This window comes from Mustela lutreola, chromosome 11, assembly GCF_030435805.1.
Source record: "Mustela lutreola isolate mMusLut2 chromosome 11, mMusLut2.pri, whole genome shotgun sequence".
Lineage (NCBI taxonomy): Eukaryota > Metazoa > Chordata > Mammalia > Carnivora > Mustelidae > Mustela > Mustela lutreola.
This window is the reverse complement of record NC_081300.1, coordinates 62,195,294-62,265,169: the sequence shown is the minus strand read 5'-3', so window position 1 is coordinate 62,265,169 and position 69,876 is coordinate 62,195,294. Positions and strand designations below refer to the sequence as shown.

The 69,876-nt window shown below is 58.0% G+C and overlaps 1 protein-coding gene across 1 annotated transcript; it reads right to left on the bottom strand.

The window, feature by feature from the left end:
* Positions 1–32,093: 32,093 nt before the first annotated feature.
* Positions 32,094–57,683, bottom strand: RTN4R (reticulon 4 receptor). Its single transcript, XM_059139481.1, has 2 exons — positions 57,413–57,683; positions 32,094–33,766 (listed from the first exon to the last, which is right to left on the bottom strand). Exons 1-2 carry the CDS (start codon positions 57,432–57,434, stop codon positions 32,367–32,369), a joined length of 1,422 nt encoding a protein of 473 aa, XP_058995464.1. The 5' UTR covers positions 57,435–57,683; the 3' UTR covers positions 32,094–32,366.
* Between the last annotated feature and the right edge of the window lie 12,193 nt (positions 57,684–69,876).

The window sequence follows — 69,876 nt, the reverse complement described above, 5'->3', positions numbered from 1 at the left end:
GAACTGTGCCTGCGGGGTAAAGTGGGGGCTTAGGCCGGCTGAGGGTCTACCAGGCTTTGTGGGCCAGGGGTCATGGTGGGGAGCAGCTAGAGACTCAGCCTAGCCCCCCTGGTTGGGGGGCTGGGTGAGCTCAAGCCTGCCCTGAGTCTGGGCTTGTGTGGGGGACCTTAGTGGGGCCTGGTGGCTGTAAGGGGGGTGGGGGCGGTGGGACAAAGTCCCTCCTTGTGAAGGTCCTTTCCCTGAGCATGACAGGCTCAGATATCCTGGGCACACAGTGTGCCCTCCAACCTCTTCCTGCCCCACCTTGGGCTAGCCCCTGTCTGACATGGGGCTTTCCTTTACTTTATCTGGGACCTTGACTCTGACCCCTCACATGCTTTGCCCAAGACCCCTGCACCTTCCGTGTGGTTTCAAGGCCTAGGAAGGCTGGGAGGAGGCCAAGGAGGGGCCAAGAAGGGGAGGGTTCAGGGGCACTGGGCCTCTGTCATGCCTTGTGCCTGTGGGTCTCTGCATGGTGGCGTCCACAGAGGGCCTGGAGTCTGCTTCCTGGTCAGTCAAACTCAGGAGGGACCACCATTTCCCGGTTCAGTGGCCCTCTGGCTCAGTGCTCTGCAGGCCTCCCTGAGTGGCAGCCTGAAACCTCCAAGCAGAGGAAAGCACATCCATTCCTTTCTCAGGCCCTGGTTCTCGAGGCCCACCTGTGCGATGCCTCCTACCTTCCCAGGGGAGGCTGAGGTTGTCACCTTTGCCTTAGAGAGAGTGGGCAGCTGGGGTGGCCCCTGACAGGTAGGGCCTTGGCATTGGGGTGGTCTTGCCATGGGGAGGAGCTGAGGCCCTGGGACAGCCCCTGCCACCTCAGCCGTCCTGATCCAGGAGCATATCTGCGCCGGGCACTGTAGCCCCGTGCTGACCCTGGGCACTAGGAAATTGATCAGAAATGGAACTGATGGATTAGAGTAGAACCAGGAGAATTGATTTTTCTCCCTGGGCCCTTAAATGCTGCTCTCAATCAGGTGATCAACTACTGGGCAGGGGCGGCCCTTGGGACAGAGGTGGGAGTGAGGGGGTGGTCCTGGGGACAGAGGTGGGAGTGAGGGGGTGGTCCTGGGGACAGAGGTGGGGTCATGCTTCAGCCTAGTCTCTGGGGGGATCTTGTGTCAAGTCCCTTCTCTGACCGGGCAAGGGATGGGAGGCTAACTCCCTCCCCTATCAGTTGTGTGAACTGGCCAGTCCTGTCCCCTCTGCATCCTGATGGCCTTAGTGTGAGCCCGGGGGAGCCCGTGACTCACCTCTTGCTCGATCATTCATGCATTTGACAAGCCCTGTGGTGAAGAGAGCATGGTAAGCCTCGGCAGGACGTACGGTGGCAACGGAGACAGGCCCGGCTGGTGTGCAGAGCCTCACCGATGCACACTACTGTCAGCCTGCTGGAGTTTGGCTGGGGCCCCTGGTCTGCAGTGCCCGCCCTGCCTTCCCGTCTGCCTTCTGCTGTAGAGCCAGGCATGGGCTGAGTTAGAAAAAAGATGGCCACTCGCTTGTTCTGGCAGCAGGAGCCTAAGACTATGGCCAGTGACCCGTGGGCACTTCAGGTGGCTCTGCGCCGTGGACAGGCCCCTGAGAGGCAGGAGTGTGGTCTCCACTGTGCTCTACCTTGGGCCTGGCAGCCGTGGCTGGTGATGTGGCAGGCAGTGGCTGAGGAAGGGCAGCTTAGTCAGTGCCCAGCCTGGTGCTGGTGCTGTAGGCCCACCCCAGCCTGACTCAGGGAGACCGTGAGGGGCCCAGGAGGCCCAAGGCAGTTGCTCAGCCCTTTCCAAGGTGGGCCTAGAAGGGACTGCCTCTCTTGGATCCTGGGAAAGAGGCACTCTACGCCCTGTGATCTGGGGGCTCCTGGATAGTGCCAGCATGATTGACCTTGTTAAATTCCTCACTGGACATCTCCCAGCACACGGTGCCCTTCCCCAAAATGGGGCACAAATAAAACCGTGGTCACGTAAGTGACAGCCAGGTGGGGTAATCACTAGGGTTTCCAGGCCCAGACTGGTCTCCCCCCCATCAGAAGTTCTGTGTTGCCCCCCACTTTGAGGATCTGGCTGGGGATCCTGGCACTTGTCAAAATGTGTGTCTGAGCCTTACTTTCCCCCTGCATTTGGCGACCTGCCCAGCAAATGCTTTGAGGCCTTAAAGCAGCATACCCAGCCCCTGATTAAACACACCCAGGCTGCAGACCTTGGCTCAGGGTGAGACAAGGCCCCTGTGCACACCCTGTCCAGTGATCTCTGATGGTCCGTCCCAATTTGACCATGGGCCTGCCCTTTCCTAGTGGCTGCATGGACCGTAGGAGAAACCCTGAGCTGAGAGACCAAATGGCATGCCGAGGGCCAGCTTCCCTGGGCGACCTCAGGAGCTTCAAGGGATGGGAACCAGAGCAAAGCATCCCACCACCTGGTCAGGCCAGTGTCCAGGGAAGATGGAGACTGAGTGCTGGCCACATCTTCACGCCCAAGTCCTCCATCCCTGGAGTCTCTGGCCTTTGAGCTCTGGATGTTTGAGCCATGGCAGGCAATGGGGAGGGAAGGAGGTAGAACCATCCCCAGCCCTGACCACCTCTGCCCAGGCCCTGTCCCCAGGCCAATCCCTCCTCAAAGCTGGATAGGCCTGGGAGTCATGTGACAGTCAGAAAGTGAAAGCAAGCAGAGACCCCCAGACTGTGGGGGTGACCACTGGCTGAGTCACCCCTTCAGCTTGGCTTCCTTCTGTTCCTGAAGCACCGCATGTCTCTGTCTGCTGTGGTAAGCACCATGTCCCCCAACTCGCTCCCTCGGTCTACTCTTGTTGGGGGGAGTCTGGGTTCCCCCAGGTGATGATGAGGACAGCTTGCCATGCTGGCTGGAAACTCCACCTGCCCCAGCCAGCCCTCAAGAGCTGGGTGGGCTTTCCCTCACTCGCTGGTCTGTGAGCATAGGCATGGGTGGTCCTGGGTGCTGTCCTAGGACCCCAACTCCTCTTTTTTTTTTTTTTTTTTTTTAAGATTTTACTTATTTATTTGAAAGAGAGAGAGAATGGGAGAGAGAAAGCACATGAGAGGAGAGAGGTCAGCAGGAGAAGGAGAGAGAAGGAGACTCCCTGCCGAGCAGGGAGCCCGATGTGGGACTCGATCCCAGGACTCCAGGATCATGACCTGAGCTGAAGGCAGTTGCTTAACCAACTGAGTCACCCAGGCATCCGCAACTCCTCTTTCTTGAGAGCTGGAACTTCCTGGTGGTGGATGGTCCCATCCGGAGCCCACTGTGTAAAGGAGATTGGCCTTCTGCCTGGGGGTGTGGGAAGCCCCCATGGACAGCCACCTTGGAACCAGGCCCTGCAGCTTGGAGTGTGGAATCTGGGCCATGCCAGGCGGGGCCCAGGGCACAGGGAAGGGTCTGAAGCTGTAGACAGCCTTTGGTGGGAGGCCCTTGAATACTGAGCAAACCTAGCACAAAGTTGATTAACAAGCCTCTTTGCTCAGTACCAAGTGCCCAGGGGCTGCTCAGGTATGGACAGGAGCTGGACAGGCAGGAGGATGGTCAGACTCGGCCCTGGGTGTGGGGTGCCATCAGGGCAGCTTGTGGTGTCTGACCCATGTGGGGTACAAGAGCTGACCTCTGCCCAGAGCCAGAATATGCTGGATGCTGCTTGTGCCCAGTGCTTCCATGAGAACAGGTTGCCCTTGGCTTGGCTTCCCTTCCCCTGTGTAGCTTCCCTCACTCTCCCCACGGAGCCTCCGTGCACAGCTGCACTAAGACCGGTAACCTCCAGTAAGTCCCCCAGCCTCCCTTCCCATCTTGGTCCTGTCTCACCTTACCAACCCTGTTTGCACAGCAGCCCCACGCTCCTGCCCAGTACTTGGAGGGGCAGGGCTACCCCTGGCTGAGGAAGAGACCCTCCTGGCTGGGCCTTGCAGGAGGGTAGGTGTCACCTCTCCCCCTAGCAGGGAAGCCCCAGTGCCACACTATGACCTATGGTCCCGCCCCAGGCAGTGGCGTTTGCATACAACTTTGAGCCCACGCTTTGCACCTGATTTTGCCCCTCGGTATGGTTCCCAACACCTGGGCCCCAGGAATCCACCTGGACCCTTGCCCTGTCTTGGCACAGGACCCTGGCCCAGACAGGGTCCTCCTGGCCTGTGCTGCCAGAGGCTAGCAAAGCCACTTGTTGGGAGTTCTTCTCTAGATCACATGACTTCCAGGTCTTTGGTAAAAAACAAAACTCAGGCATGAGTTTTATGTGGGGAGGGGCCTTGCTCTCATCTTTACTGCCTTATTTCTGTCCTCCCAGTCCTTGCCTGCCCCACACCTCACTGCATACCCTCCTGGGGGCCCGTTCCAGGGAGGGCTCCAGAGCACCCAGCCCCGGGGTACCCGGTCTCCACAGTCACTGAGCAGGTGGGCAACTGAGCAGATAGGCTGGCCGGCCACCAGCTGCCTGAAGTTGCTCCCTGCTCACTTGCTCACCACTCAGCCCAGGGCCTGCCTAGGTGACGAGGGCACACCCGGAGTCTCTGGGGTGCCGAGGAAGGTCTGGCGTAGCTGACAGGCCCTTGGCTGCCTGCCTGACACGTGGGAGAGGGCGCCTGGTGGCAGCTGCAGGGGGAGCCTGCCCTTCAAGGTCGGCGAGGGGCCTGCACAAGGGGCCTGAGTGAGGACGAAAAGCCAGGACCTGCTCGTGCGTGTGCATGTGAATTGTGAGCACGAGAATGTGTGTGTGCAAGGCTGCATGTGCGAGAGCAGGCTGGCGTCCTCATGTGTGGGCGTGAGTTTTGGGGATACGAGGACATGAGCGAGCAAGCGTGCAAGCATGCCTGTGTGGTGTATGCGTGCGTGTGGGTGTGCACGTGTGTGATAAGCGTGCATGCCTGTCAGTACAAATGCACAGCAACTGTGGACAGGTGTGAGTGCGCATGTTTCTGATGAGTGTGTGGGTGCATGCGTGAGTCAGTAGGTATTAACAAAGGTTGGTGAGGGTGCACATGGGTGTGAGTACGCGGGTGGTCCAGGCTTTATGCTGACTTCAGTTTCCAGGGAATTGCTTTTTTTTTTTTTTTTTAAAGATTTTATTTATTTATTTGATAGACAGAGATCACAAGCATGCAGAGAGGCAGGCAGAGAGAGAGGAGGAAGCAGGCTCCCTGCTGAGCAGATGTGGGGCTCAATCCCAGAACCCCGGGATCATGACCTGAGCTGAAGGCAGGGGCTTTGACCCACTGAGCCACCCAGGAGCCCCTCCAGGGAATTACTTTTGACCGTTGGGGGGCCCAAAAGTCTGGCCAAGCTCTGGGGCAGTCCTAAGCAGGAGTACCTGGTGGCGTGCCCCGGAGACCAGGGAGCTCAGAGTGGAGTCCTTGGCCAGAGGATGTGGACAGGGGAGGTCATGACCAGCCTGGGAGCTGGGCCTGGGCCCTAAGGCTAGAGGACAAGCCCTGGCCCTCCTCTTTTCCGCAGGACAACCAGCAACTCCCAAGGAAAGTGCTCCCAGTGCCAGCCTGCCAGGGGACACTCGACCACACCTTGCAGCGGGCGTCGCCTTATTTTGTCCCCAGTGGGCGAAGGGAGGCTCCGCTCCCCACCAGGCCACCTGGGGCTCACAGCCCAGGGCCTGCACTGGCCAGTGGCCACCGGCAATAGAACAAACGGGCATCGTGCACTGTTCTCCGTGAATCTGGGGGTGAGAACAGCCCTGCCAGGTGGGGGAGGGCTCACAGGCACAACGCAGGCTCTTGGCACTACTGGGTGTTTGCAGGCGCTAGTTTAGTTAGCACGAAGAACATTTTAGTCCTGAGCTGCCAAGCCTGCAGCTGAGCAGTGCCCAGAGGTGCTGGGAAGAAAGGTCCCAGCCAGGAAAATGCTGTCTGATGGGGTCATCAGGGTGCCCCATGCTGCATTCCCCCCATCCTGACTGCGTCCAGGAGACACGGGCTAAGGTCCTGTGTGCGCTGAGCTTGTGTGTTTCATTCTGAAGCCCTGGCTAGGACAGCCAGGCGTGGTGGATCAGGGACCCTCCTTGTGACCCACACCCCCATCACTGACCCCAGACCCCTCCTGGCAGCAGAGCTGTAGACTCTGGGCCAGCCCTGCCTCTCTGGGCCCGAGGGAAGTCACTCCAGCTCTCATTGTGATGTCCCCCCTGACCGTGCCCGCTCGCCCACCTCACTCACGGCTCTTCCGGCTCCGGGCGGGGGCTGGAAGCCGAGTGCGGCTGGCTCCGTTGGCGTTTTTGGAAAACGGCCGCTCTAGGCAGGGAGGGCCTAGCCCGTGTTCCCAGCAGGGTTGTCTGGCTGGGGGGTCTGCGCCTCGCCCCTGCGCCCCCCAGTTTTTGGCTCCCCCCTACCACCACCGCGCAGCCTTTCTTGCCTGGCGGGCCCCTGGCCGCCGCCGCTGCCCGCCTCGGGGTGCGAGATTTCACAGTGGCGTCCTCCTTGCCAGCTTGTGTCTCACGTAGGGGATGTTTCCATTTTTACAGCAGAAAGCAGCGATTCCAAGCGCCTCAGCCGCAGCCGGAGTGCGACGGCCCCCGGGGAGCTGCTGCCGCATCAGGTGCTTCGGGGGGAGCAGGCCGCTCTGCCAGCCACGGCCCTAATTGCTGTCACTCAGGGAGCCGGCTTTAGCCTGGGGCGGCCCAGAGAGACGGGGACCACACGGGTGGGCAGGAGCCAGAGGAAGGGTCTTTGGGGATAGGCACAGCTGCTGGGGGCCTTAGGCCCTCTAAGCCGCATGCTTAGAGACCCAGCGGTGGTTCCGGGCAGGAGTTTTGTCGGCGGGACACCCGTCCTATGGGGTGGGTGACAGCCCTGGTGGAGCAGGCGTCAGCCTGGGTGGATTGGAATCCTGGCATTGCTCCCGCCAGACTTGTGGCCCGGGCTCAGATCCTGACCCTTGTAGCCGGTCCTGGGGCTGCTGCGAAGAGGGACCGAGGTGGCTGGCTGTGGCTCGAGGTGGCTCTGCTGTCATTGCCGTTACTTGATTCTGCTCTGCTGCTAAATGTTACCTGCCTACTCTGGAAAGCCTCCCCAGGCGTGGGAGGGACACACTGTCCTCCGTCACCTACCGCCCTTGCTTGGGGCTGGTCTCCCAGGAACCGTTGGAGTCCAGCAAGGACTGTTCGGAAGGCTTTCTCTGAAATTTCTGCTGCCCAGGGCACAGCAGGTCTGTGAGCTTGCTGTCCAAAGGTCTCATGAGCCGGTGTGAACTCCACTCTGCCCCTGAGGCTTAGAAGGGAGAAGGACAGGAAGGGGCAAACTGCGCGCTCTGTGATTTACAAACAAAATGATAATCATTCCTAGGAAACAGAAGGAGGATTTGGCTTTACATCCTCAAAGCTGTGTGCCTTTAAAGAATAGGGTGCTGTTTGGTGCATCGCACTGGGGGCTGGGGCACGGCGACACAGCAGTCCTGAAGGAGCACTGTTGACCCTGAAGCTCTGAGAGGCATCACCAGCACTGCAGCCCCGCAGGGAATGGGGCAGGAGGCAAGGGCAAGGCCGGCAGTGGGTCCCGGCCCAGGAGGAGGCTGGGTGGGTTGTTGGACTTGGCCTCCACCTGCCCCATGCCGGACCACTGGGATGCCTCCGCAGGCTCCAGGCAAGCAGGAGAGGGTAAACTGAGACATGGAGGGCCCAGGGTGGGCACAGGCTGTGGGCTGGCCTGAAGAGGAGTGTCCAGCTGGGCCCTGCACCATCTATCTGCAGGGCATGATGGACAGCAGGACTGCCCGACTTTGGCTGGTTCCCGGGGCCCAGATCCTAGATATGTGGCTGGGAGGCCTGACGGAGCATTGTCTGTGCTGTTGATTTATAAGGCAAGAGGAACGTCTTGGTGCTCATAGCAGCACCTGGGAGTTCTTACGCGGGGCAGGGTGGGTGCAGAGGGGTCACACACACGGGACTGAGGCCCAAGAGGATGGTGCTGGTCCTGGGTTCCCCAACAGTCCACAAGGGCTCTGGAACGGAGTCTAGGGGTAGCTGGGTACAAATCCCACCTCCCGCAAAGGGCAGCCCTACTATCCACACCCATGCTGCCCTCCCAGTCTTGGTTTCCTCCTGACACCTGCTCTTCCTGGGGCCCAGATCTGGTACCCCACTGGGATCCTGTGTTTGCAATTTCTGGGCTTCCTGTCATTAAGCTCACCTACAGCCACCCTTGTTTTCCCACGGAAGGGATCTTGCCCTGATCATGGACCTCACCACGGTTTCTGGCCTTTGTTGGGGGTTCTGAGAGTTAGGGGACCCTCTGAGGCCCCATAGAAATTTCTGGCTCTTTGGTCAAGGCCTGCAACCCCCAAGCCTCAATTTCACTAATGGCACCTAATCTCCATGTGGGGGAAAAGACTGGGCTCCTCCAGCCTCTCCAGGCTTCTTAGTGCCTGCCAGTCCTGTGTCTCTGTCCCCAGCAGGTGAGTGGTTCATTGGGGATCGGGGACCTGCTTCACTGGTAGGCAGGGCTGCTGTCCTCCAAGGTAGGTGCCCTCTCTTGGGAGTGCCCTCCTTCAGGCACAGAAAGTGCCTGTCCTTTTCTAAGTAATAGACTCTACCACTTGAGGCCTTCCTGGGGTCCACCTACCTCTGCCTGACCTTGACACCCTGAGCTTGGACTTGGGTGTTGGTGGAAGAGGGTCCTGCCTGGTCTTCATGTCCCTGCAGCCCTGCACTGGGCATGGGTGCCTTGTGAGTGTGGGGGCTGCTTTGGTCTCAGCCTATTTGGGCATCTGTTTCCATGATGTCCCACGTATCTAACGACACGAGGACATGGGGACAGAGCTCCTACAGAGACCTGTCCCTGGGGCAGGTGCCATAGCTTGGATGTCTACATACATGTGCACACATGCTCACACGCATGGACATGCATATACGAACACATGTCCACACATGTACCAGCACAGACTAGTGCACGAGTTTGCATGTGTGCGTGTGCGTACACACACACACACACACACACACACACACAGGCCAGATGAGAAACATTGACCAGCGAGGGTCTAGGGAGGTCAGGACTGCCAGCAGGCTGAGATTGGGCTGTGGCCCCTCCAGGTACCTGAGAGGGGGTTCTCTTTGGAGGCAGGGAGCCAATGGGGCCAGGATTTGGATCGGAGTTGGGGATTTAAATTCCAGCTCAGGGCCAAGGGTGTCAGGTAAGTCCTTTCACCTGGCACACGAGGTACCCAACCTAGGGTACAGGAGACATAGAGGGAGTGCCTCAGGCCTGTGAGATGCTGAGGCCAGGGCTGTGGGCCATGGCCTTGCACCATGGTCACAGGCCGGCCGAGGACCCACAGGCCCAGGAACGGCGGGGTCTGTGGATGAGTCCTGCCTGTGCCTGGGGGGAACACCCATGCCCAGCAGTGCTGAGGGGCTGAGGCCCCTGAATGCTACTGACCCCAGTGAGCCCCGGGCTGCAGACTCAAGGGTTGCTCCGAGTCAGTTCCCAAGGGCCTTCAGATGTCGCAGCATAGTTTCAGGCTCCTCTGCTTGTCTACCTATGGGTAAGCAGGCCCATCAGTGGGGGCCTCCGCTGTGTGCACTGGGCCTGTAGACATGCCCCTGCTCCTGGAGGGCACCCCAACAGCCAGAGGAGCCTGGGGCTCACTCTCATGGCTGGCCTCCCTGCACATGCTGACCGTGTTTTAGGACCCCCTTCTGCTGTCCCTGAGATCTTCATGGGGACTGACCGAAGCTCTGAGAATCTCCTGGGGGTAGGGGCAGCTGGGGAGCCACATGCCAGCAATAGCAGGTTGCCTCTCGCTCTCCCCTGTCCTGAGCTGCCCCCTCACACCCCAGACCTGTGACGCACACCCAGCTCGGGCTCATAGGCTTCTCTATCCCCGAACCTGGGTCCCCAGATTCTCCCACATCCTCGGTCTCTGTTCACTGGGGCTCCAGGGCAGGATCCTTTGCTGGCAAACTTGAGCTCCCATCCAGCAGTCCAGGCTGAGGGCAGAGGTGGAACGGCACAGGGGGCACATGCTTCCCGGTTGGTCCCTGCCAGCGCTACCTGGGCCCCTCCTGCCCCACCCTGCCCATCACCATCATGGACAGATTCTCTTGCCTATCAAGCTGAGGATGGGGAGACTGCTAGGGAAATTGAGGCTGTGTAGCTTCCCTGGTAACTACTCTACTCAGCCTTCCATGCCCTTGGCCTCAGAGACGCCCTCCATGCCAGACAGATGTGCCAGAGCTCAGGGCTGTGGGGTCCTCCCAGTGTGACAGCAGTTGGGCTCAGGGTTAGGCCTCAGTCACAGGGAGCCTGGGCTCAGGGTCCCACCACAGCCTCCCAACCCCCACACGGACACCTCTGTCGGGCAGAGCTCTCAGTCCCCTTCCAGCACCCCTACATGCCCATGACCATCTGCAATTCTGGGGAGTTGGTGGTCCCCGAGAGTCCCCACCAGGTGAGGGAAGAGCTGGCTCAGAGGGATGAGGCCCACTGTGTCCCTGCACATCCCTACAGCTGGCCACCCGCAGCTTGTGACACCCCCTTCCACTGTTGTCATGCACTGCTTGCTTTAAATCTAGGTTTTATGATTATTCAGCTCTGGCAAAGCCAACAGACCAGGAGACGATTGTCATGGAGAACATAATGGGTTCCTCACAGAGCCTAAGAGGAGGGGGCTTGCCGCACTCCAGGGAGCCCCCCCGGGGAAGGTGGGTCAGCAGGTGGATCAGAAGAGGGAAACTGTGGGTAGGAGCCTCTGTTGTGGTTTCCGAGGGAAGCCTGCAGGGGAAGCAGCCTTAAGACTGGCTAGTTCGAAGTGATCAGCACTCTGGGGTCTAGGGGCTGTCCCTGGTTGTCTGGTACGCGGCCCTGGGTGACAAGGACAGGTAGGCAGTGACCCAGAGTGGGGGAACCATGGAGGAGGTGGCTGGGAGTGGACTCTGGGTTGTTTGGTTTTTCTGTGAAATGTGTGCTCGCAGATGAGTGGTTTGCTATCTAGGGACTGGCTAGTCCTGGCAGGTGCAGTCCCTCCAGGGGCAGCCAGGACCTGATCAAAGCACCAGAATACAGAAAATAAAAGGCATGGTTAACAGTGTATTTTCTGGGAAGGCCCAGGGCATGGGGAGTATGGTGTCTAACAAGTCCCCTTGTCTGCAGAGGAACACTAGGGCCCACCGCCCATGCCTGCTCCACTGAGCCATCTAAGCCTGTCACCGACTAGGGGACAGAGAGACCTGCCTGGGTGGGGTGGGCTGAGCCCCAAGAAGACTGGCCCTCTGTCCCAGGCTGGGTCCCTCCAGGGAGCCCATCTTCACGTGGTTCTTGCGGCCTTTCATTACAACTGTTGTTTGGGGGAATATTTAAGAGTATGAGAAGGAAGGGATGCCTGGGTGGCTCAGTTGGTTGGACGACTGCCTTCGGCTCAGGTCATGATCCCGGAGTCCCGGGATCGAGTCCCGCATCGGGCTCCCAGCTGCATGGGGAGTCTGCTTCTCCTCGCTCATGTTCTCTCTCACTGTCTCTCTCTCTCTCAAATAAATAAATAAAATCTTTTAAAAAAAGAAAAAAAAAAAGAGTATGAGAAGGAAGAACCATCCGTTTTGGAGGGGACCGCTCCGATATAGGTATTTTCTGTTTCCTGTTCTCTGTGTCCCCTGAGAATGCCCCTTCTGCCCCGTTTGCCACGATGGCCTTGAGCCCAGCACCTCAGGAGCTAAGTCCTGGCTTGTCCTGCTGCTTCCTTCCTCTCAATACTACCTGCCTGGCACTCCTTCGCCAATTCTGCTGCGGCTGCGCAGATGGCCTTCCATCGCTTTGTTCCTGTCCGAGGACATCTGCCTTCCAGAAGGACGATGGGAAACACCGACATCCTTCACGACTGGTGCTGGGTCCTGCTTCAGTCGTCTAGTTTTATGGGCGCCTTTTATGCTCTTTTCTTCTCCTTCCTTTCTTTCTTTTTTTTTTAACTAAAATGATCCATTTATTCAGTTAAAGATTGCATATTCAGGACATTTCCTCGGTAGGTGATTCTGCATAGTAAATCTAGAATGAACCAGAGACCTATTTTTATATATGAAAAAAAAAATTCAGTGGCATATAGACCTATAATGTTGGGGAGGGGAGGTTTGGAGGGGAAATACTCTTTTTTTTCTTTAATGTGGTTAAATATATGTAGCATAAAATTTACCATCTTAATCATTTTTAAGTGTCCGGTTCCAAGGCGTTAAGCACATTCACGTGGTTGGGCGGCCATCCCTGCCATCCACCTCTGGAACTCTTCATCTTCCTAAACGGAAGCTCTGTCCCCATTAGACATAGCTCCCCAGTCCCCGCCCCCAGCCTCTGGCAACCCCTATCAGATTTCTGTCTCTATGAATCTGATGGTTTCAGGGACCTCCCGGAAGTGGAGTCCTACCGTAGGTGTCCTTTTGTGGCTGGCCTGTTTCACCCCTCTGCTTTATACCCTTTTGCTGCCTGGCATTCTGGCTTTCTGTGTTCCGCCACAATGGGTGGTAAGCTGGATAGACGTCCTGTTCTTGATTCTCTGGGCTTGAGTCCCGGTTTTCAAAAATACACTTGACCCTCTGGCTCTGCAATGATCAGGGGCTCATGTTGAAACAATAGTTGTCACTTCCTAACATGCGGACCCCTGGGTTCTGTGCCCCTCCTGCCTGTCCCCTGAGTTAGGAGGACATCAGCACTGGCTCCTTGAGTCGGTGCTCTTAGGGGCCCCAAAGCACCCATGCTCTGATGGGACACCCCTGCCCCCACCCCAGAACCCAGGGATGTGTTTCAGGGCAGTGGCTCCCAGGATGGCCTCAGGACCATGAGGATGAGCTGGTTCTGGGACATAGGAGCTCGGGACGCAGAGTGCCTGGGAGGCACCTCCCAGCTCCCATTACTACTTCCCTCTATGGTCAGCCCTCCTGGCTGGCTGATCCCCAAGCTGGACTTGTGGCCTTCATAATGCCAGACTTGCCACCTCCCGACCTCCTTCCAGGGAGAAAGGGGATCCCCTTCTGCTTCCGTTTGAAAAAGGAGGCATCTTAGTTAGTTAGGCTCGAGTCATATAACTTGCCCTCCATGCAATCACTGCAATGTGGCTAGGAGGAGGAGGTACTGGGATCATCCCTGCCTGGGCCTTGGGCCCACCCTGATGCCTGGGGTATCAGCCATCTCGACAGCAATGTACTCTGCTGAGCTGTTGGCCTCACTTAGAGGGGACAGCCTGAACCTGCAGCCTTGTGGGGACTCGAACCTGGGCTCTCTGATTCCAGGTGGAGAAACTGAGTTCCAGGTCAACAGCAGACTCACTGGGGTCACACAGAAAGCTGTGTCAAGTCACAGTGTGACTGAGAGTCCCTCTATTATACTATACCATCTCTTCCGGGGAGCCTTCCTGGCTTAGCCCAGCAGGGCCTGGGGTGGTCACACTCTGTAGATGTCTCCAGTGTCCAGAATAGGACAAGGGCTTTCTGCACAACTCCTGGGTTCTGTTGGCCTACCCCTGTGCCCGGGATGTCTGTGGAGTTCATGTTTATAGCTTAAGAGCTGTGGTTGGGCTCTCCCCTGCTGCTCTTTGCCCTTCACCCAGACACGTGCCGACTCTCCCGGTCCCCGCTGATTTCCCGGCACATTGACCCCTTTCTGCCTCCCACCCCTAGAGTCCGGGCCACACAGGCAGGGCCCAGACATAATTTTTCCCCTGGGACTGCCCATGTATGGGGTGGGCCTGGTCTCATCAGTGAACAGTCCGGGCACCCTGAACCTCATGGACCTCGCCTGCAGGATGGGCCAAGCCCCAAACATCCTGCTGTTGAGGGGCCCGAAGTCTCATTATGGATGATGCAGCCTCTATTTTGTAAATTATGAACATTTTAAGTGTTTATGGAGGCCCTGTGAGATTTTGGCATGTGCAGTCGACGATTTAGGGATAGAGGGGGGTATGTGGAAATGACTAAGTCTTGTAAATGGGAACCTGCTGAAACACCCCGTTAGGGAGATTTACTCCGATCCTTAAATATTGGAGATTAATTTTTTGAAAACATCTATAAAATAAGAGATTTATACCTAAAACAATACCGTACACCATGACAGGATGGGATTAGAGTTAATTTATTTGTGTATTAGTCAAAACCTCAATTTCATATATTGTGCAGAGAAATTAAAACCCTTTCTGCACTTTATTACAAATTATGCATTCTCCATATATGGAGATAAATAATTGATAGCATTACAAATACTTAATCTAGAAAATATTTATTAGGAACAGACAACTCATTTTTCACATGTTTCGTTGAGGACAATATTGCACACTTTAAAAAATTAATGACGACTTCTTGCAAGATAAAAAATGTCTACATCCTAATTCTTTTGTTCAGCATCATGGTTTTGCCAAGGAAATGAGGCTGGGCAGCAGGAGAAGAGAGTGGGGTCGGGCCACCCCCTCCATGACCTTGGCCGTGGATGGGTAGGAGAGTTTCTGGGTTCCTGGTGCTCAGAGCCTTGAGCCTGGGAAGGTGCATTTGTAGAGTGTTAGCATATTGTTTTTCTGCTGCTGCCCACACTCTCCTTGGCTTGTAATTTAAAAATAAGTGTTTCTGACTTACTCTCTGAGAAAGCACCATTTAAAGGGCTAAGGAATCAAGCTTTATGGACTTGAGGCCCAGCGAATCACAGAGCTGAATTATCCAGACCCCCAGCTTGGGTCCCAGGCTCTGTTCCGGAATGAAGGAAGGCCTCCTGGATGGTGGGAAGCAGGTGCTGACTTGGGGCCGGTGACCTCACCTAGGACAGGTGACCTGTCCCCCATCACATGCTCTCCCTGCCTGGGGAGCTCCCAGCCTCCACCTGAACTCCGCCTGGGATCCATCCTACCCTGGGCTCTATCCCAGCTTATCTCAGAGCTGGCACAACACCCCCCTCCCACCCTCATCACCCATGTCCCCATTCCAGGCCTGCGATGGAGGAGATGAGAGGAACCAGGAGGGGCATTCGGGATCTGTGTCCTTGCCCATGACCTCTGTCCTCTGCCCTCTGTCCTCACTGTGAGCTTTGGGGGCTGCGCTGGTGCGACTGGGGAGCCAATGGCGGTGCCCGGCAGGTCCTTGACGCCCCGGGCCCCTGGGAGCACTAGGGACTGAATAAATAAAGCCATGTTTATTAAAATATAAATTTGGTGCCTAACGGAAGTGCTGTTTCTATACATAGAAAAAAAGGTTTAAAATAAAACCAAAACAGTTTTAAAGGCTCAGCAGCATTAATTATTCATTCTTGCTAATGAAAACATGCCTTTGCAGGCGGTACAGCAGCCCCCCCATGGGGGTCTCGGGGCTCTTGACAAGTCTGGCCTGAGGGTAGGAAGTTGGGTGCCTCTGGCGATGGGCCTCTGTGTGACAGACACTGTGGTGCGGGGGCCGGTGGCTCTGAGCTTCGGTGTCCCCTGTGTAAAATGGGGTGACCACAGCACCCCCTCGAGACTGTTCAATGTGTGTCAGGCAAAGGCTGCAGTAGGACGTGGGACCCAGCAGGGATAGAGGACACAGACCAGCCTGCAGGAGTGAGCAGCAGGGGCTGGTCGCTACTGGGGGCCAGTCCACATGCATCCCTGGCTTCTTTGTTCAGGTCCGGGGAGGAGGGTGGTGTCTGATGTGGGGGAAGGAGGAGAGAGCAGGGAGCAGGGTTGGCTGGGTGGCAGAGGGAAACAGGGACAAAGGCTGGTAGGGTCATCCTGATGACATGATTCAGGCCAGGGGACAGCTGGGTGGACACACTGGTGAGTTAGCCTGGCTGAGCCAATAGGCCGTAGCTTCGGAGACCAACCACAACAGGGACACAGCTCAAGGCTCTTCCCTGTCTTACAGAGTGCTCGCCACTCACCCTGGCAAGGCCCAGGGGACAGTGACTGCCTACCTGTCCTGTGGGCCTGCCCCCAGTCAAGTCCCCTCTCTTGGGCCCACTTTCCCAGGCTTCAAGTCTATGGACATCGGCTGGCCCACCGTCTCGGACATCTGCCTGGGAGGGAGGGTTCCACCCTTGACGCTTGGGGGCACCTCGCCCTGTTTCTGTGTCTGGTGAGGAGCCCACCCAGTGGCTGTCTTTTCTATCAGTCAGGCTGGGCAAGTTATGCTGGCAAAACAAATAGTCTCAAATCTTAAAGAAACAGAGGAGGATTTCCTGTTTACACTCAATGCCCTATCACTTGGTGGAAGGACCCAGTTCTCAGTCACTTGCTGACCTAGGCTGATGAGCCATTTCACTGGCTTTGGCCCAGAGGGAGGGAGAATCTGTAGGTCTCTAAATAGCTGACGTGTCCTACCCGGCTCCTGCCCACAGTCCATCGGCAAGAGCCAGCCATGCCCCCAGGCGCAAACAGGTGGGGTCCTGCGGCCAGAAGGTGACCATGGGAAATACTTGGGGAGCAGTGACAGGAGTTCCCACCCCAGCCTCCACTTCCCCCATGGGCTGCACAGAGTACCCTGCCCACTGTGTGCAGCGGGGATTGGTGCCAAGAGGCCCTGGCCATTCTGCGGTGACCAACAAGGACTGACAGGGACATCAAACAAAGCTGGGTCCAGGGCCCTAAACGGAGGTCCCCCCACTCACCCATGGGATCCTGGAGCTTTTGGCTCCTGTCATCACCTGGGCCAACCTGAGGCATTCATTCTTGTTTTCATTCATTCATTCACTCATTCATTCATTGTTCATTCACAAACATCCCAGAGGCATCACTCCACCTCCACCTGGGGCCAGGCAACTTGGGCTCACCTTGGTGGGTGGGTAGATCTTCCCGGAACTCTGAGGACCCTGATCCCCATCAGTCACCCCACCCAGCCAAGGGGTCTGGGGGGCCAGAGGAGCATCTCAGAGTGGCACTGCCAATGGAGCTTGGGGCACAGGTGGTCCAAGACTACAGCTCCCTATAGAAATTAGCTGTGCCCTCAGGCAGCGGTGGAGGGGTCCCAGCAGGTGCCTTTGAAGCTCTGCCAGCCCCTGGAGCAGGTAGGGGAGGGAGAAAGGGGCTGCTGGGAGAAGGCTGCATGGGCTCCATCTGAGTTGGCAAGGATAGCCCTGTTTTGGCTCCCCCCACCCCGTGCTAGGGCAGGCAGTGGCTCAGTGCCTGTGACCCTGCTGCGTGTAAGAGGGGATCGGGCCCAGGGTTCTTATGCTGGATGCCTCCCAAGGAAAGATGTCCCCAGGCAGGACCTGGCCCCAGGATGGCCTGGCTGGGCAGAGGCATGTGGAGGGCTGGCCCGGACACCTTGGCCGGCTTTCAGCCTGTGAGCGGGTGAGGGTAGGCAGGCTGGCTTAAGCCCCCTGCTATCAGCCTCCGCCTCGCCAACAGGTCTGACCTCGCTGGAAATATTGCTCAGTTCAGTATGGATTTCCTGTCTTCACTGAGGCTGCCGCGCGGCCGGTGCTGTTGCCGAGTGGACGCCAGCCTGGGGATGTTTTTCTGTTGTGGTTGGGGAGGGCCAAGTGGGCCTGAGCTGCCCAGACCTCTGGCGTCTCCTCCTGCCTGTGGCTTAGGGGCTCTTCGCCTGGCATGGGTACTGCTGTGCCCTGTAGTGCAGGCAGCTATCAAGCCAAACCTCTCCCCAGTTAGGACCCTCTGCCCATTCCCCAGGGTACCACCCTGAGACCCTTTCTAGAGCTGAAGTTACTAGGACAAAATCTCTGAGCCCTGCATACATTTGACCTTGTGCAAGGGACAGTATGATATCAATGGGTCCAGAGGGGGGCCATCGGTCCCTTGGGATCACAAAGCTGGCCCCTGGGAGAAGTACATGCTCTGGGTCTTGGTCTCCTCCCCCATTGCTCTGGGTGGGGAGCTGGGGGCGAGGGGGCTGGCTGGGGGACCCATGGGATGGTGAAGGGGAAGATGCCAGGTAGAGACAGAGGTAGGTATACAAGCACAAGAGGGCAGACACTAGGAACTCCCAGGCAGACACACGGGCACACACATGTGCCCACTCATGTAGACATACACACACAGACACGTGTATCCAGAAGCACATGTGCCCCTGCCCTGCTCCCTGCGGCCAGCATGCGCATAGATGCTCACTCAGAACTCGCCATCAGGCCTGCGGAGCAGGAAGCGGGGGCCCTGGGCAGGCAGGGCCAGCTGCTGCGGTGATAATTGGTTCCGAGTAGCTGTGCCTGGCTTACCCTCCCCAAAGCCCAAGGGCAGTTGCTGCCCATCTCCGAGGCCCTGACCCTCGCCCTCCAGTGTTTCAGGAGCTGCCAGAAGGCTCCCCATGGCAGGAGCTGTGGGACATGGGACTCTGTAATGTGGTCCCTGCAGCTGGGCATTCCCAGGTCCCTGCAAGTGTCCCAGGTTCCCAGACTCCCCGGTATAGCAGCAGTGGGGTGGGCCGAAGATGGGAAGGAGGGAATGAGAGCTGTAGGCTTCTGGGTGGAAGGTAGGGAAGAAGACTTCAGACCTGGCTTGGGCTCCTGTGAGGGTCTCAGAGACCTAGTCCACTTCTGGGCAGGGTCTGTCACTCACTGGGCAGGCTTACCCAAGCTTCCAAGATTGACTAGGCTATCCATGGTGGAGGCAGACTAACAGGACACAAAACTTCCAAGGCCCTTAGTCCCAAGCTGCACAGTGGAGAATAACTGCTGTGCCATTAAAACAATTTATTTTGCTCTCCAAGAAACTAACAGCTGTTTATACTCAGCGCATCTGAGCCCCTCCCTGGGGTGCTGAGTCTACTAGGCTTCAGCTTCCCATTGGCTTCCGGTATAAGGGATGTCCATGCCAGGCTGAGGGTCAGAATGGGCAGAGGATGACATTGAGGGCTGGGCCATGGTCTTCCCAGCCACTTCCATGACCCCAAGATGTTTCTGACTCCCAGGTCCACATCCCCTTGGCAGCTATCATGGGTAGTCATTGAGGTCTCTGGACACTGGCCTGGAGGAGTGTGGTGGTCATACAGCTAGAGCAGCACTCTATGGGGCTGATACTGGGCGCACATGGGGCATTTGAGGGGGTCAGGGATGATCACGGAGGGGAAGGGCATGGGGTGCAGTTGGGTGGTCCGGGAGGCCCTGCTGGGAATGTGGGCTGGAAGCACAGGCCCAGAGCAGCAGTAGAGAGTGCACAGAGAGGGAGTGGGGTTGGTGAACCGGAAGGTGCAAAGGCCCAGGGGTATGCTCCTGTGACATCCATAAATTCCTTCCATTCGGCAGACCTATGCCTGTCACGAAGGTCACAAAGTGTCTCCCTCAACTGTGTGCACGTGCAGTAGGTGCTCATAACTACTTGCTGAATTTTAGTCAATCAATCAATTAATGAATGAATGAACTAATTTTTAAAAAGATCTATTTATTTATTTGACAGAGAAAGAGAGACAATGAGAGAGGGAACACAAGCAGGGGGAGTGGGAAAGGGAGAAGCAGGCTTCCCGCAGAGCAGGGAGCCCGATGCAGGGCTTGATCCCAGGACCCTGGGATCCTGACCTGAGCAGAAGGCAGACACTTAACGACTGAGCCCCCCAGGCACCTCAGTTGCTGAATATTAAAAATGACAGTCTGGAACAGGGTCCTCTGAGGTGTAGGACTGTGCACACTCAGGGTCTCTGGCTGCCTGCCTGGAGCCTGGGACTGCTGTCTGGGTGAGCCCAGTGTGCAATGGCCCAAAGGCCACACCCATGCCACAGGGACAAGGAGTAGGGGCCCACTGCCTGGGGACGTCTCTATGGTTCCAAGTCCCCTCCACTTGCCTGTTACTCCTGTCTCGGTCCTATTCCCACCCTGTGGGAGTAGGGTGGGGAGGCTGGGGAGGCAGCTCCTGAGCAGACAGGAGACACACGGTGATTCTGGCAGGGACTGAGGAGCCCACAAGGCTTCTGGATGGACAGTAGGTGGGGGTCAGGGACCCCAGCACTATGTGGCCAGAAGGCCTGGGAGAGGTGGAGACTCTGGTCTGAGGCTCACCATGGGGACTCCCTGGTCTAAGTCCACAGTGGCTGAGAAGCCACTAGGGCCCCTCAAAGTCCAGGCCTGACCTTGGGGTCTTGAAAAGAAAGGTTCCATGAGGGGAACTGAGTGTGGACTCTGGAACAAGAAGACCAGTGTTCTTGGGTGTTTCTTGTGGCCCAGCTTTTGGCCAGAGAGAAGCCGAGGTGTGGGCGGGGAGCCACCTGAGGGGAGGATGTGGAAGCGAGTCTGGATGGGGCAGCCACAGCTCTGGGGTCAGCTCTCAGCAGCTCACCCTGACCTATGTCCTCCCTGTGTAATGGCACATGAGTATGCTGTCCCACAAGGGGCCAGAAAGAGCATGGCAGTGTCCTCTGTGAGTGTCCCTGCCGGGCATCTGAGTTGGGCCTTGGACTGCATGACCACATCACTGGATGGCCCCCAGGACCCAGGAAGGACCTGGCAGTGTCTGGGTGCCAGGAAGGACCTGGCAGTGTCTGGGTGCCACAGTCCCAAAGGGGCCACAGCCCTCTGACAAGGTCTACGGCTGGGTCAGGGGCTTCATCCCTGATCTCTCCTTTACTTAGCAGGGAGCCAGAGTGGCCATGCAGCTGCCTTCTATGCCCATCTCTGGAGAGGCCCCTGAGCTCTCAGGAGGCTCCTGGCTAGCACTTGCTCTGATGTGGATCCTCATGGCTAGGCACCTACTTCAGGTCAAGCGAGCTGCTCCTACCACATTCCACTGCTCACTGAAGCAACTGCCCTTGGGGTCAGAATTTGCTGGAGTTTCAGCAGTAGCTTCTGATTTTAATGTTGAGAGAGTTGTGAACAACACACCATGCAACAACGAAGAGTGTGTGAACACATAGAACAGGGCTGGGACTTCAGGGGCCTTGCTTTTGGAGCCTTCTGGGAACAAGTCCTTCCAGGCCACCTTCCCTGCCTGAACTGGGCCCAGGGACTCCACAGTCAAGGTGGGTGATGCCCTGGGGAGGAGGTCAACTCTGTAGGTTGAGCACAGTTTCCTGTCCTTTAGCTCAGGTCATGATCCCAGAGTCCCAGGATAGAGTTCCGGGTTGGGTTCCCTGCTCAGTGGGGAACCGGCTTCTCCCTCTGCCTGCTGGTACCCTACTTACGCTCGTTCTCTCTCTGCCAAATAAATAAATAGAATCTTAAAAAGAAAAAAAAAGGGGGGGCCCTCTTGTCCACCTCTGTGTCCCAGCACTGAACACCAGTGAGTGTCTGGAGGTGATAGCACACCCAGTGTGGATATGAATGATGCTTTCCAGGGCTGGCTGGTCAAGAGAAATCCACCCTGGGGCAGCCTGGGGCAGGAGCTCAAGTCCTGAGCTAGAGTCTCCTCAGGGGGACCTGTGAGGAGACCCCTAGCATCCTGGCAAGATTCCCTGGGCTGACAAAGTGTCTGCTGCTGACTGCCGCTGTGGGCTGTGTGGTGATAGGCGGAGGCCCAAGACAAAGGGGACACAGGCTGGAGGAGGGGAGCCACAGACACGGAACCCCAGAAGAGAACAAATCCACTGAAATCCCAGCCTGAGCACTGATCGGCTTGGGGATGTGTTGGTGTGGTGCTGGGGTCTTCCTCTGTGTACTGTGCACGTACATGCATGAGAGTCTGTGTGTGCATGTGGGGTGTGCACCTGTGGTTGGCCTTCCCTGGGTGCAGCCCACAGTGCCCAGTTTTCTCAGGGAGTGTCCATGGTTGGGCTGTGGAGACAAGCTGGCCCAGGGCCTTTGGATGATTCTCTGAAGGCATTGCTGTGAGTCTCTTTGTTACCCCATTTCACAGACCAGGAAACTGAGGCCTGAGGAGGACAAAGGACCACCTTCCAGCAGCAGGAGGCCAATAGGGGGCTAGTCCCACGGCCCTGCTCTGTCTCCTCCTGGGATCCCTCCACGCTCCTCTCGGTGTCTTCATCTGTAGTTTCCCTAGTTACAAAATCACAGTGTGTATCCTTGGTTCTTCCTAGTTAAATCTCTCCATTTGGAGGGCAGCATTTTGGGGTCCATGTCCCAGATGTGCCTGGTCATAGGAGTCACCGAGCGTACTTGATCCGCTTCAGGTCCCCAGACTTGCCAACCCACCCTCCTGTGAGCAGACCGGACCTGCATTTGTAAGAAGGATCAGCGGATTCTGTGTTAGGCAGGTAGGGAGAAGGTGGCTGGCGGAGGGAGGAGACTTAAGTCCCACGTGGGCCCCACACCCGCCCTCGAGGAGGAGGAAGGATGGCAGTTCATCCTGGGTCTTCTTGGATCCCGCTGTCCAGGCTGGGTGCCCCACCAGATGCTAACCCTGCACATTATTTTGGCCCAGTGCCCATGTGGCCGAGCTGGATGTGGAACCTCCCTGCGTCCCTTGGAGGTGTCTGGAGCCTAGACCAAGCCATGGCCTGAAGAAGGCCTGTTGCCGACACACCTGGGGTCTATGCCGGTCCCTGCTCCGGCTGCGCATCTCCCAAGGGCCTGGAGCTATTTCTGCTGCACGGCCTCTCCACTCCGCCAGGCTTCAGTGAGCAAAGATTGTGCCGACATTGACAGAACAGGCTTGCATGGCACTCTGTCAGGGAGAAGGCCCAATTAAAAGGGGAAATGTGGGGGTGTGCTGCAGGCCAGGCGGAGTGCAGGGACGCCCTTGGGCCAAGCCTGCCCTGGGGCAACCATACACAGCCTCTGCACACCAATGGCAGCAGGCAGACTGAACAGCACAGTGATGACGATGCTGGGTACCAGCGAAAGAGCCTTTCTCCGAGGGTACCCCCTTGCTGCCACACCTGCTGGCCCCCTCAGCCAGTGTGCTGGGAGTCCTCTGGGTACAGACTCCAACCAGGTGCAGAGGGGAGGTGGAGGGCGGGCACAGAGTCCTTGGGCAGGACACAGGAGGACAAGGACCTGCTGGGGACAGTGGGGACTGGGGACCAGGCACCCCTCACATCCACTCAGCCGTTGCTGGGAAAATGCCACGTGGTGGCAAAGCTTTGTCGGGTGCCCTGTGCCTCCTGCTTGCACTCTCTGATGTTCCAGATCAGCTCTGTTTCTGGGCCATGGCCACACGCAGCCAGCACACCAGCCGGCCTCAGTGACAGAGCCGTAATTGGGGAATTTCCTGGTTAAATGAACAGCTGGCCACAATATGCAGTCTAGACTGTGTCCTCCTCTGCTGGCCCACAACTCGGTGTGGCCGGCGCTGTGATGGGGACACGTTGAGAAGGGGAAGGAGAATGTGTTGCTGAGACCCTAGGGATTCGTGGGGTCCCTGGCCAGCCCCTCACTCTCCTCCCTCTGTCCCCCTCCCATAGGCCCCACATGCTGTAGGGGGTCCATGATGGAGCTCCTCGTAGTCTGTGGCCCTCCAACTCAAACAAGGCCTGTCTCAGCCTGCACACGGCCCAGGGAGGGGACCTCAACCTTTAACCCCAGCCACGTGCCTTTGGCCTGTTCCATGGGGACACTCACCCAGACACAGCATCTTTCCCCACATGTCACCTGTGGGTCACCCCATCCATGTGCTGAGCTCAGCCCCTGCTGAGGGTACTCAGGCTCCTGGCTTTGCCCGGCTCACTCCGCCAGCCCCTGAGTCCCCATAGAAGGCCAGACAGAGGGGATGAGTTGCTATTGTAAAGACTGAGGGTGACCCGCACTCAGAGCCACAGCAGTGGTGGTCCTGGCTGGGACAGGAGGGATGTATGAGGCCCCCAGAACAGAGATGGCATGAGGGAGAGTCAGGTAAGACACACTCTGTGTCCCTAGCCCCTTCCTTACGAGGGCATAGGGAAGGAGAAGTTGCCACACGCTATGGCCTGCAGCCCCCCATCCCTGGCCCCAGTGGCTTTGCCTACTTAAGGCTGTGGGATGAGCAGGTGGGGTGCACTGTTGCCTCAGTGTGGGCTGTCTGCCTGCTCACAACACTCTATGCCCTTGGGCCCTGAGCAGGCAGGGACTAGGGTGGCAGGCTCAGGGTCCCCTGAGGCCAGGGGTGTTCTGCCCTCAAAGCCTGGATTTCAGGTTCCTACCCCCACTCCCATATGAGTGCGTCCTCTTATTAGCGCTGCTTCGCCAATTTTGCAAGTCAAATCCTGCATTATTGAGCGCCTGCTCGGATCTCCAGCTTGATAGGCAGCCAGCCAAGCTAGAGGCCAGCTGGGAGCAAGGAAGGCTTTGTGTCAGGCAACAGCAGTCACCCATCAAAGGGGCCTGGGGACCCCAGAGGCAAGTGAGGCAAACCTTACAGCTTTATCCTTCTACAGGGGTCCAGGGCCACCTCTCTCTGTTCTCAGCCTCACCCTGGCTCTGCTCAGCACCCTTTACTGGATTTCCTGGGGACACCCTGCCCCAACCCTACATAGGCTGCTGGTAAGGAAGTCAGCTGAGCCCATGCACACCTGGCTCAGGTCCCTGCCCTGTCCCATCCCCCACAGAAGCTCCCCAAGCTTAGGGTAAGCTATTGGCCTCTTACTGTCCTGTGTCAGGCCACGCACAGGCTGTTCCTTTTGCCAGGATGGCCTTCCTGGTGCTTGGCCAGGTGAGGGTGGGTAGGAGTGAGTCCCTCCTTCCATGGGGCCCTCAGGGATGAGCAGCTGTGACACGCATAGGAGAGGATGCCATTGACCACAGGCTGGGTCTCCACAGGGCCAAGAGAAATGGTTTTTAGTTTCTCTGGCAGGGCTGGGACCCCCACATCTGGAGGGTCATCTGCTCCTTAGCTCCCCACTGGCTTTCAGCAGTTCTTTGGGTGAGAGATGAGGGGCTGCTGGTGCAGGGTCCCTGGACGAGAGCTGTCTCCCATCCAAGCTGCACTGGCCGCCCCCCCTGCCCGCCCCAACTTTTCCTCCTTTGTCCTTCCAAGTCCCCTCCTCCTACTGGTGATGGTGGGTCCCAGCCCCTGAGAGCTACAGGAGAGAGACCCTGACTGAGACAGATGACTGATTGCATGGTAGGCGGCTGGGTCTCAGCCAGCAGGAGGAGGAACGGACTCCTAAGTGGATACCAGGGTCCCGCCTTAGCGGTGCCAAGTGTCCTCAGTGCCTGGTTCTGTTTCAGGCTTGTCCTACAGTCCCAGGAAGCTGGATGCTGTTCTAGGTGTCACCTTTGTTCTCATTCCTTTTCCAGACTAAGGAATCCTTTCCAGAAGCATCCAGGGCATGCCCGGCCCTTGCCCATCCCAGGGAGCAGACAGGGTCACCCTGGATTACATTTGGAGAGTTTGAGTCAATACCTAACACAATCTGGGCTTTGTCAGCAGTGGGTGTAGCGCTGGGTGAGGGCTCAGACTCCAGGGCTGAGGGAGTCCTGTCAGAGCTGGCTTCCAGGAGGAGGTGGCCTCAGAGCCTGGTCTTAGAGCATCTGTAGCACTCACTGGGTGGGGAATACTGGGTGCCAGACGCTATGCTTGCTGTCTGGAATGCCCACGTCAGCGGTGAGGACACTGAGACTCTCCCGAGATGCTACCGTGGAGACGGTGGATGCCGGGCGCCCCCTCACTTCGCCCCCACCACCGTTCTCACCCCAGCACATGTCCTATTTCTAGAATGCGGCGCTGGTGCTGGGTGCTTCTATTTGGTGTGTTAATTGGGGATGGTTTTTACAGAATGAGCCTAAAGGGGTGGGAAAATCTGCAAGTCTTTGTGTTCCAGTTAACCTGCGGGTTTGGGGGGCATTTTGCCCCTTAGGCATGTCAGGGCTGAAGTCAACCACATCCTCCAGGCCCAGGCCCTTGAACAGACCAGACTCAGCAGTTGGTGGGGGTGGGGAGAAGGGTGGCCAACAACCTTCCTTTGGCAAGGCAGAAACGGGGGCAATAGCCCCACTGGGACAGCATGGGTGGTCACTCTGGGTCCGTTTGGCCCGGGATGTGAACTTGTGACCAGTTTGTCCCTCTGCACTTCTCGGCGTGGGGTGGGGGGGGGGTGTTTCTGTGGTTGGAGCGGGAGAGCATGTCCTGGATGATATTGACCTTGGGGATGGGAAAACCACAGTCCCCCAACCAGCACATAACTGACAGAGTGGGACCTATTGAGAAGAGCAGGGATGGTGTTATCGATGGGCTGAGTGGTGGGTGGAAAGACAGGCAGGAGGATCCGATGCATGAACAGGGCAATTGGCACGCAGGGAGGGTCCAATCCTGACTGGAGCCTAGCCAGCCACAGGAGAGGGGTCCTGAGGTGGAGGTGAGGTTGGGCAGAGAGCCAGAGAGTGCTGGTAGGTGAGAACCTCCAGGTGCATGGGTGTGGCTGTGGCTGTTCCTGGTGGCCAAGGGACCTGCTCCTTTCTCAGAGGCCCTGGTGGTTCTGAGCTCCACCCCTCTCAACAGAGCAACTCCCTCCCAGAGGCCCCGGAAACCAGAGGCCACAGCAGCCCCCCACCCCCACCCCCCGATTCTGCTCTCTCTCTCTTCCATCATTTTTCAAAAATAATTGTGTGGCATCAGGCTGTCACTGAGCTGCTCCTTGTCAGGCTGTCCCCCCCCACCCCCCACCCCGTTGCTGGCTCTGCCTCCCTGAGACCCTCCTAGGCTGAGATGTGTGTGTCAAGGTGTTTTCTCTGTAAGGTCTTCATCATTCCTTAATTGTTCACATTAGTTTCTCTCTCTTCTTGGTGAGCATCCCTTGAAGTCTTGGCCCCCACCCCTCTTTTGCTGGCATCAAAATGCGGCTGGCATGCTCCTTGGGAGGGGGCTGCCTCCCTTCCCCACCCCTCCTGCCCTGCTGCCGCTCCTCTGACTGCCCCGAGATGGATGTTCCTTTATTGCCCATAAATCTCGGCACAGCCCTTTGTGAAGACAGATCGGAGGCCTCCAGTTCCCCGGTGTTTGTCGGTGGCGGGTTTAATTAGCCCTCCCCGCAGAGGAGCGGGCTGGGCTTGGGCCAGGGAAGGAGACTTTCACTGTCCCTGTGCTCTGTCTAGGGGAACCAAGGCTGGGGCGCGTGCTGGGACAACAGAAGGCTCCCCCTCCTGCCTCCGTCTGTGTGGATTCAACACGCCGGACCTGTGTAACTGGCTTCTCCTCACCCAGTCCCAGGCTGACCCTTCCTGCCCAGGTGGCTCAGGGGTAGACAGTAGAGGCCCCAGCAGGACCTGTGCTGGTCTCTAGGAAGGAGTCCTGTTAGTTCCACTTGGCACACAGTAGGTACCCAATAAATGCATGGTGAACTGGGAGGTTTCTGGATGAAAGGGCCCCGCCCTTCCCCAACCTGGGCCAGAGCGTAAAGACCCCCTGTACTGAGCCCAACCCAGCCACGTGCTGGAGGAGACCTCACCCCAGCAAGGAGGCCAGGTCACCCCAACAGCTGGCTTTGAGTCCTGCTGCCCTCCTGTTGTCGGCAGGTCCTCGCCTAGCCTCCCTGCCCCCCTGTCGGCTGCAGGAAGGAAGGAAGTGCTGCGTGTGCAATGCTCAGGATAGCGGCAGACTGGGCACCCGGATGACGTCAGGGTGAGGGGTCCCTGAGGCCAGCTCCAGCAGTCCCACTGGGGTGAGTGGTGCTCAGGTGGACCGGCCTGGCCACGCCCCCGGCTGCATGGCCTCAGGAGACTCCCCTGGCTTGCCTGGACCTGAGGGTCCAAGAGTGTGTTCTGCGCAGAGATCCGAGGGACAAGTGACATGCCTGCAGTGTGTGAGTCGGCTGGAGGATGGGACTGCCTTGGGATGGCGTAGCAGGAACATATCAACCAGCCCCACTGGTTGGCACCTCAGCCATCCTGGCAGCCTTCGAGCCTCTCCGTGGTCCATCTGAACTGGGCTTCTCTCATAACAGCTTTGTGGGCTGTGGGGACCCCTGCCGTGAGGATTTACTCACTCCTCATGACTGGCTGGAAAACTGAGAGCCAGTGAGGTGTGGTGACCTGCCCTGGGCCAGAACCCAATTCTGGACCTCCCTGAGCTTTGGCTGTGCAAGGTCTGGGTGATATGGATCTATTCTGTTATCACCTGGCTGGGCCTGGGAGATCATGGAGGACTTCCTGGAGGAGAGGGTTGAATTGGAGCAAAGGGTTGAAGCAAAGGGGAGGGTATTGGGAAGAGGATTCTGAGGCATTCTAGCATTGGGAGCTGGGGTGGCCGTAAGAAGTGAGAGATGAAGCCGGACCCCGGGATTCCCTCAGGGGTTCCAGCTTGGCCACATGGGGGGCGGGCAGCCGCAACCAGAATGCTGCTGTCCCCCGGGGGCTGCCCATGTCTTTCGTGGGGAGCCTTGCCAGGCTGTGCTGCATGTGGTGACCAGTCTTGTCATCCAGGGCTCCTGTCATCCAGGGTGGGAGAAGAGAGATGGGTTGTGGAACAAGCCGGACCAAGAGCAAGGCTGCTGGAGAGGCTGGGTGGGAGGGGACGAGTTGCATCATTGTGGTCCCATATCTACCACAGCTCAGAGTGTATCTGCCTACGGGGCTGAGGGCTGCCCTCAGGCCGAGGGACAGCCCTAGGTGGACACCCTGAGGCTGACTGGCACAAGGCAGAGAGAATACTCCTCGGTTCGTGTGCTGTCCTGGCACTGGGGCGAGACTGCTGAGGCAGCGAGGAAGCCATGTGCTGGCCACAGCGCTCGGGGCCGAGCTGTGTGGGCAGCGGGTGCGTCTGCACAGGCGCACTGGCCTCGGGTAGGCCCAGTGCTGCCCAGGCACCTCCCTGCCCACCCCACGGCCTCAGTGTCCTCGTCTGCACACTGGGGGCGTCAGCAGCCTCTTCCTGTGAGAACCTGAAATGAGGCAATGTGTGTGAGCTGTCCCCGCTGGGGCAGGGCCGTGAGCAGGGCAGGCGCCCTGGCTGTGAGAGCCCCCCTGCTGCCCCAGGCCCCAGCTTGGCCAACAAATAAACACTTCTCCGTAAGCATGTTTCCGGCATGTTCTTGGTCTCGCTGGACATCAGTTGACCATCAACTGCTGGACATTCTGCTGCTTCTGTTATTTCAGAACTAATTTAAGCATTAAAAAGTAATTCTTTTGATTACTGGGCAAAGCCCTGGCAGCCAGATAAATGGGGGCAGAAGCTTCTATCCCAGGACCTGAGCCAACCCTGCAGGCCCTGGGTGGATGGCAACACAGGGCGGCCTCAAGGACCCCTTGGCTTCCAGAGGGCCTGAGGGGGCACCCCACTATGTTCCTAGGGCCCCGGAATCAGGGCTGGCAGAGAAGTGACCCTTGGGGGCACCCCAGGAGGGCTGCTACCCCACCCCATGGACCCCCAGCAAATCCCGGCACCAGGGGTCACCCTCCCCTGTTTGCTCTTGGCGGTGTTGACCTGTGAGCTGTGAAGGGTGCTCTGTCCACAGGTTGCCCTGTGGTTGGCCTGGCATCTTTGGATGGAGGCCAGGAGCACTCACTGTAAACCGGCAGCCACTGTTGGGGTGAGGGGTGCTGACACCCAACACCACTTCTCATGGGTTTAATTAGCTTCCTGCACAGATCTCAGGGTTCCAGAGACTGAGGCTGGACCTCAGCCGCCCGCCCACCGAGGGTGGGCAGGGGCCCCACCTCAGGGAATCTGCAGGGAGTCGCTTGAGGGTTGGGGATTGGGTGGGGGAAGACAGGAGCTGAGCCTGCAGCCCTGGGCTCAGCACTCCCACCCCTCCCTGCCCCTCACCAGCACCGGCCGGTGATCTCATCACTTCCTGGGCTGTAAATATCACCCAAACGCTCACGACTCCCAAATTGTCCTCCAGCCCAGGCCCCTCTCCTGAGCTCAGCCCGCACAGCCCACGCGACACCCCCGCCCAGATGTCTTCTGGGCCTCGACAACGGTGGCCGCTCCTCCTGCACCCCCATCTCGGGGAGGGGCACCCCATGCCGGCTGCTCAGGGCAGACGCTGGGAGCCCTGCCCACCATCTCTGCCTTCTGCCAGATCCAAATCGAAATGCATCCATGTCCCTCCTGATCCCCTTACCACACCCTGCTTGGGCCCCCGGTCCCCCTCCCCACTGCATAAGCCTCTGTTGGGCACACAGCAGCCTAATGGACCTTCTCTGGAAATCAGATCCTGTCTTTGCCCATCTCAGGACAAAGCTTCAAGACCTGTGGGATATGACCCTCTAGCCCCTCCAGTTCCACCTGGGCTCCCACCACCTGCTTCACCCTCTGAAAACCTAGTTGGCCTCTTGTCCCTGCTCCTTGCCATGGCCTAGGTTTCTCCCTCCCAGGGGGAAAGAGGGAGCAGAGTCCCAAAGTCGGGGCTGTGAGCTCTGATGGCACCCCTAGGAACATGTGCTATGGAGGCAGGGCCCGGCAAGGACTTGGGGGCAGGGGCGGTCAGGCAAAGCGTGGCTCAGGATGGGGCCCCAGGCTCTTCCAAGGTGCCAGTGGGCTTCCAGCCCCCATGTGAGGGCCAGCTGGTGATGACAGACACAATCAGCCTTCAAAGTGCCTTGAGGTATCTCTCACTGAGGAGCAGGCTCAACTTAGTGAGTGAGTGAGAGGTTCTGAGAGGTATGCAAGCTGAGTAGTTCAGGTGGGCAGCTGCTTTTTGCAAAGGGGCATCTGCCATTTCCTGACCGCCAGGAAGGTGGTGGAAGCCCAGGGGCCACCACGTTATAACGTGGTGGCCCCTGGGCTTCCACCACCTTATGCAAACCCCTCAGCCTCAGCTTGGAGCCCTTCCCCAGACCTAGCAGTTTGGCTGCATCTGCTTGGGTGTGGCAGGGTCTGCTCTGGGGAAAGCTGGATTTAGAAAACACTCATCCTAGCTCTGCCCACTGATGCCCAGGGACCAGGAACTGGGGAGCATTGATGGCGGGTCTTGAGGCACAGGGCTGAGGCTATCCAACACCTCCACACCAGACTCCACAGAGCTGCCGCTGCAAAGGCGATCAAGGAATAGGGTCTCCTATTCCTTGGCTCATACCAGTGGGTGAGTGGTGGGGGGCGGGTTGGCGCAGGCAGTGCTGGTGCACCTAGGATCAAGTAATAGGGTCTCCAGGTCCAGAGGGGCTGGAACAGGAGCTTTGCACCACCAGTGTCCCTACCCCTGTGCGGGCCTGCCTGAGCTGCCCCCTCTGAGCCTGGGGAGTCTCAAAGCAGTCAGGTCTTTGAGCTCAAATATGCTGACATCCTTTGTGCAGAAGGACAAACAGTGAGGGCCCATACCAGTGGGTGAGTGGGGGGGGGGGGTTGGCGCAGGCAGTGCTGGTGCACCTGGATCAAGAAGAGTCCCTTGGCTCTGTCCTCATCCCCAGGGTGGGGAGGGTCTGAGCCCACACTGTGGGCACTGAGGAGCTGGGTAGGGGAGCCGGGAGCCTGGTTGCTGAGCAAGTCCCCCTCCTCCTCCCTCCCTTGGGCTTCTGGAGCCCTGGCCGCCCCCACCGCCATCTGGTTCCACCAGCAACGCTCCCCCTACTCCCTCCCCCAACTCACTGTGCTTCCTCCCTCACCCTGCTCCCTGAGGCCCCTGCCCCAGGGGGATGGGGGAACTTCAGCCATGGGCCACGTGGCCTCTTTCCCTTTTGTGTCTGCGTCCTCACGGGCCCAGGCCTTGAGAAAACGTGCGTGTGCATATTTTTGCCTGCGCTGTGGGTGCTGTGTCTGCAAGCACACGTGTGCGTGCTTGTGTGAGCACGCGCATGGTCCTTGCCCTGCCCGTGTGCTTGTCGTGGGTGTGCATGGGTATGCGGGGTCATTTAGACCCATGCAGGGCCGCGTCTGGGGTTGGCATGGTGTGAATGCACACTTATGTACCCGGGCATGAGCCTAGGCAGGCCTGCCCACGGGTCTGGAATGAGACCGTGAGCCGTGGTGTGAGAGTACACATGACCCTGCCAGAGGGGTCTGGCCTCACCCACGCAGCTCTCCTTCAGGGCCACCCTGTTTGCCCGCACAAGGTCCTCCTGGGACCCCGCCCCCCAACCCACATGGAGCTGCAGGTGGGGGAGCTGGGGGGGCACTAGCTACACCTGGTGTGTGGTCCAGCCAGATTCATACCTCTCCCTAGACAGATGCAGCTATCAACCCAGCTTGAAGGGAAGGTGGCTAAGTTGCCTGATGGACTAACGGACGTTAATCTTCAGGGCTGGGGTGCAGGGGGTACGGAGGTGGGTAGGGGTGTGACGCATCCCTGGTGACCACCATGGGTGCTACTGGGTTGAAATGGCAGGATGCAGCAGCAGGCAGCTCCCTTCCCTTTCGGGCCTCCATGGGCCTGTGACTGGGGCAAGGCTGCCCCTCCAGGGTCCACCTGCCTCTCCCTGCCCACCACACCCCAGCCTGAGAGGCCACGGCTTAAGAAAAGATCTCTTTATTCCACGTCGTCCGATATTTTTACACAAGTAAAATAAAATGCATATCTCTATATACCGCGATCCGGGTGGGAGGTGGCGTTCTGGAACAAACGCTCCGCCCAACCCTGTAAACATGACGGGGTGCAGATGGGGTGGGCGGGCGGGACGCGTCCATCAGGGAGGGCCTGCTGCCTGGTGCTGGCTGGTGGCGCCGAGGGGACCCCGTATGTACACACACCTGACTGCTGAGAAGGGCCTCCCACTCGGTGGCTGGTCAGCAGGGCCTGAGCACCGTCCACAGCACCAGCGCGAGGCCCAGCGGGGCCAGGCTGTGGGCGAGGCTGGGCAGGGCGCCCGAGCCCTCTGCGTCCCCGGCCCCGCCGCCCCCGCTGCCTGCCTGGCCCAGGCGGCACTGACTGCGGGTGCGGTTCTTGCGGGAACAGCCTGGCTTCCGGCGAGGGCCAGTGGTGGGGGGCCCAGGGGGCTCGGAGCCCTCAGGCCGCATCCTGCTCAGTGGGGGCTCGGCCGAGCCAGGCAGGGTCCCAAAGGGGGAGTCGTTGATGTGCCGCGGGCCAGAGCCGTTGCCCGGCGGGCTGTCCCCGGACGGCACCCGTCCCTTGAGTGCATTGCCGGCAGAGGCCGGGCTCCCAGCCTCAAACACCAAGGCCTTGTCTGCGGCATCGGGCTGGCAGCACTTGGGCAGCCCCAGAAGCTCTTCGTCAGCAGGCCTGCCAGTCCAGACGGGACGCGAGGGTCGGGCCACCATGGCGCAGCCCTCCAGGTCAGCGGCGGCCAGGCGCTTGAGGTCACGGCCGGCCAGGCGCAGGGGCAGGCTGCAGAGCAGCTCAGACGAGGAGCCACGGAACTGCTGCAGCCAGGCCCAGAGCGGGCGTGCCCGACAGTCACACACCCAGGGGTTGTCATTAAGCCGCAGGTACTGCAGGCCGCGCAGGGGTGCCAGGGCCTCAGCTGGCAGTGCCGACAGGTTGTTAGCAAACAGGTAGAGCGTCATGAGGCGGCCAAGGTCACGGAAGGCATGCGGGTGCACGCGGGCCACGCGGTTCTGATGCAGAAGGAGGCGGTCGAGGCTGTGCAGGCCACGGAAGGCGCGCTCGGGCACACTGGGGATGCGGTTGCCGTGCAGGAAGAGGTGTGTGAGGTTGCCCAGGTCGCGGAAGGCGTCATCCGGCAGCGCCTGCAGCCCGTTGTCCTGCAGGTAGAGGTACTGCAGGGCAGCAAGGCCGCGGAACAGCCCGGGGCCGAGCTCCTGCAGGCCACAGCGGTCCAGGTGCAGGGTGTGCAGGCGGCTCAGGCCGCGGAATGTGGTGGGGTCCACGGCACGCAGTTGTGCATTGTCACTGAGGTCCAGCTGCTCGAGGAGGGCCAGGCCGCTGAAGGCAGCTGCGTCAATGCGGGCCAGCGCGTTTGAATGCAGCCACAGGATGGTGAGGTTGCGACAGGCACGGAAGCTGGCGGCGGGCACGTGAGCGATGCGGTTGCCATGCAGGAAGACGCGCTGGCTGGCGGCCGGGATGTCGGTGGGCACGGCCAGGAGGCCTTGCTGCGGACAGCTTGTTGTCACCTTGGGCTCATTGTAGCATACACAGGCCCCTGGGCACGGGGCTGCCACCCGCCACGCCTGCAGCCACAGCACCCAGGCCAGCAGCTGGCTCCCTGTGGGAAGAGGAGACGGTGGTTAATGGGCTGAGGGCCCCGTGAGGCTGGTGGGCATGCTGGAGCCAGGCTGGCCCCTGGGATCAGTCCTTGGGATGGTCTTGAGCAGGGCCCAGGACATGCTGTCAGCCCTGAAGACTCCGGGGCTGGGATCCTTGTTCCGCCTGCCACATGGAAACGACATTGCTGAAACCTACCAGGGGGTTCCACACTCCGCACTGGGCATCCTCACCTGCAGATGCCCCACGCCACCCTGCCCAGAGCCCAAACATACAAGCTGACATGCTCACACCAGCCACTCGAGGTTGGTTGGATCACCACCAAGGCCCCCTGGAAGCCCTCCTGAGATGGACACTCAAGCCTGCAGACACCTTCTCAGTACACCAGGGAGCACCGCGGGCCTGCCCACCATCCCTGTCAGCCCTGCCCCATTAGCCAGGCTGGGAGAGAAGCCCTTGGTAAACACAAAGGACCAGGTCAGCTGAGCTCACACAGGGCTGAGGCTCATGCCCAGGTCTGCCAGGCAGCCAGCTGCCGGGCTTCCAGCTGCTTCTGCAGCAGCTCCTCCTGAGGGCCCTCCCAGGCTGCAGGAAGGTCGGGGTGGGGGGGAGGGTGCACTGGGGCTCAGACTCTGTGCCCTGTGCAGGCCCCCTGCCCAGGTTCCCAGAGCCCCTAAGGCCCGAGGGCTGCCCGGATTCTGAGGAGACCTCACCATGGCACAAAGCTGTGCTTTAATGAAGAAACCGCAAGGGCCTCAGAGCCGCGAGCCACAACCCCTAGCAGCCCTCCTGTAGGGGGTCTGGGTCCCACCAACACAGGACACGAAACTTACAGGCACCATGGGCTCCAGAGCAACTCTGCTCTTACAGGATCAGGAGCCTGGATGCCCAAGGGCGGGGGCAAGGGAGCCAGGCAGATGCAGCCCTGCCCGCCCCATAAGCCCCCTCCAGGCAGGCTGCTCCCTCCTCCACACATCCTGACTTGGCATGGAACTCCTCCTGCAGCCTCCTCCCTTCGGCCTCATTCTCTGCTTGATCTCCTCCCTGGGTGAGGAGCTTACTCCTTCCCACCAATCGATGCCTGCACAGTTCCTCCTATCCATCCCCCCTCCCTCTGCCCCACCACCATCTCCAGGCCAGACCCACACAGGGCCTCACCAAAGACCTACACTCTTGGGGCACTGCATCCACCCTGGTCTCCCCACTGGGGCCACACAGCCAAATATGAAGCTCACTGCCTCTCATCCCACCATTACAGCCCCCCTCTTCCAATGTCGAAGGTTCTTTCCTCCTTCAGGAGCAAGTCTATTAAAACGTGAATCCCCCTGGGAGGGTTATGGCTTATCAGCTAACACCTTCGTTGACAGATAACACCTGCATTGACAGCTAACACCTTTCTTGGCAGTTAGCGCAGAGCAGGATTCCGCACACAGGAGGCCGGCTGAGGGCTGGGGCTGGAGCCGGGTGGGAGGAAGGACGGGACCACGGGCCAGCTTCCCCCTCCCAGACCTGTGAACTTGGGGCCCCCCATTCACGCTGGGGCTCTCGCCACACTGGATTCTATCTGGGCCGGCACAGATGCATGCCCCAGGCCCAGAGCCATAGCAAGGCCAGCATGTTTCATGATCATAAACAGTCTGCCCTCCTGGACTTTGGTCCCCAGGATATAGGCACCCACATCCTGGGACTCATCTGTCCCTTGTGTTCCATCAGCCTCCCCAGTGGGGCTGTTTGTTAACTGCCCGGTAAGGATTGGAGGGGGGTCCAGAGAGACAAGCCTGGTATAGAACTCCCCATACCCAGGACACCCCTCGCCAGGCTGGCCATGCCCAGGAGGCTGTGAGGGCCCCTCAGCCTCCTGTGCTACTTAAACTGCTGACATCCTCTGCAGGCTCTCTCCTGATGGGGCTTCTCAGGGAAGTCGGGCCTGATTATGCCAGCTCTTACCCCAGCGTCTCACCTGTCACTACGCTCTGAAAACAGCACTTCCTGTCCCCGAGGACTCACGGAAGAGGAAGACGTGGGATGGGGTGGGATGGGGGCTCCGGGTACTCACCAGGCCGGGCTCTGGACTTCACCACCACGGATGGGCCACGTCACCAACCGTGCTATGTCACAGGCATGCCAATGTCATCAGCCGCACCTGGCCACCCCAACTGGGCCACACCACCCAGCAGGCTATGTGGGCAGCCACCCGTCGTAACCATGTTTGCCACCATCTGAGCTGGTCCTCCCCGCTGCCAGGCAGGCCTGAAGCCATGGTCTGGGAGCTGGGCTGGTGTCAGGTTCAGCTGACTTCCCCAGAACCAGCTGCTCCTCCAGCCTCCAGCCCTCCCCTGCCCAGGCCCCCAGCAGGCTGTAAGCCACGTGCTTGGGGTACACCCACTCCAGGAATGGCCCAAGCGAGGCTCCAGGGCTGAGCTATGCCATGGGGATAAGTGGCAGAGCAGCAGTGTGGCTCGGCCCTGCTGGGAATCTGGCGTCAGACATGGCTCCATTCCTGCTGAGCTGACCGCTTTTCGGAAGCCAACTTCTGAGGGTCGGTCCCTCTGCACGGCTGTGCTGTCAGTGCAGCGGCCAGTGGTGGGCTTGCTTCTTGCTGCAGCCTCGGTAATTGGCTCCAGTCTGGGCCCCCTTGGGGCCTGCCTGCTGGTCTCCATGGCAACCCCTCCGCTGAGCAAGCAGAGGGGGCATCTTTTTATGAGATAATCAAACTCAACTTTGCGGCCTGTGTTCCTACTCACGGCAGGGGCCCTAGGGACACAGGAGGCCCTGCCAGGTTTCGGGATGGTGATCCCTGACCCCACCCCAGGGGCTGGAACCAGTCACTCATCTAACCCCCTCCGAACCCTAAAAAGTGCCCCTGCCATCTGGTCCCCCGATCCTGTCCCCTAACCTGTCCTCCTAGCCCATCCCCTCAGTCCCACCTCCCACTTGTACCCAGCCTCCCTGGGCTCCTGCTCTCAGAGAGCATTCAATACCAGCTCGCCTCCAAGCACATGACAAGGAAACAGCCCTGCCCCAGCCCCGGTTCACTCACAGCAAAGGCACACTCCCGCACCAGGCCGCCTGGCCCCCTGAGCCTCGCACAGACTGGAGCCGGTCCTTTTCCTGACTTCCTTGGGGCTGACTCGGGCCTCCTCTTTTCCTTAGTCCTCACCTCAGAATGGCCCTGTCAGGTTAGGGGGCTTCTCCAGTGCCCTACCCATGGGTTCATGGGAGGGACTCCCCCTTTAGCTCAGTTCTGCCTCAGGAGCTGTGCTGATGGCACAAAGGCCACCACTGGGGAAGGACTGGCCATTTCTGCCTGGGAGGCTGTGGGAGGGAGGCAGTGACTGGCTTCTGCTCAGGGCCTCTCCCACTAGGGCAGCTGGACAAAGCAGGAATGACCACTAACGAGGCCGTGTGGCCTAAATCCCATCAGGTCTGGGTGTGGTCCCAAAGAGCACCTACATTGCTGCCCCTGTGCTGGGGCAGCAAAGGGCCCAGGTTCTCCTTCATGGGCACTGCAGGGTGTGGGGGGAAGGAAGGGGAGGAGTAGGGAGAGGAGCCAGGAGGGGCGGGAGACTTCTGGGGACTCACCAGCAGCCGCAGGAGCCAGTGGGCGGGCGGACAGGCAGCTGCTGAGGTCAGCAGCTTGGGAGCGGAGATTGCCAGAGGCTATAGGTGTAGGGGAGGTCTCTGCTTCCTTGCCTTTACTTCTCTCGGGGGTCCCCTAGCCCCAGGTCCTCGGGGACCCTTCTGCTGCCGCCTGCCGCCCCCACCCCATGAGGTCATAGATACAGCACAGGACTGGCCACCTTGTTTGCTCAGTGCCCTTGGATCTCCCTGTGGCAATAGGGTGGCAGAAACACCCTATTCTAGGGGGGCAGCATGAGATTCTACCAGTTGGCATAGAAGGCATGAGTCAGAGCTGCCTAAGAATCCATTTTCTTTATAATATCACAAGCCCATTTTACAGATTAGGAGACTGAGGTAGAGAGCAGTTAAGCCCCGGATTGCTCCAACCTGGAGATGGTCCAGGAGGAAGGATGGGCAAAAGAAGGGGCCACATCCAGCCAAGCCAGGGATGGAGCCCAGGCGGCGAGGGTGTAGGCAGGTACCAGGGGTACATAGCACCCTCCTGGGCCATCTGTGGCTGGGAAGGGACATCTCCAGGGAGGCTCTGAGTGGCTGCTTGCCGCCTCCCTCACTCCCAGAAGACTGGGGTGAGTAAGCTGAAAGAGGGGAGGTTACACAGCTGGGGCACAACCAGGACACTGGTCAGCTCAGGACCCTCTCGAGCACCAAGAACGTCCCCAGAAGGGTCACGTCACAGACCGCAGTTACACGGCAGAACGAGAGGCCACAGCTCAGCACACCAAGGCCAGAAATAGCTCTGGGAGGGGGTGGGGGGCTGGTGGCATTGACACATCGTAGAGGGTCAGGGCACCCCAGCAGTGCTGTACTCCCTCTTTCCTGTCCCGTGCCTGTTCCCCAGCCCTGCCAGCCCTCCACCAGTGATGGGCTCACCCCCCACTGTCCATTGGTCCCCTCCTCAGTCTTCACTCCTCGCTCACATTCACCTCCCAACTTTTAGACCATGTGCATGCCCTTGGCGTTTCCCTGCCCCCTTCCTTGGCTCCGGGGGGCGGGGGGAGGAGAGGGGCAGCCCACCCGTGAAAGGGCCTGCCTCTCCCAGGGGTATGGCTGCCAGCCCCCACTGGCAGTCATGCCCCTCAAGGCCCCACTCCTTATTGATCTTCTCGGGGTAGTAGCTGCAGGGGCAGGCCAGCTCGATAACAGGCAAGGTCACCTGTCAGGGAAGGAGGGCACTGGACCCAGGGCTGAGCAGTTCCAGCACGCCAAGCTGCATGCAGTGGGGAAACTGAGGCCCAGCGTAGGCCAAGCGAGCAGGAGCAGCCTCCTGAATGCACCCAGCACCCAGGTGGATGGAGGGCCGACAGAGGTCTACTGAATCCACCTAGGAGGCTATTTTGTTTTCCTATCTTACAGGGGGGTGAAAATGAGGTTTGGTAGGGGAAAGCACTTGCTCACAGAACCGGGACTAATAGGATTCCCAGCCCCATGGTGTCTAATCACTAAAAGGGCTTTCGTGGCAGTAGGGAGTTGAAGCTCCCCCTCCCCACCTTCCCATTACCCCCACCTCCGAACACAAGCTACGTTCCCCCTTAAAATTTCCAGCTGACACAGCACCTGGGAGCGCCCTGGGTCCCTTTCAAAGGCAAGAAACCAAGGCTGCCAGGGGAGGGGCCGGTCCACCTGAGAGCTTGAGGTCTTGGGTGCACAGCTTGCATTAAGGGTATGTCCCCGAGGGGATCCCGCACGACAGGGGCCCCATTGGATGCTGTCAGCGTGAGACCAGTCCCGGGCTTATAATGCTGACCATAGGGAGTCACCCTGCTGCACGGCACGTGCCACAATGGGAATTTAAGGGACCATGGAATCCCGCCCTGGCTCCAGACATCAGGGGGACACCAGGGAGGGGCACCAGAGCCCACTGCCAAGGTGAGCATCCAGGCAGACCCTCCGATGGGTGGGATCCTGGGCCCTGTAATCATGCCTTAGGAATCCATCCTTGGTCAAGGCTGGCCTGCTGGAACTGAGGGCTCTGGAAGCTCATCCTGTCTATGTTTCCATCTGAAGCCCACCTCTCTTGGCCCCTGCCCCAGGGAGCCCTACACCAGAGGCTGATGATGTCGGCCTCTGGAGGCTCTGTTTACCTGAAAACCCACCCAGCATGCAGGACTCCCTCCCCCCACTGAAGGGATTCAGACAGCAACCTCTCCTTCGCAGGTGGGCATCCCCTACCCCCTCCATCGAGACCACCAACAAACACCCATTGCCCAGTTACCTGGAGAATCTGTTTCCACAACGTCTCATCAGTTGGCCTCTCAGCTCATTCAATCTGGTGGCCAGCGTGGGCTCGAGTCCCGGAGGATGTGAATGAGGTATCAGCCGGGGGCCAATATGGCCCTGGTCTGCCCCGGCAGGGGGCGCAGTTCAGGAATGGGGCTCTCCCAGGGTTGGGGCCTGGGACCTGCCCTGCCACGTACCTGCCACCATGCCCATCTGCCCTCCCTGACCCCTTCCCCCTGCCAGCTCTCACCCAGAACTGGGCGCCCAGCCCCACCCCAATACACCTCACCTCCTCCCAGGACCCTGCATCTATCTGATACCTTCCCAAAGTTTACCGTCCCTGTGAGGCCCAGAGAGGGGAGAGGGGACTGATAGAGCCTCCAACAGGCAGACACAGTGCAGGAGTGCACTCTTGGGTACACTTGTCAGAATGTACACCAGGGGTGCGTACAAGAGTAACACCCACCGTGGGCACACGCTATGGGAACACACACTTGGGGTGCACGCTACAGGAACACACAACAGGCGTACACTTCTGGGCCTTTGGCTGCCAGGGCCTGGGTGGGTCAGGGCACAGTGGGTGAGTTGGCCATATAGCAGAGAGCTGCTGTGATGAGGCCAGAGTGGGACTAGACCGGAGGGTGCGTCCCCACCTGCTCAGGAGCCTGGGCATTTGTCAAACATCACGGGCAAGGCAGGCCGGTGGCCTCTGTATGACTGGGGTTCATTCTTCTACGAGGTGACAAGTGCAGGTCTCGGGGGGCGTGCAGCCCCTCGCCTCCTGGGATCCACCAGTTCCGCCCCTTGGCTATCTGTCTCTGATCAGCCCTAGTCCCGTTTGGGGGGGGGTGGTGCAGAGCTGGATTGCCGCCTACCTGAACTGTCCCAGGACAGCTGAGCTCTTGCAAACACTCTGAACAGGGCAGTCAGGCCTCGGGAAGGGAGGTAAAGAATCAAGGGTGCTTAGGGGCTTTGTAACTGAACTGGGGTGGTGAGGTCAGGGGCAGCACCTGCTGAGGCCATGGAGAGGCCCAGTGGGGGCTGGCGAGGACCTCTGGACAGAGACAAGTGGGAAGGGCCACAGGGTCTGGCCCTTTTCAGGGGACAAGTGTTTCCAGAGGCAGTGACGAGATGCTCCCATTTGGGTCACCACTGGCCAGGGCACTGTGTCCAGGTGACCAGAGTGAAGCCCCTGTCTGAGCCAGTGGGTCCTCATGCCTCCTCTTCCATCAGCATCTGGCAAACCAGCCTACCAGCCACCACCTATCTTTGTAAATAACAGGTTATCAGCATACGGCCATACCTGGGTGCTTACTGTGCTGCTCTAGCGTCCCCACAGCTTAGTGGAGTAGTCCCCACACGTGGTGTGGCCCACAGAGCTGGCATTGTTTGGGATCTGGCCCTTTAGAGAGACAGTCTGCCAACCTGGCTTGTGATTGGAGTACGCAGAGTACCTGATGCCTGTGGGTACTGCCACTCTCACCCTCATGGTGGTCCTACAGAGGTCACTTGAAACCCTGCCCCCCCGCCCACCTAACGAAAAGTAAACCAAAGGTCAGAGAAGGCCACTGTCTTGCTGAGACCACATTGCTGGGATGGACAGAGCCCCTCTCACGGGGCTGGAGGGAAGGTGACCCACAAATGGTGTGTAGGTCAAAAGAAACACAATGATTTTGCTAAAGAGGCCTTTGAGGGACTGGTGATCAAACACGCGTTAAAGAGGACGCTTACAACACACTCGGACAAAGCCGGCTGTAGAGGAGGATGTCCTCAGGGTCTGGGGTGGTGGGGGGAGGAGGCACTGATCCACATGGCACCTGCTTGTGCTGCGGGAAGACAATCTTGGGAGGTGATCTTGGAGTCTCTGGGCTACAACCCCCTCCATGCCAATCCCTGTGCCCTCCTCTAGGGGCTCTGTGGCCAGGTCACACGGAGGCCAACCCACTGGTCCACTACCATCAGCCTGTCCACTTGGGCTGGGAGGAGGGGACATGGCAGGTCAGGTTTGAGGCACTTCTCAGGATCAAAAGGTCCAGGCCTCAGCTGACATAATCTTCCCATCTGAGAACAAAGAAAAAGTACAGGTGGGATGAGTCCGTCAAGAAAAGGAGAGAGGCACAGAGTGTAGGGGCCTTCTTGCAAGCAGGCTTCCTAGACCATTTTGTGGACCTCTGGCCAGAATCTTGAATGGAAAGTCGGTCATGGAGGTCTATGATCTTTTTTTTTTTTTTTTTTTTTTTTTTTAAGATTTGATTTATTTCAGAGAGAATGAGAGAGAACGAGTGTGAAAGAAGGGAGAGGGTCAGAGGAGAAGCAGGCTCCCCACTGGAGCAGGGGGCTGGATGCAGGACTTGATCCTGGGACTCCAGGATCATGACCTGAGCCGAAGGCTGTCACCTAACCAACTGAGCCACCCAGATGCCCGGAGGTCCATGATCCTTGTCACCGATAACACTATCATCGTCATCACACCAGTCATGGGCAAGTCCCTCAGACCACAGGCAGTTCAGAAGCAGCCTGGGACCAACCTGAGGCCAGGCTGGAGTGCAACCAGCCTCGCACAAGGGTGGGGAGCCCCAGAAGTAGGTGAGCAGCGGGACAGTGTGAGGTGGGCACCAGACACCCCTGAGGAGGGTTGTAGCCCAAGGATGCCCATTCCAGCTTCAGTGCCTTGGCCAAGTCAGTCTACACAGGGCCTGTACCAGGTGACAGGGAGGAAGAGGGGAGAGATAGAGCCCTTGGCTTCCCTGTCTCCCAGGACTGCTCAAGGCACAGACTCCCTGAGGTCTCATGACATCCCACAGCACAGCAAGGGGATGACCATTGACCCCACTTCCAGACAAGGGCACTGAAGCCTAGTGAGGTGAGCTGATCGTGTGTACCAGCTGAAGCCAGGGGACAGGATCTCAGAACCCCTGAGAGGCCAGCTGCTGAGCACACCCCCACGCTCTGAGCAACTTGGCCCCCACGCCCCTCATTCTCAGCCCAAGCCTGTTGTTCCCTGAGCTAGTGGGCTCTGGGGTCTGGTAGTCCCAGGCTCAGAATGAGGGCTCTGTACCCCTTTGGGTAGTGGCTGTGGAAGCGGCTGGCCAGCTCTGGGTCTGTCTCAACACCGTGAGATCTGGGGAGGACAACAGGCTAGCACCAGCCTTTCCGGGACCCTGAGATGCCTCCAGCTCTGTGGCTGGTGTCCTGCCTCCCCAGAGGACCTTCGGTCAAGTCCCATCTCAGGTGAGGAACCCACGGTGGTGAGGCCTATAGCTCAGAGGTGGCATCCCAGAGACATCGTGATTGGTAGCCTGGCCAGACGGTCCTGCTTTGTCCAGGAGAGGTGGCATCCAAGTAGGAGGAAGGTATGGGTGGTGGGCCCAGCGGCGAGGCTGTACACTGTAAGCTTGCCTAGAGCCACCATTCCATCCCCAGCTTCAGGCTCAGCCTCAGTGGAGTGAGGAGGCTCCCAGACAGGCCTGTGCAGCCCAACTTGAGTCATGAGAGAACCCTACCTTGCTCAGCGTGGCCTCAAGTTCTTGCTGCTTCTCAAGGAACACTGGTGGTTCCTTGAGATTTTCCTCCTTGGTGGTTTTCCTTGGTGATTTTCCTCCTTGCCCACCCACCACCTGTGTTACAGACAAGTGGTCATCCCCCCTCCTCAAGAGCCAAGATGATGATGATGAAGTACGTGTTAAGAAGGGCAAGGACCAGGGAAATGGGGCTGCTCCCCTGGAGAAACATCCAGAGAAAGGGACTCCATCGTGGGCTTCTGGGGGTGCTCAGGGTAGCCCCTTCCTGATCACCCCAAACCTGCCAGTTTATAAGCCCTGCTCTTAGCAGTGCTTCCCTAGAACACACGACCAGAAAACCAGGGACCTGGAAAAAACTTGAAGGCAGACAATAGGGAAAACAACTGTAGAGGAAGCAGAGACAGTACAGGGAATAGATAAAAGTCAGGGGAAAAATCTAATCAATGTCCTCTCAGGGATAGAAGGAGATTTAAAACAAGAACAGGGTGCTATGAATAAGGAGCTCTGAGAAAACAAGAAGAGTAACTGGAAGTTAAAAATAGAATTACTAAAATTACTAAAAAAAAAAAAAAAGAAATCAATAGAAGAGTTGGAAAACAAGGTCAAGGAAGTCTTCTAGAAAGGAAAACAGAAAGAGAAAGAAAGAAAAAAAAATTGACGAGATTCAGAAGACAAATATAGGTCAAATATCAGAGAAAATAGAGGAGAAAAAAGTTATCAAAGAAATAATACCAGAAAATCTCCCAAAGCTGAAGACCCAGCCCTCCACTGGGCAAGTGTCTAGCATAACAGATGACATTCACAATGTGATTTCAGTCCCCCAGGGGTCAAAAGAGGTCCGAAGCTCCCAAGGGAAAAACAATGTGGCATAAGACCTCTCTATAGAACACTGGATGCCAAGAAGATAACAAAATGGCAATGGTTTCAAAATTCTGAGGGACTTTCTTTTCTTCTTTCTTTCTTTTTTTTTTTTTAATATTTTATTTATTTATTTGACAGAGAAAGACACAGCAAGAGAGGGAACACAAGCAGAGGGAAAGTGAGAAGCAGGCTTCCTGCCAAGTAGGGAACCCAGTGTGGGGCTTGATCCCAGGACCCTGGGATCATGACCTGAGCCGAAGGCAGATGCTTAACTACTGAACCTCCCAGGTGCCCTGGGACATTATTTTCAACATGGAATAGGTTTGCTAATATATGAGGACTCACAGAATGATTCTTCACAGTGAATTCCTTAGAGAGTTAGTTGGGGAGGTGCTTCAGCTAGAGCTAGGATATAAACCCAGAAAGAGGAAAATGTGGGGCCCAGGAAACATTGGGTGATAATGGCAGTCCTGGGCAGTTATGAGTAAACCACAGCATGCCTGGTCCATGTGGGGACAGCAAGACAGCAAGGCCTGGGGTCAGACCTCCCTGGAGTTAAATGAGACACCCAGTAGAACACCTGAGGTGGAAAGAGAAGGCACATGAGGGTAGTAGATGGGACATCGGAGAAAAGACAAAGTCAACTGTAAACTCCAGGGAAACCAAAGGCCATACAAGAGCAGAACGGTCACCAAAGTACCCCGGGCTCCTCCAACCTGTGGTGGGGTGGTGAAGCGCATTTATGTGACTTCGGTTGGAAAACACTATGACTAATGGTGGTGAGACAACCCCACTGGGAAGTATGCTAGGGAAGAGGGAGCTGGGGTAGGAGCCATGGAACTATGAAGACAACCACTTGGAAAAACAGGGAACAGAGCAACAGTGGCTGCCTTTAAGGAGCCCTTTTAACAGGGGCTGGGGCAGAGCAAGCCAATTCTCAGACTAGCCCTAAAGGACTGGGTGCAGGTTTTAACTTTGAGCAAGATATGGTTGACCATTTTATCTTTTCAAAATGACTGCATATTTGGTGCTGAAATCTCAGAATTAGAAATAAAAAAGAGAAAATAAAGTGTAACCCCCATCTCCTAAGTACACTTGATGGGACAGCTTCTGGCCTGAATATTCAGCTGAGTGCTCAGGCCTCCCACATCTGGACAAAGGCCCACCCCATCTCCTTCTCATCTCTGCCCAGTTCACAGACATGAGACCCCCCCCCACACCTCAGACTGAGGGCCCCCCAAGAGCAGGGAGCCCAGCAGATAAACCTGGCAGGGGGCTGTGTGCACATGGGGCCTCAGGAGTGGGAGTCTGTGGCCTCGGGGAGGGCTTGCCCTGACCTTGGCTGAGCGCAAACAGGCTTTCCTCAGCTTCAAGAGCCCCAGTTGCGTTTCTGCCACCGAACCCGTGGCACACAGGCAGGGGCGACGTGAATAAGTAATTGCTCTTTTATTAACGAGTGATAAATTATTCCTATATGATTGTGTGTGATAACTCTTCCTTATTTGAAATCAATTTGGGATGGAAATTGTTGGCGGCTTCTCACCAGTGAGGGTGGGAGGACCAGGCGCCGCCGCCTCCTGGAAAAGCAGGTCAGTGTATTTCGGCTACTTCCTGAGGTTGATGCGCCAGGAGCTGGCGTGTGGAAGGGGGTTGGCTGCCTGGGGGGCGGGGGCTAGGTAGGGCGGCCTTATTCCCCAGCACCTGCCCCTGAGACCTGGGAGGGGTACGGGCAGGTGCTCCTGCTTGGCCTCTCCCCACCTCCAATACCTGCCGGAGGCTCCCAAGAGGCCCAGCCTACCCCACTTGACGCCAAAGAAGGGTCAGGTTGGGGGAGGAGCCCCTGAAAGCCCAAGCCCTGCCCCCATCTTCACTCCCTCCTCCCCCGGCTCAACGCTCCCTCCCAGGCCAGGCTGCAGGAAACCAGGCTGTGCCCACCTCTCCGCGCTCCTGTTTCTCCCCAGCTGCCTCCCTGCCACCCCCAGCGCGGAAGTTACAGGTCTGAGAGGCTGGGGCACCGCCTAAGCTCCGCCATGTTGCCCAGCTCAGCCCAGACACCAGACACCAGGGACCTTGACTCTCAGGTCTGGCTTGATCAGCTGTGAACTGGAGAGCTTGGGTCTGAAAACCTGACAAATCCCCAGGGCTAGAGGCATTTGGTGGACTCAGGGTCCCTGATACCACCCCCCACCTCCGTGCACTGCCAGGGCGCACCCATTTCACCATGCACCCCGCTTAGCAGGTGCTTGCTTCCTTCTGTCGAGCCCCTCAATGAGCTGTGCTCTGGGCTGTGGGCTCCACAGGGACAGGAGCCACAGCTGGTGACCAGCACACACCATAAATGTTTGTCACATAGGAGTGTAAGAAATGTCCACCACTACAGACAGGAAAGTTGCAGACTCTGTGAGGCTTGGGGACAGCGTTCCCCAAGGATGTGTTTGGAGAGTCCCCAGGAGAGTCTATGGGGTACCCACGTCCCCATAGGGGCAGGGCAATAGCACCTGGAAGCCAATGCCAATTTCACCTGTATTACAGAAAGGTTTTTGTCTCCCCCAGATTCCTATGTTGAAGCCCAAACCCCCAGTGTGATGGCATTTGGAAGAGGGGCCTTGAGAGAAGGGAACCCTGAGGAGGTCATGTGGGTGGGGCCCCCATGATAGAATGAGGGCCCTTATAAGAAGAGATACTGGAGGACTTGTTTTCACAATCTCTGCATGGGGACATGGCGAGAAGGTGGCCATCTGCAAGCCAGGAAGAAAGTTCTCACCAGAACTGGACCGCGCTGGCTCCCCGATCTCAGACTGCCCGCCTCCGGAACTGTGAGCAAATAAATTTCTGTTGTTTAAGCCACCCAGTCTGCAATATTTTGTTATGACAGCCTGAGCTGACTAATACAACTTCTTTCTTACATCTCTGATATGTCTTCCCAGATTTTTTCCAACACACACGAACCAGTAAAATCAGGAACATTTTCAGTTTGGTTTGTATGGTCTCCTGTGCCAACGCTGGATGGGGCAGCCCTGCCCTGAGAAGGGTGAGTGAGGAAGTCCTCTGTCAGGGGGAGCCCCCTTGCAAGACCTCCCCATGCCATGGGGTCCCTGCCGACCACAGCTGGCCCTGTGGGATGGCTGGAGAAGGCCAGGGCTTTGGTGCCCACTCTGCCTCCCTGGGGACTCAGGTAGGTCTTCCAACCTCTTGGGCTCTGTTCCATCACCTGGAGAATGGGGATAATCTCACAGGGAATGGAGAGACCACACAGCCCACACAGGGCTGGTATACAGCGGGTACACTGGAAATGCCTGGCTCACCTGTGGGATCATCTCAGGAATGCTGTATGTCACCCCCGGCAGGGAGCCACCGTCCCCACCTGACAGAAGGGAGCTCAAGTCACAGCTAGAAAGGGCATGCTCGGTTGTGCCTTTGCTCAGACAGTCCCCCTTTCCAGAATGCCTGCCCTATTCCCAACACATTCCCCTAGAAGGGCTCTTCTCCTCAGAGTCCCATCATGCCAGCCCTTGGAGGCCTTCCCAACATGTTCTCCTCTGGCACCACAATCACATTCAGTCCTGTCCCCAATGCTGGACTCGACTCTGATGGGGCCACTAAAGGGAGCAGGTAAATAAGCAGAGTGAGCCCTAGAGACTGGCCAGGGTCACCGCTCATGGGTTCTCACTAAGGGTTACATGGCGGGGGGAAAAGCATCAGCTAGGCCTGAGGGTTCTCGCGTGAGTGACATGCCAAGCCAGTCTTGATCCCACCTGGGCCTCGGGGAAATGTGGGGATAGTGCACTTAGCGGTGCTGGTGTTGGCCACCAGGCAGGGCCTGAGGGGGAAGGTCTTCAGCCCCTCACTCCCTAATTGCCACCACCTGCTCTAGGAACATACTGCAACCCCCCATCCGCCGGGGTCCCCTTGTCTCTGATGAGGAGGGTCATGCCTCTCTCAGGCTTCCTGTGATCTGGAGTGCAGAAAGAGTCAGCCACGGCACTGGGAAGGGCTCTATGGGGACCCTGATGTGCATGTGCACACACACACACACACACACACTGCCACCATCCACCCTGGGCCACCCTGGGGACTGGGCCGTGGCTCCAGCAGCAGGTAAAGAATGGAGTCCATTAGGGCCACCATCTGTCTCAGCCGTGATGGGTCCTCTCGGTGACATCCAGGAGGTATGTAGATGGAATATCTTTATGGGGAGAGTTTTTCTTTTGCCAATTTTCGAACAGGAAGCCAGACACTTGTCACACCTGTCCCCGTGTCAGCCTCTGCCTGACATAAATTGGGGCTGAGGCAGGGAGATGAAAGACAGCCTGGACACGACCGGTGTGCAGTGGCCACGTGTCATATGGCCGGGAGCACAGAGAGCGGGGGCTGGCCTCCCACTGGGGCTGGGCGGGGGAGGGGCAGGCCACTGTCCACTCCACCCTATCTTTCCAGCCTTAGATCCCCCCCAAACCCCCCTCTCGGCTCCCCTCTTGGCCCCCACAAGCTCCTCACCTAACTCCCATCTCCTCCTCCTCCTGCCAAAAGTCTAGGCCCAGCTCAGCAGTCCCAGTCACCCGGCCTGGAGTCCGCTGTCCCAGAGTTTCCTGTCTTCTGCTCCCCCTAGGAGCTCCCCCAACCTAGACCAATAGCTCTAATGTCTCTTTAAGACCCAGGGCCAGTGTGACCTCAGGGCGGAGGCCTAGCCTTCAGAGTCCTCACTGCACCCCCACTAGCACTTCTTTCTCCTGGGACCCTCATGGACTTTGGGGTATCTTCCTGGGACCTGAGGGGCCTTGGGGGGCAGAATGCATCGCAAGAATCTAGGGGTCCCTGCTGCCTAACACAGGGCTGGCCTGAAACTAAAGGCTAGAAAACACTTCACCAAGAGAATGGAAAGACAAGTGACCCTCTGGGACCTGCCCAGGACCAGCCCCCACTCCCAGGGTACATCTTTTTTTTTTTTTTTTTTTTAAGATTTTATTTATTTATTTGACAGACAGAGATCACAAGTAGGCAGAGAGGCAGGCAGAGAGAGAGGGGAGGAAGCAGGCTCCCTGCTGAGCAGAGAGCCCGATGCGGGGCTTGATCCCAGGACCCTGGGATCATGACCTGAGCCGAAGGCAGAGGCTTTAACCCACTGAGCCACCCAGGTGCCCCTCACAGGGTACATCTTGGTACCTGGCTAATCCCCTGGAGGGTGGGGAGGGCTCTGCCCAGGGGATGCTGGGGGACCAGTTGCCAGGCCATACTCCAGAACCACATCCCAGGGTCCCCCTCAGCTCCTCCATCATCCCTGTCACCCATGCCATGGGCTAAACAGTGCTCACTGCCAGGGAGAGAGTGACAGTCCTGCATCTTCCTCAGATGGCCCTGGGGATCTTGGCCTCAGCCCCCAAGGAAACCTAGGAGCCCAATTCCCACCAGGCTCATAGGCCACTGCCTCACACAGCATCATTCCTTGGGAGGCCCCATGGATCCTGGGGGTGAGGGCTGGGCAGGGCTGTGACTAGGCAGCACTGTGCTCTCTAAGGACAAGGAGGGGGCTGAATGTGTCCTGGGAGACCATGGAGGCCTCGAGCAGGGGGGCTGAGGGAAGTGGACAGTAGAGAGCTGCGAGAAGCATGGGGCCGGGCTCTGGGAAGGGTGAGGGCAGGGCAGAGCATCAGGGCCCACTCCCAGTTCCTGGCTGGGGTGTGCTGTGGTGGCAGGTGAAGGCCTGTGGAAGCAGGTGGGAGAGCTGGGTGTGAGCATCCAGTGGGGCCCACGGCCCCCCCAAGACTGCGAAGATGTGCCCAGCCCATTCTGGTGGCTGGCCAGGACTAGCCTTTCTCTGTAATTCTGCTTCCAGCTACATTGCTGGGGATGGAAGGTGCTTTCAGGCTGGTAGCCAAACCTAGGGGGGCAGATGGCCCAACCTCTGGCTGCCTGCACTCCACCCCGCCCAAAGACCACACGACACCCCTTCCATCATAACACAAAGCTGCTGCAAGGTGAACTGTAGGGGCAGAAGTCTCCACATTGTGAAGGCAGAGGGACCTTGAATTTCCTTCTGAGTCGGTATGGGGTGACCAGGACCAGTGCCCACCTGCCCCAGGGTGGGACTTGGAGACTACTCACCTTCTGGGGGCCCCAGATGCCCCTCCAGACTCCCCTGCCACTGGCCCTGCCTGGACTTTTGCACATCCCATCCCCAGCCCACCACCAAGTGAGGAATGGCGTCCCAACCCTATTCCTCACTTGGCTCCCCATGGCATGAATGGATAAGTCACAGATTCCCTTTGGGACAGGCAGCAAAGACCCTCATGGCAGGAGGACTGATGGGGGGAGTGGCAGGCCCAGACAGGGGTTCCTGCTCTGTGCTTCCACGGCTCAACTGAGTCTTCTGCTCCAGGAATCACAGTGGCCCACACATGCTTCTTTACCCTGCTGCCCAAGTTCCACCATATACCACCCCCCTCAGGGGAGGGCAGCTGTAAGACTTGATAACGTCCTGTTATCCCCCCCTGGAAGGTGGGGACCCCATGACCCACTGAGGGCCCTGGATGTACCATCACCAACCTCCATCTCCATAGGAAGTTCCAGCCTAGAGCAGCGGGTCCCACCTGAATAGGACCATCAAGCTCCCATAAGGGGCTGGGCCTTGTGGGCTGCATTCAACACTGATTCCCCCTTCAGAGTTTCCTGTGTGACAGAAAGACTCAGAAGGTGACTGACATACCCAGGTGCTCAGCTGGCTCTGGGCTAAAGCCAGGAGGGTCCCAAGGCCAGACACTGCCTGCCCAGGCTTTACCTGGAGGGCTTCCCCCATCGGATGGCATCTCTGTCTCTCTTTAGAGCTATGCCTTTGGTCATCTGAGTCCTGGAGAGGGGCCGCCTTCTTGTAGCCACCTGGGACAGCTGGGCTGCCCCTGACGACTGGCAGCCATCCCCGGGGGCCAGGACTGCCAGCTCCTGCGTCACCTGGGAGCTCACTTCCTGTGTCCCAGTGCCAGGCCTCAGCTGGACTCAGGGCTGTGGAGATGGGAAGGCAGGCACAGGTGTGCATGGCAGGTGCTGAGACCAGGGAGCTGGAGGCCTCCTCTCGTGGGGGTGGAAGAGGAGGTTCCCAAAGGAGACTCCTTGGCCCAGGCCCTGAAAATAATGGGGGCCCCTCCTGGGGTAAGACATGGGAGAGTTTAAGCAGGAGGGGGCCTGGCTGGCAGGCCACATGTTTTAGGAAAGCATCTCAGAACCTGAAGGGAGGACAAGTTGGCAGGCAGGCAGCTGTGGGCGTCTGTGACCATGGACCTGGGCGGGGACCGGTCCGCAGCAGGCCCTCACTGAGGCATAAAAGGGAATGGATTTCCCTGGAACACAACCTGATCCTGGACGGGCCTTTGGAGATGGGAGGCAGCCAGGACCCTGGGCCTTGGTGGGTAGATATTGGGACTGGAGGGGCAGGGGGTACAGGGGTGATCAGCACCAGACCGACTGGATCTGGGGGACTTGTGATTCCACTGAAGTCCAGCTACACATGCAGGGAAAATATATGTGGAACTGCTGGGTGGGGGACAGCCTAGGGGCCTGGCATACAGCAGGGAGGCAGTAAATGCTTGCTAAGCAATCACTGGGACCTGAGGGCCACAGCAGAACTCAGTGACAGGCCAAGCAGGGCCTCAGAACTGGCCTTGGTGTGTGGGTGGGGAGGCAAGAGAGTCTGGGGGACTCTGGATTCCCGGATGGTCTTGTGCCCCCCATCACCACCTCACCTTCCATGTTGACTCACTGACCCTTGCTCTTTACACAGCACCAACTGTGTGCTTGGGGCTGCGACACGATACCAGGAGCCAGCCACCTAGCCCCCATCTCTCTCCCCCCAGAGTCCAGCACCCTACACACCTCAGGCTCAAGCGTTTTCCCACCCACGAAGGCACTGAGCCAGAAGCACCACCTCTGGTCAACAGCCGTGGATTACGGATGAAGCCTCTGGTGACCAGGAAAGGGCGGGTGCTGCCCAAGGTCACACAGCGAGCCGGCGCTGCACAGGCTAATGCAATGCCTGCCCAGACTTGGGATGGGGAGACTTCTGGCAGGTCTCTGAGCCCGCCCCATCTGGGCCCTGGCAGGAGGTGAATAAAGGCAACATCTCAACAAGGTCACAATAGTTGGGACAGATGGAGGACATGGCGCTGGGACGAGGCAAGAGAGGGGCAATCCGAGAAGGCTCCCTGGAGGAGGTGAGGAGCCCAGAACCCTGCCTTGGCCTGAGCCCCTCGGCACTCCACCCCCTTCCTCGATGGGCCCTTCACTAGCTTCAGCCTCTGACATTTCCCGTGACATTTGCTGCAAAGAAATAGAGTCATAAACCCAAAGGTTAAATTTGCACATTGCCTCACACTGCCAGGAGAAGTGTGGTCCCTCCACCCACCAGGTGCTGTGGCTGCAGGGTTTGTGTAGGATGGCCCGCCCATTCCTGGATCCCTTACTGGGGGCCCGAAGGTCTCCCTCCCAGGCCCTCTGAGAAATCTCAGCCACTGTTACCCAAAACAGTTTCTGGGCACACCAGTGCCCGAAGTATGTCGCATAGGGGTGTCCTTCAGAGGTCCTACCCGATCTGTTTGCAAACCCGAGGCCCCCAGACACCCTGCGGTAAAGGAGATCTGCCCGTGCCACCTAACCCAGCCAGTCCCAAATTTGCTTGACCGCGAAACCCTTGCTCAGTCGCCACCAACATTCTGTAGAACTTCAATTATGCGGAGTGTGACCTGTGATGGTCGGTTGGGAACGCCTAGGTGCTGACCAGAGAGCAGAGGAGCACACCCAGGGAGCTGGGTGGGCTGCTTGAACAAAGCTGGGTCAGCTCCTGACAACCCAGACTTTCCACTCGGGCTTCCCACATCACTGCTGGCCCAGCTCCATGTGCCTGGGCCCCAACAGGGCTCGTAATCTGCCCAGCCCACCTGAGCCAACCCAAGCCCCTGGCCTTTGCCCAGACAGCACCTTCCATGGCCCCTCCAGAAGGTCTGCCCATAGTCCGGCCTTTCAGCTGTACCTCCTGGGCCTGGCTGCCCAGTCTTTGGCGGGGGTAGGGTGGGGGGTGTCAAGCCTGTAGGATGGTGCCGCATGGCCCATCCTCCACCCTCTGAGCAGAGCAAGGCAGTGGGCCCATGTGGAGACAGGACCGTCAGGACGCTGCAGGGTGAAGGCAGAGGTGTGTGAAGGGGGCAGAAGAGAGGCAGCCAGAAATCCAGATGCACAAAGGCCATCCCCAGAGTCAGAATCCTGATCAAAGCCCAGAAGCAGATTTTAGGACTTGCAGAGCCCACCCATGAAATGTTGGGAGGGAGTGGGCATCAGGGCCTGCCGCCTTTGCAGTGGGGACGGGGTGCCTGTGGCCAGGCCTACAGTGAGGACAGCGGGGGCATGGGCTGAGAGCCCCTCCCGGGGGGCCGGCCACCAGACCATGGATAACTTGAGAAGCTGAGGCAAGTTCGGATAAATAAACGATGGCGAATCCTCAGGAAGGGATTCCACGTACACCAGTAAACCCATGATTGCACAAGAATAGTTCCCGATGTGCAAAGTGTTTAAAATACAGCGACAAAAGAAGAAACTGCAGCACACAACACCCGGCCGGGCCCACACGCTCCGGTGACGGTTCGCGGAGAAGCAGGGTGTGTGGACAGCGTGCCCACCCTCTGGCTGGGCTTCTGTTTTTGGCTCTGGGACCACCTGTCCTTTAAAGCATTTGATCCTATCAACTCAGGAGGGCAAGGATCACATCCCTGTATTTGCCTGGCTCCAAATAGAGTCTGACAGGCTAAGGACAAATGAACGAGTAAATGAACGGATGTCTAGACGTCTGGAATGGGGCAGCTGGGTCACAGGGTTGGGGGACACCAAGGGGTGTTTTCAAGGGGTTACCTTGAGAGGGGAAGTGGGGGGCTGAGGGGCCAGTGCTCCAGTACGGCTGAAGGGATGGGGTAGGGGGGTATGGGCAGCCAGGCCGGCTCCTATGGACCTTAAGGCCCAAGCCCTCGGTAGCCACCAAGGGACAGGCAGCCCTCCCTGGGACAGGCACAGTCAGAGGTCAGGGTCCACCAGGCTGAGGGCGGGGTGGCAAGAACTCGTTAGGCAGGCACAGCCAAGAGCCCATGGAGGAGCCCCACAGCAGGGCCCAGGGGCAGGAGTGTCACACTCATACCCGCTCCCCTCACACTCCCTTTCATTCATTCAAAGCCATTCACTTATTCATTGTGGAACTCCTTTCCTGGTGCTCCTGTTCTCCTAACCCCTTTCCGGCTGCACAGACTGAGGCTCTGTGGAGACTCTCTGGCCACAGGCCCAGAAGAGCAGGAAATGCAGCCCCGGGGGATGGGTTCCTTCTGCCTCCACCAGCCGGGACCCTCCCGGTGCTGCACCAGCTGCCATGGGCATCCGTGCCACAAAGCGGTGGATTTAGGTCTGGGGCAGGGAGCAAGGAGGGTCTGGAGCCAAGAGGCAGCACTGGCCACCGGGAGCACCGTGAGCCCGAGTCCCCTGGCCTGGGAGCAGCAGATGGAGAGGGAGCTTGGAGTCCAGAGAGCATGGGGGAACCAGGGCCGCACGAGGCTAGCCCCCAGTGGTCTGTCACTCACAATGAGTAAAGGCAAACCTGGGTCTTGAGCCAGCCCTCAGGTTCCTCAGACAGCAAGACTCCCTCTTCTGCCTTCCAGAGCCCTAGCATATCCTGAGGTGGGGCTCTTCTACAGACACTCCCATAAGTCCTCTTGCTTCCTGAGACGCACTGGGCCCTCTCCCCTACCTTTCATCTGAGACTACAGGGAGAGGGCCAGTCCCAACTGCAGGACAGCCAGCTGGCTGTTAATCCTCACATAGAGAAACTGAGGCTCAGATGTTCTGCAGGCTTCCTGCTGGTGAGAGGCAGAGCCGCTTGGGAAGCACACGGCTGGCCACCCCCCACCTTTTGCAGTGCTCTCACTTCCTGCCCCCCAACTGCCCGTCACACCTTTCAACTCCCCTATGACCTCTATGTGCCTTTGTTTCCCCATCTGCAAAGAGGTGGAAAAGAGGTCCGGTTGGCAGTGCAAGAGTTCTGGGAGGACTTCCATTTGTGGGAGTCACTGCCTGGGGTGGTGTGTGGGGGGATGGGGGGGTGACGTTTTGGGTATTTTGAAGTAAAAAACACTGGCATCAGAACCCTGATTCCTGGCCCGTGTCATGGGTGAGAAGGCTGAGGCACACGGAGGTGAACTGTCATACCCAAGGTCATACCAACAACGGGTGGCTGTGCCAGGACCCAAATCCAGGAAGTTCTGTGATCCCTGCCCTCTGCCAGGTGGTTGTGTGCTGACCACCACCTGGCTCAGTCTGTCCCCTGGAGCTTGCTTCTCTCTCACCTTGTTTGGCTTAGAAGAGAGGAGCAGCCAGCCCCTTAGCCTACCTGGCCATGGGGCCCAACCTCTGGCCTACCCCTCTGTTTCACCCCCACACATTCTAGAAGGATGACCCACTTGTCTCCATTCTCTAGACAAGGACACAGATGAGACCAGTCAGGGTGGCCCCACCTCTCTAAGACCCTGGCCCAATGTCCTCCTCACTGCAGTGAGAGTGGGTCACCCACACCCTTACTCAGTACCCCACACAGCACCTGAGCCCCATACAACACCTGAGGCAGGTGACCTAACACAGAATCCCTTACTGATAAGGCTCCTACCACGGAGAGACTGAGCCCGGAGGGCAGGGCCTTCCTGAGGTCACCCTGGGTCAACCTCAGGGTGGACATACACCTACTCCCCTTGGGCTTAGTGGCAGTGACTACAGAGCATAGAAGAAGGGTCTGGTCTCTTTGTCACTGTGTTGACCTCCAGGTTTGAAATGGGCCTTCCCTGCCCAGGTGAGTCCCTGCCCCCATCAGCCTCCATTGCTCCAGCCCAGGGGGCAGGGGAAGAGGGGCTGGGAGCCCTTTGGCCTCACAACTTGGGCTGGGTGCCCTGAATTATCTCCCTGGCACACACCCCTAGTGCCGCTGCTAAGGATTTGGGTAAAACCTGCTCACAGTCTGTCTGGGTGTACGAGGGCACCCACACTGGAGGCAAAGACCCACACAGGGATGTGACCACAGGCACATACGGGCATGTGTGCAGAGACACACACGTGTAGAAGCATAGACACACACACACACACACACACATACACACACACACACAAAGACCCAAGGGGCTGTGGAGGGGAGACTCCCAGGACACGGGCAGAAGGCAGACAGAGGGGGCCATGCTCCCGTAGCCGGATTCTCACCCCTCCATCTGTGAGCTTTGGCTGCCCAGAGCCTCCCCCTCAACACATGTGCATGTAGGCAAGGAAGCGGGTCCGCTAAGGGGCCCCAGCATGTGCCAAGTGTGGGGACCACAGCAGGCATGCTATGTGCACGCATGTGTGGCTGTGGGCGTGCAGGCGGGGGCGAGGACATGGATGTGCGTCCACAGCACGCGCACGCGCATGTGTGTGTGTGTGCACACTGGGGCAGCCTGGCATGCATGTGCACACGCGGTGTACAAGTGTGCAGCCCTTGTAGACACGTGCACGTGCAAGGAAACGTGTGTGCCGCCTGCGGCACGGTGGACATCAGCAGGGCGGTCTGGGTGGGCACCAAAGGAGCACTCTCCAGGCAGGGCATGCCCAAGTTCCCACCCAGGAGGTCCTCCCCTCGACCCCCCTCGCCCAGACCCCTGTTTCAGGGCCTCGCAGCAGGGAGCGGAAGGCGTCCCATGAGGGCTGCCAGGGAGGGGACGCTGCAAGCCCCATCACTTCTGGAGCCTCTTATCTGAGCACCCCCCCTCCCGGGGTCCTCAGGCTGCGGGTGGAGGCTGCTAAGGCGGCCTCTTCTCCACCTAGCCAGCCCCCTGGGGGGGCAGCTCTGGGTCAGCTCCGCCCCCCACGCCCTCTACGGTCGCCAACGCCCCCACTCATCCTGCTGCGGCCTGACCCCAGAAAAAACCAGAGGTCCTGAGCGGAGTCCTCCGGGCAAGGGTGGAAGCGACCCGATACCCCCACCCCTGCTTGGTACCCACGTTTCTGCAACCCTGCTCATTAACCCCTTCGAGGCCGGGACGCTCCGACGATGGACCCCGCCCTTCTAGCCGGCAGACCCCACCCCTGCCCCGATCGGGCGTCCGGGGCCACTCGGCCCCGCCATCCCTGGCCCCGCCGCCGCGGCCAACTTTCCCGGGAAGCGGCAACTTTTCTTGCTGCCGCGGGCTCCGCCCTCCCGGGGCCAGGGCGCTCGCGGCCCCAGCCCGGCGCGGCACTGCGGTGGCCCTCACGGCCGCCCAGTGACCCTTATGCCTGCCTCGGAAGCCCCGGCCTGGCCCTGCGGCTCTGGGAGGTGCCGTCCCCACCGTCCCCACCCCGCCGGCCCGGCTCGGGTGCGGAACGGCACTCACCTCCGGCGGACGCCCTCTTCATCTTAGGGGTCGGGCGGGGCGCGATGGGGACCGAAAGTCGCTTCGGGGCCGGCGCCCGTCTCCCCGCGGCCGGGTCCGCATCCAGGCGCCGCCGCTCCGGCCCGGCCCCGGCCCGGCCGCGGGACGAGGCTGGACGCGCTCCACTCCCCGGGTCGGCTGGGCTGGCGGGGCCGCGGGCGCGGAGGGCGAGGGCGGTGGCGGCGGCGCGGACTGGCGGGGCGCTCGCGGCGCGGGCCGGGAGCGGATGAATGTTTTATGGGATCATGTGGTTTGACGCGCGAGGAATCCGCCCGGTCCCCCCCGCCGGCCGGGCCGGGGCGGGGCGGGGGCGGGGCGGGGCGGGGCCTCGAGGCGGGCGGGGCGCTCACCTGGGCGCGGGCCGGGCGGGGTGCGTTAAGGGGTGCGGGGCGGGGAACCGGGGAGGGAGTGTGGGCGGCGCGGGGTCCCGGGGCACGCAGGCCGGGCCGCAGGAGGCGTTCAGCCCGCCCGGTGCACCGGCGCCGCGCGGCCCCAGACAAAGGCGGCGCATTTCTGAAGAGGCGGCGGCCCCTGCAGGCGGCCGCGGGGATGGCGGCGCCAGCGGTAGCCGGCTGGGGGCGCTGGCCCGAGGGCGTGGGCCCGAGGGCGTGGCGGCCTGTGTGGGGATCCCGGATAGGTCCAGCCATCGGTAATGACTTTGTCCCGAGGCTTAGGGATCGGGGCACACCTCTGCCTCTGCTTCCTCGCTTCACTAAATTCTGGAGCCTCCCCGCCCAACGGCAGAACAACCTTTTGCTAGAGTAGGATTGCTCCATTTTTCAGATAGAACACTGAGACTCTAAGCTCAACAGACTTCTGAAGCCCCCAACAGACGTCTTTGTAGCCCTCTCTGCACCAACCCAAGGAGGGGACGCAGTCACAGTCCTGACCTTACTCACAGGTGCACACCAACTGTTCCCTTCTTTGGAGTGGGGAAGTCCAGGAGATTCCTGTCCAGCCCACCTGCTTAGTACCCCTACCCTCCACAAAGCCAACCCACTCTCAAGGGCCAGAGAAACCACTGAACCTGCCCCTTCTGCGCACACACACCTGCACAGATTTCCCTCTGTCCCTGTCCTCAGGGGATCTATCTGGCCTCACAGATAAGCTCCTGGGTGCATCTGGAGTCTTCAGCCAGCTACTAGGCCGCGAGTGCTGGGAGCTGATCAGCCTGGCCTGGGCCTCTCTGAGTCAGGTGGATAAGAGATTGGCTGGCAAAGTTGGTTCCAATCCGTAGGACCCTGTGTCCAGGGAAGGCTCTGGATCCTTCCCAGTGAATATATCATGGTGGCCAAGGACTTGGTGGTCCCCCTGGGAATCCTAGCCAGTGTCACCTGGTGACGTGAATCCGAGAGACCTGGTCACTAGAAATCCTAGTGCACTCTGCCTCCCTACCAGACCCAGCCTCCTGACCACAGAGGTGGCATTAGGAGAGGTCGGCAGAGTGCTGGGTTGGTGGCCTGCCAGCCTCACCAAGGGAAAGCAGGTAACACCCTGAGCTCAGTGCTCCCATCTGAGCATGGTGTTGCAGGCAACTTCATGGGGTGGAGACCAATGGGGTTGCCCATGCTGGGCTGGCCCCCAGTAGAAGCTGCCCTGCCCAGATCCCTGAGGGCACACTGCAGCCCAGCCCACACCTTCGCCTGCTCTGTCCCTGTTGCTGTCATCCCTGCCTTGGTTTACCAGGTCATTTAGAGTATCTTTAATTCCCAGACACAACAGGTGGTGAGGTGGAGCTCAGACTACTCCAGTATCTGTGCACTTGCTCCTGCCCCCAGCCATGTACCCACAGTCGCCTCTCCAGTGGGTGCTGGGTGCAGATTGCCACCAATGAATCCTTGCCACAGCCACACAGGCGGTGTGTCCCCCATTGTACAAGTGGGGAAGCTGAGGCCAAACTCACAGAGCCAGCCAGGGGCTGAGAGTTGTCCCTGTGCTAGCACCCTTCCTCTGGGGTCCTTGCATGCAGCAGCTCCCAGATCAGGGAAAGTTCTCTCCACAAGGCCACCTTAGACCAAATGAAGAGTCATGTGGCACTGGCCATCAGTCTGAGGTCTGAGCTAGTGTGGATCAGAATCTCAGGCTCCTTGGTGGCTATAATGATCCAGGACCCCAGGCTGGCCCACCGCTGCTGAAGATTGTGACCCCATTTTCCTGTAATTTCAAAGTCTCCTCCTGAGGGCAGTTGGGGACAGTCATTCTGGGGCACAAGTGCACATAGGAGGGAACAGGGAGCCAGTGTCGCCGTATGGAGGATTCTGGCACCAGGAGCCTCTCCAGCTGCCAAGCCCGGATGTTTCTGGCTGCTCTGAGCTGGCACCTGGGCCTCCCACCTGCCCACAGGTCTGTGCAGTGAAAGCCCACCCTGTGGGGCATAGGACAGGTTTCCTGGGCTCCCAGTCAGTACCTTGGGCAGCACCTTCCTTGTGGGCAACCAGACCTGTGGGATGACTCCTGGGTGTTGGCTGCAGATGTTTGCTGGGGTGGGTAGGTGTGGGCCAGTCCTGAGGGGGCTGAAGGCAGGTAGAGAGGCTGCTGAGCAGGGCTGGGTGACAGTCATTCAGCCTCCAGCAAGATAAGGCTCACTCCTCAGGCTGGAGATGTGGGAAAGGTTTGGTAAGGCACAATTATCAGGACGTGGGCAGGTGTGGGACAGCAGGAGGTACAGTGCACACTTCCCAGGAGAGCAGATGGGGAGCCATTATCACCCAGGGCCCAAAGGCGAGAGAGAGAGAGAGGGCACATGACAGTTGGTGAGGAGTCAGCGGGGAGGGCTGACAGGGGCTGCAGCCAGCCCTGAGGGCAACCCCCATGGCAGAAGCCAGAGAGCCTGTGGGAAGAGTTTGGCCACACACTGCCCCTTTATTTAACGTAGTCTACACCGATCAGTTCCTGGAAGGTCCAGCAGGGGTGCCAAGATGACAGGCCACTTGGGTCCCAGTGATCTGAGTTTCCTAGGCTTTCTGGACACATAGCCCTGGGGACCAAGAATAGGCATGGTCTGAGGACTATAGCTCTGCTCTCTAGGCTACACAGACCTGTCACTCCTACCTGAGCTGGGCTTCTGCCCGCCATTGCTCCCCTTAGATATATCACATGTAGGTTATGGCCTTCTGCTAGCTCTGCCAGCCCACCACACCGCACCAGTGAGACCTGGTACTGCTGTGTGGCGACCTCACCACCACCACCATCCTGGGGACCGGCCTTCGCCATCAGCATGTCAAGCATGAGAAAGTTCTCCTAGCTGTGTGACCTTGGGCCAGCCCCTTGGCCTCTCTGGGCTCAGTGCAGTCTGTAGGCAAGGCAGATGCTGATGCTTCCTGGGCTAGGTCACCTGGTCGCTGTCACTCATTTGTCCATTTCTATCCCATGAGAGGGTTGATCGGGACCCTAATGGACAGTGTGGGATTTTCACTCAGACCTCCTCGTTTACTCATAAAATCCAACTTGGACACGGGGACCCTTCTGCTGTGGCTGGTCCTGTGTTGACAGGGACACAATTCAACTCCTTAGAAGGCTGCTGCTTCCACAGGCTCCCAGAAGCCTGTTTCTTTTTTCTTTCTTTCTTTCTTTTAAAAAAAATTTATTTATTCATTTGACAGAGAGACAGCGAGAGAGGAAACACAAGCAGGGGAGTGGGAGAGGGAGAAGCAGGCTTCCTGCAGAGCAGGAAGCCCAAAGCAGGGCTCAATCCCAGGACCCTAGGATTATAACCCAAGCTGAAGGCAGACACTGAATGACTGAGCCACCCAGGCACCCTAGAAGCCTGTTTCTATCCTGGAGAGACAGGCCTGTGGTGGCTTTGCTTGGGCAGCCCAGAGGGGGAGCTACAGGCATTCTACTCCAGTGTCTTCCCAGGGAGTGGGTGGGGAAGCAAGGGACATGGCCTCTGTTGCACACATTCTGGGCCACCCTAGGGCAGTGCAAAGAGAGACCTGGAAGGAAGCTCAAAGTTCCTGCAGCAAACCTGTGCCTGCCATCCAGGCGCTGCTCCAATGTGACCCTTCCTGGCACTCTGAGTGGGCGGCTGGGAATATGGTCCCAGTGCCAGGGAGCTGGGGGGCACCAGCCTGCCATCTGCTGGCACCACAGAGGGTGGCTGCCTGCCTAAGGCCTGAGATGACTCTATGCCAAGCCAGCTAAGTGCATCGTTCCATTCTGTCCTGTGGTGGAGACACCACCACCACTACCCATTTTATAGACAGGAAAACAGAGGTCAGGGGAGTTTAGGTTGACCCACCTTCTGGAAGCCCCTCCCAAAGCCACCTTTGCCCAAAGTCACTGCTTTCCCAATAAGCCCCTTACCATCCCCAACCTCATGGCTTCAGGGGGTGTCTTGGTCTTCTGTCATCAGCCCTGCACCCCTGAGGAATCCCTCTACCCAACTTTGGTGCATATTATGCCATAATTAATCTGCTTCCTCATCTCTTATTCATTAGAGCCATATACAGCAGCAATTGGAACCATTATAGGGAAGGGGATGACAGCCTGACCCCTGGCAGCATTCCAAGGTATCCCACCAGTCTTCTCATCTCAAAATACCTCCAACCTCTGCATTGAACAGGGGCTTCCTCCTACAGGACAGAGCCCCAGATTCTTTCATGCTAGGTGTGCCCCTTAAGCCATGTGCACCCTGACCTCCAGAAGGCTGCTGGGGATTGCAGGTGAAGCATATATATTGCACAGTGGTGACTCTCACCACACTACCTTGCTCTGCCCCTTGCGGCTGACCCGGAACTCCTGTGGCCAGACTCCAGGATAGGAGCCTGAGCCTGAAGAGGGCAGGAGACTCAGGGTGATTGGGACATATATTGATGGCACTTGGCTCCCAAGGCTAGATTTGCCCAGTCTCCTGGCTTCCAAAGGGAGAAATAAAATCGCAGAGCTCCCTGGTGGTCACTGAAGAGTGAACTCAGGGTCTCCTCCTAGCAGGTACAGCAGATTGGTGGTCTCTCAGCTAGGGATGAGTAAAAGACTTCTGGTCCCTGAGGACCCAAAGTCTCGTGTGGGGCAAAGTTCTGGAAGATGGGGTACCCAGGCTGTGCACAAAGCATCAGCATTTGATTCATCCCCCCTTCCACCCCTGCAGGGAATGTGGATCCTTCCAGAGCCACCCACCGAACAGTGACATCTAAATTGGGATGCACTGTTCACACTAGGAGCCCAGGAGGTGGTCAAAACCGGGCCGGGGGTACACCTGGTGAAGGGACCTGGGGGCTGGGGAAGACGGGACTAGGTGTGGCACCAGCTGTCAGCTGGAGTGGAAAGGAGTGAAAGGCAAGGCAGGCATCACAGATCCAGATCCATTCTGGGGCCACAGTGATGGGTCTTCTGTTGGACTCAGACTCAGTGCCCTTTATTGCTCTACCTACGGTTCCCTGAGCCCCTCCTCTGGGCTGCCATGATCCACAGACAAGCAGATGTACTCCATTTCCCAGATGGAGTGTTTGAGGGCAGAGAAGTGTCAGCCCCCCCTTAGAGCTCAGAACTCCCACCCATAGGGTGCTATGGAGGACCCCTTCACCTTGTTCCCTTCAATGCCTTCATCTGCTCTCTTGCTCAGTAATTCAGTCATTCAACACACACTCAGCACACTGGGAGGCCAATTCCAGATACCTTCATAGCTCAGCGAGATTCCCATTCTCCTTACCCTCACAAGATACACATAGGGAAACTGAGCCCCAGGGAGAAAGGCTTTGTTCTGCATCACTGAGCTTGTTCTCTACGGCTGGTCTTGGAGACTGGGAATTGGGCTGGGGCTCACCGGGCCCAGGGCCCAGGTTTTCTCATCTGTTCAATGGGTCCCGTCACCAGTGTCTTGCACAGGGGTTGGTGCCTGGTGTGAGGAGGGGTTCTGAGGCAGTGGCAGCAGGCGGGCCTCTGAGACTGGGGTATTTTTAGCCAGGATTCCTGCTGACAGTCCAGGCTGGCCGAGGTTTGTTGCCAGCCGCAGAGACGCTTTTCCAGTCTACATCAGAACATCTGGGGTCTACTCACCCCAGCTTAGCCCCTGCTCAGTGCCGTTGCCTCACCAGCCCATCCAAGTGGCTGGTTTCTCCCAGGTGAGGCTCTCCCAGGTCAGCCACTATGAAAACTGAAACTGGGCCCCAGGGGATGCAGCTGAGGAACAGGTAAGAGAGGCCTCGGTGTAGAACCATGGGCTACTCATGTCCTGGATGCAAGTCTCCAGTCACCACTCTTGACCAGCCTGGGGAGCAGGTTCCTGGAAGGCTTCAATCAGTGCCCAGGCCCCAGGTCCCAGGCTCTAGGCTCTGGGCTGAGCATGCACAAGTTAATACTGACGGTATACTGGTTGCTGCCTCCCTCCTGCCCGTAGGCCTTTTCTGGAATGAGTGTTCAGTGGAGTGACCAGAGCCACCTTCCAAAGGCCTGGATCCTCACCTGGACCTCTGTGCCCAGTGCTGCCCACCTGCTCTGGCCATGGGACCTGGCTGACTCTGCTCAGGGACATGTGACAGAACGACTCACATTTGGGCCCAAAGAACCCCACGACTAACTCCCTTTCCATAGGCAAGTGAGGACATCCAGATTTTAGGGCCTGGGCCTCTGCTCTTCTGTTGAGACACTCTCCTTCCAAGGCCAGGGGCCGAACCACAGCCCAGCACCCTGGACAGCACTGCGCCTGCGCACTCCACCCCGGGGCGTGGTCGGCCTGGAGAGCAGGGGCGGGGGCGGGGGGCGTGCACAGGTCAGCTCGAAGAAGCCGGTGCTGGTCCCTGGGTGCTGCGTTTCCTCTGGCTTTGCTGAAGTCCTAACTGCTTGTTCTCTGAATAAATCAAGAGGCCCTGCCAAAGCAATTCTGAAGTTCACATGAAAGAATATGTGAGCAAAGAAACCCAGGAAAAAATTTAAAAATAAGCTAACCGAGGTAGACCAGCCATGTGGGATCCTAAAATATGTTCTAGAACCACAATAATTAACACAGCCCATGGACAGTCAGATGACAGGAAAGAAAATCCAGCAAGAGACTCTGGTGCAAATATGAGAAGGGAGCAGGTGAAATCCAGGAGAAAACAATGGATAATTCAATAACTAGTTCAAAATGCATAATATAAATATAGGGTCTTGGGACAACTAAACATAGACATTTGGGGGAAATCTACCTCACTCCTTGACACTAAAATAGTTCCAAATGGATCAAAGCTTTAAAAGGAGAAACAAAACTGTAAAACTACTAGAAGGATTTAAAAAAGTCTGTAATTTTGAATCATTCTAAGAATTACGCAAAACCTAGAAGCCATAAAATAAAAGATGGATATATTCACTCTCATGAAAATAAAAGGCAGATGCCTGGCAGGGGGCACAGAATAAAAAGATAAACAAGAAACCGGGAATACAGGCAACTCATTTCTCAAAGGGCCACTGTTCGCTGTAACAAATTTTTACAAATCAGTAAGAAAAAGACCAACTACCCAAGAGAAAAATGGGCCAAGACCTGAAATGAACCCAAAAGACAGGCTCAACTTCACTTGGAATGAGAAAGATGCAAATTTAAATTACAGCGAGATGCTGTTACCCCATCCCCCTGATGGGGCAGCGAGTTCATCAAGGTGGGGTACTGGCTCTGGTGAGGGGGGCTCCTGCAGCTACTGTTAGGAGGGAGGAGACAACTGTATGTATGGCTGGGGGGATGAGCGAGGGGACACCTCTATGTATGACTGGAGGTGGTGAGGGAGAGGACATTTGCAGGTAGGGCTCTGGGAGTGATGAGGAGGACACCCACTTTTATTGCTGGTGCAGGGGAAGCGAGGGGACACCTGAAGGCAGGGCTGAGGGTATCAGGTGACTGGAGATGGGGAGGGAGGGAGATGCTTCTTTGTGCTCCTTTTATTCCATATCACAGGCCGGGGGATCCAAAATAGGAAATAAAGCATTATTTTAAAATAAAACAAATGACACCATCTCCTCTTGTGTACCAATCCGGACAAGGCAGCAGGCAGGGGCTCTCCTGGCTGTCCCACACGCGGGGAGCTGCTGAAAAGCACCTATAGGCATGTGCTCCCCCTTTGTCTTCATTTGGTGCTGTGCTGGCAGAGGCCTGCATTAGTTGGTCTCTTGTTTTGCTTCTGGGGGGCAGTACCACATTCACGTGGGGTTGCCCTGCTTGGCCTCTAGCCCTCGGTGCTCCTCCTTGTTGGGTCCTCCAGCCCTCGGTGCTTCTCCTCGCCCATATCACATTATCAGCCCCAGCTGGGTGGCTGGGTGGTGGCCAGCAAATCCCAGGCATCCCACAGACTGGCCGCGTGTCCCTGAACAGTCCCTGTCCCTCCTAGCCTCAGTTTCTCTGATGGCAAAATGGGCTGAGACCTATTTCATATGAGGGAGAATTAACAGGAAAAGGGAGGACAAGAGGAGTGGAACGTGGAGGGGAACAGCACCCCTGAGGGGGAGGTGTCCCCAAACAGGTCAAGAGTCCCTGATTTTGCAGGGCCTACCTAGGGATGTCTAGAGGTATAGATCAGTTGGGAGAAGGGGACAGTGACCTAGGGAGGGCTGCTTGGAAAAGTCGGATTGCTAGCTCCTAAGCACCGAGCCAGCTGGCGAAGCCTGAGTTGTCCATTCTGCAGGGATCCACATGGCCACCCTTTATCTACTCATGTCCAAGGTTGGGGGGAGTGCCTGAGAAGCTGGAGCTCTGGACAGCCCTAGGGCTGAGCTTCTGGGACCAGAGATGGGAGAGCCGCTCTTGCCGAAGCAGAGCACGTGGATCTCCTCTGCCCCATAACTTACCAGCTTGTCTTGTCCTGGCAGAGCTTTCTGTGGAAAAGGTCACCTGTTCAGTGGAGGCTGAGCTGGAGGTGGGAGGATGGCGGCACTGGTTGGGGGGAGTAAGAACTGGGGGAGGTACCTCCAGGAGCTACTCCACCTGCCAGGTGAGGAAACACACACCTCCTGTGTGGCCCTGTGAGGAGCAGGCTGGGTGCGCCCCCCTCTCCCAAGCCCCAGGACAGGGACACCATATCTGGGGGACCCAGACTCTTGGAAGTGGGGAATCCAGCCCCCAAAAGTATTTGGCCACAGCCAAAATCAGAAGGAAGGCTCTGCTGCCTGCCGGAGCAGGGTGGGGATGTGACAGCAGCCTGGGCCCATGTCACAGATGAAGAAACTGAGGCCCTGGGAGTAAGGAGTGGGGAAGGGCACCAAACCAGATGTGCGGTGAGTCTCTTTCTTTATTTTGTCTAGGCCTGCCTCTTGGGGAGGCTGAGATGCCTGTGGCCCTGGGGAGGGGGATGGGGTGGGTGCTTGGGGAGGTAAGAGCTGGAGGACCCCCTAGCCAACCACACTTCCATGTTCCTTCGCTCTTGGGGAGTTTCAGTGACTAAAACTCAGGCAGATCATGGAATAGAAAGAGGACATCAGTAAAAGCTAAGGAAATAGGAATAAAGGATGGGCTTTGGCTGATAATCACATATTAACATTGGTTCATCAATTACATATCCTAACATAAGATGTTAACAATAGATAAAACTGGGTGTGTGGTATATGGGATCTCCCTGGACTATCTTCCCAATTTTTCTATAAATATAAAACTGTTCTAAAATAAAAGTATATATATATATAAAGGTCTGTTAGCAAAAAATCTGGGATACACAGAAGAGAGCAGTGAGATCACACTCCCTCCAGTGGTGACCCAGACTGTGGCTCAGGTGGTTTGTATGTGCCCATTTTTTCTCCCTGTGGGGCCTAGTCCCATAGCACCTTCCTTTGCCCCCCTCTCCTCAACACCTGTCCTGCCTGGGACCCTCTCTGAACTGCACTTCCTGGCGGTGGGTAGGCCCCATGGGTAGAATCCGTCCATCCATTCCACACTGTTGGACATGAAAGTGAGTTCTGAGCTATCTGGCTTTTACTCTCCAGAGGTCCCCTCTGCATCCCCTTTCCTGGTGGGCTGAGGTCAGCCGCTTCGCAGATGGCTGAAGGAGGGGGTGGCCCCTTCTGAGCTCCTGGGTGGGGGTAGGGCGCAAGTGGGCAGTGGACTCAGACCCAGCCGGCTCTCTCTTGCGGGCTGTGATGGTGTCTTCCAGACTCTCTGGCCTCCTTCCATGTCTTCTGAGGAAAGTAGAATGTGCTGGGAGACCCCCAGTCCTGACGTTCGGACAGGCTGGGTTCAACCCCCCTACACTGTAGCCTTAACCCTTCCTGACTGAGTGATGTGGGTGGAACAGGCACCCCTTTAGCTCCCTTGAAGCAAGAGGGGAGGTGGCTCCTGGACAGGCGGGCTCAGCCAACCATGCCTACGCAAGGTGGGGCCAAGAGGGGTTCTGCTCATTGGTCTGGGGAGCCCAGATTAGCCTTGGTGATAGCTCATGTTCGGGAATGATGGAGCACTAGGGGGTGAGGGTGGGGAAAGGCTTAGCTCTTTTAATGACCTGCTTTGTTCCAGGCCCTGGGATGGACCACACCAGAGGTCCCGAGAGTCTGACTCAGCCACATCCCTTCTAGACACATCCTGGGGCCCGGGCTCGGGCCCACTGGAGGCTTTTGTTGTGGAGAAGGAATACCGAGCCTGTCGCAGTTCATCAGGCTCCTATAACAAAACACCGCTGGTTTATAAACAGCATAAATTTATTGATCACAGTTTTGGAGGCTGAAGTCTGAAATCAGGTGTTAGCCCTGTCGGGTGAGAACCCTTTTCTGGGTCATAGGCTTCCTGTGTCCTCCCACGGCAGAAAGGGTAAGGGACCTCTCTGGAGCTTCTTTTATAAGGTCACTAATCGGGGGGCCTGAGTGGCTCAGTCAGTTAAGTGTCTGCCTTCAGCTTAAGTCATGATCCCAGGGTCCTGGGATTGAGCCCCACATCGGGCTCCCTGCTCAGCAGAGAGCCTGCTTCTCCCTCTCCCTCTGCCTGCTTCTCTGCCTACTTGTGCTATATCTCTGTCGAATAAATAAATAAAATCTTAAAAAAAAAAAAAAAAGGTCACTAATCCTATCCGTTAGAGCTCCACCCTCTTGGCTTAAACACCTCCCAAAGGCCTCACCTCCTAGTACCATCATCTGTGGGGTTAAGATTTCAACCTATAAATTGGGGGGGGGGGCAACCATTTCAATCGCAGCAGAGCCTCCGAGGAACAGAGTCCAAGACTCAGACTCAGGTCGAGAAGTTGGCAGCTGCATACCTTCTTTCTCTCTATGGAGTCTGGAGCTCTGACCCAGCCCTGAGGCATCCGTGTCCACTTAAACACCCATTTTTGGACCCAAGACGCTAGCAGGCAGTGCCTGGAGATGGCTGTGTCCTCCTGTCTGATAGAATTGGGCCCAGTGGTGTCATCAGACACCTTGAACTTGCGTTTTGGACACTGTCTGGTCATGAGGGGACTCTGTATTGCAAAGGGACATCCAACCATCCCTAATTCCTTCCAGGAGTGGGAACCTACTCCTAGGAGGTTAAGGTAAAACACGGAGGGTTGCCTGGCTGCCGTGCTGGGACAGCCTCTAGGAAAGCTGCCCACCTTCTGCTGTCCCCTGTCACATGGCCCTAGCTTGTACAACCAGGCCTGTTTGTGTCCTTACCCCTTGCCAAGGAAGATGGTTGCAATGCCGAGGCCCAGGGCAGCTAGCCCAAGGTACAGCCAGCTCTTCTGCCTTTCTCTGGCTTCCTTCTCTCCATTTGTAAACTCCTAGGGAAGTGCCTGGTTGGTCCAGCCTGCCTGGGTTTGGGGGCAAGAGGAAGGTCTATGGCTGGCCCCCCTCACGAGAGTTCCAGGATTGGAGCAAAGGGCTAGAGTCTCCCCAAATAGATGGGGCATCCTGTTCCTGGACCCACACATCTGTGGATATTTGTTAAAGGGTGGACAGCCACTTCCATATGCAGGAGAGGAAACTGAGGATTTAAGTCATCCCAGATGTGCCCAAATGCTGCGTTGAGTGGCAGTGAATCCCAAATGGCCGCCTCTCCCTTCGCCATGCCGGAGTGGGTGGGAGGGAGTGGCTGCAACCAGCAAATTCCGCTGTGGATTTTTCTAGTTGCAGGAGTCAGAGGAGATGATTAAAGGTGGATTGCGGGGAGATAAAAAGTATGAGTGATGCACAGGACGTAGAGAAAGGGAGAGAGCCTCAAAGACCCTGCTATGCTCTCGATGGGGTGACTCAGAGACAGGCTTCCCACAGGGAACGTGGAGGAGCGGAGGGATGGGCTTGGTCCTGGATCAGGGGCCCCGTGGAGCCCAGCCCCCCTGCCAGCCCCAGGCCCTCCTGTACTATGGGCATGGAGGAGGGGGCAGCGTCTCTGCGGGCTTGTGTCCCAGAGCCTCGGGGATCCTTGGGGGAAGCCCAGGCAGACAATAGCCCACTGTACAGATGGTAAATGGGGCTGGATGGTGGGGAGGGCGCGTCTGGAGTCACAGGGCTGCCACTGTGTGACGTTGCTGCACCCTCTATGTGCACCCGGTGCCAAGCACCAGGCC

Excerpts from the sequence above, each read along its gene's own strand:
- RTN4R (XM_059139481.1), bottom strand. The coding sequence starts at position 57,434 with ATGAAGAGGGCGTCCGCCGGAG. Across the intron at positions 33,767-57,412 it reads GAAGAGGGCGTCCGCCGGAG|GGAGCCAGCTGCTGGCCTGG; the intron begins GTGAGTGCCGTT and ends CTCTTCCCACAG.